This window comes from Diadema setosum, chromosome 12 (assembly GCF_964275005.1).
Source record: "Diadema setosum chromosome 12, eeDiaSeto1, whole genome shotgun sequence".
NCBI classification, from domain to species: Eukaryota; Metazoa; Echinodermata; class Echinoidea; order Diadematoida; family Diadematidae; genus Diadema; species Diadema setosum.
In genome coordinates, this window is record NC_092696.1 from 27,612,966 (window position 1) to 27,685,054 (window position 72,089).

General features: G+C 38.2%; 2 protein-coding genes across 2 annotated transcripts in view; one reads left to right on the forward strand and one right to left on the reverse strand.

Annotated features, from left to right (window-relative positions):
- Positions 1–2,913: 2,913 nt before the first annotated feature.
- Positions 2,914–31,470, reverse strand: LOC140235673 (uncharacterized). Its single transcript, XM_072315693.1, has 11 exons — positions 31,213–31,470; positions 30,179–30,387; positions 24,452–24,722; positions 22,832–23,245; positions 21,251–21,508; positions 18,764–18,901; positions 15,956–16,214; positions 14,157–14,432; positions 9,318–9,545; positions 6,687–6,818; positions 2,914–5,275 (listed from the first exon to the last, which is right to left on the reverse strand). Exons 1-11 carry the CDS (start codon positions 31,339–31,341, stop codon positions 4,926–4,928), a joined length of 2,664 nt encoding a protein of 887 aa, XP_072171794.1. The 5' UTR covers positions 31,342–31,470; the 3' UTR covers positions 2,914–4,925.
- Positions 31,471–66,252: 34,782 nt separating this feature from the next.
- Positions 66,253–72,089, forward strand: part of LOC140235840 (1-aminocyclopropane-1-carboxylate synthase-like protein 1) — a 17,948-nt gene continuing 12,111 nt past the window's right edge. The window contains exons 1-4 of the mRNA XM_072315838.1: positions 66,253–66,308; positions 67,240–67,383; positions 69,207–69,273; positions 70,723–70,820. Of these exons, the coding sequence (XP_072171939.1) occupies positions 67,276–67,383; positions 69,207–69,273; positions 70,723–70,820 (273 nt within the window). The 5' untranslated portion in view covers positions 66,253–66,308; positions 67,240–67,275. The remainder of the gene's footprint in view (positions 66,309–67,239; positions 67,384–69,206; positions 69,274–70,722; positions 70,821–72,089) is intronic.

Consider the following 72,089-nt stretch of genomic DNA (forward strand, 5'->3'; position numbering starts at 1 on the left):
TCCCACTTTATGGTTTCGAGGTCTTGCTTAAATGCATCTTCATCAAAATGCCTATATGAACGAAATGTTATCAGTGGACATCTTGATACTGGCGGTTTTTCTTTTAAGACAAGGTAAACCAATGAGTGGTCACTAATTCCCATTGACTGTGTGCCATTTTCCAATAATTTTAGATTATTTGTAACAAAAATCAAATCAATGAGAGTTTCACTGTTTGGCGTTATCCTTGTAGGGTTTTTGATCAATTGAGTAAATTGCATGTTATCACAAAAATCAAAGATTTGCCGCGATAGATTATTCTTTGTCAACATATTGCAGTTAAAATCAAGTATCAAAATGTCCTTTGATAAATCACTAACTTTTTCTAAATTTATTTCAAAACGATTAAAAAATATATTTCCACTGTTTGGCTGGCGATATACAATACCAAGTAACTTTGAATTGTGATTTTGTAGTCTTATTTCAAGCCACATCATTTCTAGGTCACTGTCTTCGAAATCAGTTCTTCTTACATATGAAATATTAGCTTTTATAAAACAACCAACTCCTCCACCTTTTTCGTCTCTATCCCTCCTTTCAAAACAATATCCATCTATGTGTAATAAAGAGTTGGATATACTTTCACAGAGCCACGTTTCTGAGATTGAAAGTATTTCATATGGGTTATTCTCCAAAAATAATTTCAAATCATCAACCTTATTTCTCAAACTTCTTGTATTATTATGCGAAATTTTTAATCCTGTACTTTTTGGAAATTCAGATGAAATTCTTGAGGAGTCATCATCACATGACATTTGTGACAAATCAGCCAGGCGGGGCTGCTGAAATCTAGTATTCATATCAGCGTTCCAAAATGGCATTTGTTGAAAAAGACACCTGGGACATTCCCACTTAAAGAACCGACAAGATGTATCATTATACTGCCTAGGAGAGACACATCCACATTTAATGTGTATCCATTGAGTGCAATTTGTACAGAGTAAGGCCTTATGATTGCATTTAACAGGTTTTTGACAAACGTTACAAAAAGATGATTCAACCATAAATAAAAACAAAACGATTCTACATTCAAAAACAAACACTAACATCTACCTGAAATGATCTGTAGGGTAGATATATACAATGTATATACAGTAAAATAAATTTAATACATAAAAGAGTTTACTAACCACTATAAGGTCGTATACAAATGCGAACAGAGGGAACTTGGACAAAATAAATGTATTGAATAATCACAACATTATGACCTTAACTGGCATATATTCGTATACAAAATTGCACAGATATTCCTATCAATATATTACTTTCTTTTTTTATGGGCTGTGGAGTATTGTAGAATTTGCTGTTGAAGCAGAAATTCTTGAGTTCAGTTTAAGTGCCTGTCTAGTTTGGTGAGGTCGTCTTCCCTTGATACAATCACACGTCCCATGTCATTACGTAGCTTGACACAAATGCGTCCATCCTTGGTCCATATTCTGCTAATTATTTTCTTGTATTTGCTCCTGATCTTCCAGAACAGATCTTTTCGCTTTTTAGTGAGACTCTCATTGATGTACACTATGTTGTTTGCATTCTTGAGCTTGAACCTCGCACTATAAACACTTTCGCATTTGCGGAAGGTTGGCAAATTTCACAATCAGGTTCCGGGTAGGTGTCCGTGAAGCGTTTTTCGTTGACGAGCCTCTGGTGGAGACGCCACTGGCTTGGTTGTGCGTGCTCGGCTTGCCCAGTCGATGAGTACGGTCAATGTCCTCCTCGCAGATATCGACTCCGAGGTCACTTCTGCAAAATTGGATGATTTTGGCGTCGGTATTCTCATCGGGGGTCTCGGGTATGCCACTGAAGATGAGACATGTCCGTCTAGAGTATTGCTCAGCCTCGTCATTGGCGTCTTGCAAGTCATGGATCTGCTTCCTCATTGACGTTATTTCATCATTCTGTTCGTCAATGTCAAATTTAACCGAGTCGGTTACCTCTTGGCAAATGGATTCCTTCATATTGTGGAGCAACTTTTCTTGTATGGTACGAACAAGTTCGTTCACGAAGACATCATCTTTGAGGAGGTTTTCGATGACTTGTCTTATAGCGGAGTTCAGACCCGTCTCGGGTGGTATCTGTGCCGAGTCATTCGTCGAAGTACAACCTGTACGCGCCGGTTTCGAGTCATGTGATCAGCGTACGTGTCGAGAGGCGCCGAATTTAAACACACAGGTGGTTCTTCAGCTTGGTCCGGTGCACAACTAGCGAGAGCTGGTTGTTCCTGCCCAGGCTCTCTGGGGGAGCCAGTGGGCTGTTGCTGGTTGGTAGCTGCCGCCCCGCGTTTACCTTTTTGTGTTTTCCCGGTCATTTCTCTTGTTGAATTCCACCAACAGCTCCGGTTATTCTTTGCAGTTAATATTCTCAAGATGCTAGATTTCACAGACACATGACAGGTTCCACCTACGTTACACAAAATATCCGCAATTTTGAGTAATTTCAGTCCATTTTGCTCCAAGTTGCGCAGAGCTCCTCCTAATCACGCCCGCTCGTACCGACGACCATACTTGGTAGTTCTGTATTATGCTCTCTTGGGATATCCCAGTCATTTCAAAACCGATTTTCATTAAATGAACTTTCAATTCCCCTATCAGCTCTATTAGCCCGACCAGAAGCCATGCGAATTATACAGCGACTGGGCTGTGTATAGTTAAGGGTATTAAGCTGTTTAACATTATTTTCAGTCATAACGAAATTCCAGTTACAACGAAGTAAAAATTGAGGCTGCAACATTATCCGCTCTATGCTTTGCATTTATTATTTGTTCTGTGTTTTGTAAATTTCAGTATACACAATACTGTAATGAAAGAAAGCGGTTTGTTATAACGGGAGTCCGCTGTACTATTCTTATACATTTACACACAAAATAAGTCATCATTGGCCATTTGGTTGTAGATTATCAAAAAACTGAACAGCTTTATTACACATACTCAAAGTTCATATTGAATACACAATGTATTTCGACATCACTAAAAACAAAACAAAACAAATGATCCGAGTGCATAAGAAGTGTGTGTGAATGTCCCCAAACTAGTAGTTCAATGGAGTTCTATCCCCCAGACCCTGCCACATGTTAAGGATCACTTGTTCCACACACTTTAACGCAAATTTAAAAAGCAAACGAACAAGCAAATATTGGCAGCTACATGTATGAAAAAGGAACAGAAGCTACAGAGGGAACCCATCACTTCTGCATATTGATTAATTGCCAGATCAAATCTTCCATTTCATCTGTCTATTGAAAACTAACTTGCGAAGTCTCATGGCATGGTTTTTATGGCTGAATAAGAAAACAAAAAGAGTTTCCACACACTGTGTGATATCAAGTTCAATGTTCAGTTCATTGCCTTAAATTGAGTTCCAACACGATATTCACACAAGCAATACTGATCACAATTGTCGTTCCCCAACACCGGGTGTTATCATCTAACCACCAGAAAGTCTGTGGGATCGAGCTGGAATTGTGCAGCAAGAAAAAGTGATGGAGCATAGTCAAATGTTATACTATACTCAGAGATATGGTTAAGTTGATGTTTAGTTTAAGACACATACAATTTAATGATGATGAAAATTATTAAACACAAATTTCATTCCTTCTCCAAAACACAACAATCTTCATTTTGCTCCCGGGTTAAGATGTGTATTATGTTGAAATGGCTGGACTGTTAAGCATTTACGTGCCATGGGTGGCCATCGCATTAGCACTGACCTTACATGTAAAATGTGCTTTTATTTATGTGGGTCTTGCGCATAATTTAGTATCATTGACACTCACGCCAAACTTGAAATGACAAATACGATAATGTAAATGCCCAGAGGCAAGAGTAAGCCAATTGGGAAAACGCACACAAATTGCAAACACAAACAGTGGAGCTCAGTTCAGCAGACAACATTCAACACTGAGCACAGCACCAGCAAACCGGAATTACATCATAATTTTGTGGTCAACCTGCTAACATCGACTGATAATTCAGGTTTGGTTTTAATGCCGGAGTTAGCGCTGAGACAGCACTAGCACTAGCAACAAACTTGGAGAATACACCAGATCAATTCGAATACACTTGACAAATAATGTTAAATAAAGGGGATACATGTGGATGTTCAATAAGCGGTGAAAACAAAAAGAAATTTCAGGCATCTTAGGGCCTACCTGTGGCCCACTCAAATCTTCTGAAAATCCTTTCTGCAAAACATCATGAAATGAGAGCTCATGAATAATTTTTCCCGAGTTATTTGTCTTTTTTTCAGGATGACTGATATGAATTCCAGAGTTTCCTCAGTTGAGGTGAGTTCAAAATGCATGAAATATTATTTTTTCGAACAAATAGACCACGTTGGCGACTTGTTCAAATGGATTCATGAATCTCCAAAGGAAGATGCCCAAAGACCTGCCTATGCAGTGTCATACACAGTACAGATTTGACGTGTTAATATGTACCACACATCAATGGACTCAAACAGCCAGGACCGAACATACAGGGACTTTTCCAAGGCAGGGTCTAAAACTGTGATGCATCATTACAATGTACAGCAATGATTGCCTTCCGGCTCGGTGTAGATATTCAAGATGTCGACAATGTCATCCACTCGGGGGAGGGAGCCAAGGCTGACGTTCAAAGATACGGGCAAGAAGCAGGACACTGCGCCGACGATGGGTGACCCAGAAAGGCCATCACATACTCACTGCCCATTTCAGTCGATAAGATTTTGGGCTATGGAAAGATGTGAGATGTTCTCTTAGTCATCCCGTTGCATTAGGCAGTCTGTCTTGAAGGCACTGCTGGTGTCTGGTACGGAACACACAGGTAGCTCCATGCAGCATTTGCCACAGCACGGATCACTGGTGCTTACAGTACATCACTGGGTTTATTTCTTGGCGTCAAAGCCTATTACCTTTCACCGCGGCGCAGTGTGTCTAATCTCCTGGAGAGGGCCTTCAACGTGTGCCCCAGGTTTTGTGGGTCTCTTAATACCTCCCTGCCATCAAAGTTCTCGAAGCCCCTGTGCTCTCTGCAGGGCAAGTAGCTGAACAGTGCCGATCCCTGACTCCCGTGGACAAACGACTCAACATCTTTCTTGTACAAAATCTCTGCTCTTTTCCGGCACGGAGTCTTCAGAGTCGAGGCAGGCCCAGCGCCACTGAACATTTCACCCAAAACATGACCACAAGGGCCGCTCACCTTGGCCAACTGCTCGGCATGTTTGTCTGTCACCTTTCCGTAGTAGGACTTCACTGTTCCTGCAAATAATGAAAAGTGAATATACTTTGCTGGGCAAACATGTCAACTACTTCCAAACAGTTATTTTTAATGCAGGGTAGTACAGTCAACTTTGCTTTTGTCAACTTTGCATGATTGTACTAATAATGATATGAATTCATACTGCGCCAAATCCCCTCTGTAAAGTCAGTCAAACATCAAACTCGGAGAGAAAATGCCAATGGTGGTCGCTGTAGAGCAGCAGCCTCTTCGTACGAGTACTCAAAGCGCATACACACTGTCAAATAATTGCCAAAGTCTAAGGTTTTTTTCGAGTTCTCTTCTCTTTGCTATTATTCTCCTGACTTAAAATCCTGAAAGTTGAAGCTATTTCATCAGTCCAAATGGACTCAACTAGGGTTAAGGGTAACTGTGCATACAAATCACTTCAAATTGAAGTTTGATAGGAAGCGCTCTTGCATGAGAATTATGTTTTGATTTTAAATGAAAACTACTATGAACAAAACTGCTGTTTAGGATACTTGGACATTTCTGATTTTCATTTCAGAACAACTACATGTATTCTAGAAATATAAGCAATATCTGAAAAAAAAAAAATAATGAGGTGAGAACTTGGGATTTTGAAAATTAATGAGTATGTGCAGATTCTACAGGAATTTAGCTTTCAAGACTATTCCATTCTCCAACACCGGAATGGTGTTCCCTTTATATAAGCAAGGATATGATAGCCCAGCTAATTTGGCCTGTATATTGATATTTTGGAATATTTGCAGGTAAATGAATCAATAGAGAGGTGGTTGATGCTTAAAGCAATGTTTGCCAAATTTTCCAATAAACACAGGTTGTAAATCTTGTTCTGAAATCATTGCTTTTTATCATATTCCAATGAAAATCTAGCATCTGGATGTTTATAAATGATTTCCAATCCTGTCCCAAAAGTGCTATGCTCAGACGAAGTAAAAAAATGATGTCATCATGCCATGCTGAGGGGCAAAAACTGTACACGGGAGCCCCATGTACACACAGGCAAGCACATAAGCATTACATCCCATGTCCCTTGATAGGCAGGCAGGTAGACTATACAGGCACCGTGCATGCGTTAGAGCTATGTGCTGAATACAGTGTCGCAAGATTCGGGGGGGGGGTTTTGCCCCTCTGGCAACATGTCATTTGACAGGGTGCACGTCACGAGACAGACACCCACAAATCATACAGCCCATTAGCTCGACGCTGAGCTAACAGGGCCCATGGGACCGACACATTAAGCCCCATGTTGTATCTGTCAAACTCGTGGGCTGTTTTTACCTAGTGTCAAACTCATGGGCTATATGACTCATGGAACTGTTTTCATGTCAAGCTCGTGGGCTGTATGACTTCTGGGTGTCGGTCTAGTGGGATGGCCCATTTGACATCACGGTACCTCATCCATACCTTTGTAGTCCCTGCTGATTTGCTTAGAGACATAGTCCATTCCAAAGTTTCCTCTGCGTCGTCCATTGATGTTTACCACCCTGTTCCAGATCAAGCTCTGAATGATGTTTTTTGGAGCAAATCCTCCGACACCTGAAACACCAAGGAAGACGATGCACGTTATACAACACTGAGAAACAATGCAGCTATCCAATTGGTTGATTGCAAATCATGTGACATTGAGATAAAAGTACCATCACACACTGTGGCTGTCAGCCATGCAATTTTGTTTGAGCAAAATGGATAACACATGTTTACCATTGCACAGCTCAGATAATACAACGAACAAACATTTGCCACGCGCACTCAACAATTACAAGCGAACGCTTGCAAGCGCATACCCTTGTCACTCATTTATGTAAACAACTTCAACCTATCGGTTTTGTGGACGTGCACATACTTACACACATACACTCGACAGCTGCTGTGACTAAACTCACCATTCACAAATCTCATGGTTGCCATTTTTGTGCTAAATTCAGGAATCTGCGGGAACCACGTCCCTTGACGGTCTGAGGTGTTGTATAAAACAAATAGTGTATGGTCTAGACTCGTGCAAAGGAACAAGATTTTACACTCCGTAAAAGATGAGGGGCACTATTCAACTCAGCTTCACCTCATTGTATAGACCGCTTTGATCTTTCACCTCATGCAAAATCTTGTACCATCGCACTTGTGAACATTTACTATTTTTTTTACACTATTTCAAACATTATCAACGTCTTGAAAAAATAATCTCTGTCATCTTTATCATGTCAGTTATGAAAATACAGTGCACTTCCACTATAACGACTATGGTTACAATGAAATTTCCGGTTATAATAAAATTCAGGCTGCAACATTATCCATTCTATGTTTTTTTATTGTTCATTTGTGTGGGTATTACCAAATTTGTGTGGGTATTACCAAATTTGGCAGTGCCAAGGACTTTTTACAGCAGGGCTCCAATGTAATCTTTGCTATTTCATCTGATAAAGTGCACTCTCGTTATAACAAAGTTCTTTACACCATTATATCGAAATTTCATTACAGCTAAACATAAAAGCCCAGTAGATGATAATGTTTGTGCCTAAATTCTTTATACTTTGTTGTATCGAGAATTTCACTATAACTGTGTCTGTTATAACAGAAGCGCACTGTAACTGAACATGCGAGTACACATACGAAATTTTGAATTCTTTGCATGTTACTATATCACAGGGCAAATCCAGTCCACATATTAGTTAGTCTGATAAGAATGAGTAAAATATTATGAGTTCAACAGTAGAATTTTGATTGAAATCGGGTAAAAAATAAGGAAGTGATGAGATTTTGAGGTTTCGCTAATTTTTCAGGAAACAGTTCTTGAATAGCTGATATGAAAATGCAATGGCAGAGTGAGCATGTCATCCCCTCACAACTTACCATAATAATTTGAACATAAGTGAAATTTCCAGTTTTTCATTCACACACAATTATGCCCGAGGCTTAAATCCTGGTTTATCTAACTGATCATCACTAATCTGAAGTTATTCAACCAGGAATAACATCATGTTTCAGATTTCAATGACAGAGAAATTGAACTTTCATCATTTTTTTTTTGTAAATGATCAATGGAAAATTGTGAGGTTATGACATGGTTAGCTCACTCATTTGCCCACTGTAAAAGAACTGTTTTGGAAAAATTGTCAAAACTTCAGAAGGTCATAACTTCCTTATTTTTCATCCAATTTTAGTCAAATTTTTACTGCTGACCTCATAAGATTTTACTCTTTTTATTCAGACTAACTTATATTTTGACTGGATTTTCCCTTTAACCCTAACCAGGCGAGGCTTTTTTTGGGTGTTATGTGGCCGAGGAGGGGTTGATTCAACCCCCCCCCCCCCAAGATCTCGGCCGTCGATTGCACAATTGCCATTAAATTTGGCACGGGCATTATCCGTGGCGTAATCTACCAAACTATACAAAAAGAAATGGAAATTTTTGTCATAATAATAAATTATGCTAATATATATGCATAAAATCATACATTTTGCTCTATATCAGAAATTAAAGCTCCTAGAATCCAAATTTTTGGTGAAAACATTCTTTGTAGCATTCAAAACACTTGAAAAAAATTTGGTATCAAAATCAATTTCTTATGTATTTCATTGTTTTATGAATTTCTTATGTATTTCCTTGTTTTTTCGACCTTTTGTTTGATCATTTTTCCCGCAAAATTTATGACACAACCTATTTCAAGCATAATTATGCTAAAATGGATTAGTTTCAGCCTATGAAAGTGAAAGTAATCATATCTTTATGAATAAGAGGAGAAAACTCAATTTGCATAGATTTTATACACAAAATCACGTTTTTGAGCCATTTTCGGTCTGACAGGCATGTATAAAACGTCGTGCAGCCTCGTAACGGTAAGTGCGATTTTCGCAAAAAATGGTGTCAAAAGATGCGTGAGACTTTAAAGTTAAAAGTCAGCGAACGGCGCGATCAAAAAGTTTCGCGCGGCGGAGTAGTCGCGAAAAATGTCGAAAGGGGGGTTGATTCAAACCCCCCCCCCGGCATTTTTAGGGTTAAACATATGAAGCATTAATAGAGATTTTTGCTGGACTCACTTGCGAGGAAGTAATGGGCATTGGCGAGGTAGTCTGGATGCTTTCTTGACCAAAACAACAGGAGGTCAATTTTCCAGTCTTCGACCATGACCGGTCCATTTCCTGTCCGCACAGCGGCTTGTCTGGCTAGATGGCGCAGACCCTCCAGAGTAAGGGCCCTACTGTGGTTCAACACATGGTCATCGTTCTCGGCATCGAGGGCGCACTCCTCCCCACAGTACCATTTCTCTAAAAGAACAAAACAAAACAAAAACTAGAAATGTCGCTTTGGCGACTGGTATGCCTCCGCCATAATGCATGATTTTCCCAATAGGTCTAGATAGTACATGTGGACACTGTGTGATTACATTTTCACAAAATTGGCAAAATATTGGAATGACAAGTTTGTCACAAATGTGTTGAATGTTCACCTTCCTTGACGTAGGTTTAATTGGATGAATAGGAGAGCATGTATCTAGGGATTTAAGGACTTTAACTTGACTTTGACCCATTCATACATTTAGGCATTGAGTAATTTTCAAGGTACAGGTGTGGAGAAAAAGTGCAATTTCTGAATTGAATAGTAAATTGTTACCATTTTCATCTGGCCCTTGACCCTAAAATTCATAAGATAATTACTTTCAGGTAGAACATGCATAATATGTACTAAGTTTCAAGGTAACTTGAGCCACTTCCGAGATATGGAGGAAAAAGTTAGTTCAGCACTTTCACTTGATCTTTGACCTTTTGACCTTTGAGGCTAAAAGAGAAAAAAAAAAACTTTCCAGAGAATTTCTATTAGGTTACACACGCATACACCAAGTGTAAAATAATAACCCTGCTGGCATTGCATAAATATGAGGGTAATAGTAAAATTTTGAAGTCTTGCACTTGACCTTTGACCCCTGACCTTTGACCCCATGAACCCTACATTCTCTAGATAATCACTTCCAGTCAGTACATGTATATACTATGTTCCATGAAGATACCTTGAACAATTTTCTAAGGTACGGAGAAAAAAAAGAAGTTTTAATATTTTTACTTGACCTTTTGACCTTTGACCTTTGACCTCATGACCCAAACTTTCACCAGAGAATCTTAATTGGGTAATACATGTATACACTAAGTTTCAAGAAAATCTCTTCAGGCATTCAATAGATATGGTGGAAATAGTGAAATTTTATGTATTTGACCCTGACCTTTTGACCTTTGACCTTTGACCTCATGACCCAAACTTTCACCAGAGAATCTTAATTGGGTAAAACATGTATACATTAAGTTTCAAGAAAATATTTTCAGGCATTCAATAGATATGGTGGAAATAGTGAAATTTTATGTATTTGACCTTGACCTTTTGACCTTTGACCTTGAGCATGTGCACCCAAAAGTTGATAGGCACAACTTCACCCCCTAATACACATACATGCCAACTTTCATTAGGATACCTCAACAGGTTTCGATAGTTACCTTGTCCACAAAATTCATTACGGACGGACGGAAGGACGGACGGACGGAAGGACGGACGGACGGACGGACAACCCGAAAACATAATGCCTCCGGCACCACTTCGTGGCGGAGGCATAATAATCCTACCGTAAGTCAAACTAGAAATGTCGCTAAGGTGACTGGTATGCCTCCGCCATAATGCATGATTCTCCAAATAGGTCTATAGTACATGTGGACAATGTGTGATTACATTTTCACAAAATTGGCAAAATATTAAAATGAGAAGTTTGTCACAAATGTGTTGAATGTTCACCTTCCTTGACCTACATATGTAGGTTTAATTGGATGAATATGAGAGCATGTATTTGGGGATTTAAGGACTTTAACTTGACTTCGACCCATTCATAAGTTTATGCACTGAGTGATTTTCAAGGTATGGAGAAAAAGTGCAATTTCTGTATTGAAAAGTACATTGTTACCATTTTCATCTGGCCTTTGACCCTAAAATTCATAGGATAATCACTGTCAGGCAGAACATGCATAAATATGTAGAAAGTTTCAAGATAACTTGAGCCACTTCCGAGATATGGAAGAAAAAGTTAGTTCAGCGCTTTCCTTTCATCTTTGACCTTTGAGGCCAAAAAAAAGAGAAAGTTTCCAGAGAATCTCTATTAGGTTATACATGCATACACCAAGTGTAAAAAAGAATAACCCTGCTGGCATTGCATTTTATACGAGGGAAATAATAAAATTTTGAAGTGTTGCCCTTGACCTTTGACCCCTGACCTTTGACCCATGAACCCTAGGTAATCACTGCCAGTCAGTACACGTATATATATACTATGTTCCATGAAGATACCTTGAACAATTTCCAAGTTACGGAGAAAAAAGTGAAGTTTTAATATCTTACTTGACCTTTTGACCTTTCACCTCATGACCCCAAATTTTCACCAGAGAATCTTAATTGGGTAATACATGTATACACTAAGTTTCAAGAAAATATCTTCAGGCATTACATAGATATGGTGGAAATAGTGAAATTTTACGTATTTGACCTTGACCTTTGACCTTGAGCATGTGCACCCAAAAGTTGATAGGCACAAGTTCACCCCCTAATACACATACATGCCAAGTTTCATCAGGATACCTCAAAAAGTTTTTTAGTTACGCTGTCCACAAAATTCATTACTTACGGACGGACAGACGGACGGAAGGACGGACAACCCGAAAACATAATGCCTCCGGCACCACTTCGTGGCGGAGGCATAAAAAAGTTACAATGGGACCCTCCGCAATGATAACTTTAAATATAGTAAATCAATCCAAATACAATTTCAGAGCATAAAACCATAAGTCATTGCTCACATCTTAGAGAAAACGCCATTCGATTTGCTTCAGTGGTCAAAGAGAAATGAGCAATTTTGTGGAGCATGTCAGAAATCTCTTCCAAGTTCTGTCTATTGTGTTCACACACAAGAGCATCCAAGTGCTAAACTTGGAAGAATCAGACTCATGACATGCTGTGACAGCCTAACCAAATTGAATGGGGTTTTCTGCAAAAATAGAGCTAAGATGTTATATTTCAATACCCTGGAATAGCATTTAGATAGTTTAATCATATTGGGTGTTATCAATGCAAAAATCTGATTGTAATTTTTTGCAGGAACATACTGTACAATAATTCAGTGAAAATACATTTTACCAAATAGCATCACACAATATCGGGGATTTTTCATATATGGGCAGCTGCACAAGTTGAATAAGGAAAAGTAGAAATTACGCGGTGCGTAATATATGTCCCCGCCGAAAGTAGCATTTTGTAGCCAATGTACAATACAAGTCAAAAATCAAGGTCAAAGGTCAAAGAAGTCAAAGGTCAAAATTCTGTGCACAAGTTTTGAAGCCCTCACCTAGTGCCATCACATAAAGCAAACGGAATCGAATTCGGGTTAGAAATGGCGAAGGAGTAGCATTTTGTAGCAAAATGTACAATATAGGTCAAAAATCAAGGTCAAAGGTCAAAGAAGTCAAAGGTCAACATTCTGTGTAGAAGTTTTGAAGCCCTCACCTAGTGCCATCACATAAAGCAAACGGAATCGAAATCGGGTTAGAAATGGCGAAGGAGTAGCATTTTATTCAAATTCATTTTGTAGCCAATGTACAATATAGGTCAAAGGTAAAGGTCAAAGGTCACAACTGAAATTCTGTGTAGAAGTTTCAAAGCTCCCATGTAGTGCTATCATATAAAGCAAACAGAATCAATATTGGCTCATAAATGACAGAGAAGTAGCAAATTGAACATTTTGATCACACACAGATGCACACACAGACGGACGGACGGACACACACACGTACGGAGCCTGTTTCATAGTCCCCTGCTTGAACTCGTTCAGCGGGGACAACAAAGTCTGACATGTATGATACATTTAGTAATATGCTAACAACAAAAGCAGGTCACAATATTGACCTTAATGACTAAATGCTGCATTAGCTGTATGTACAGTTGTACTGTATGTTCCACATTTATCACTACAATCAGTCTTGCTTAAAATCACCAGTCTCTATGGAAAGACAGAGTGGTAAAATGAGCTGTGTGGCTGAGGTCTGCGCTCTCGAGAGTGCTTCTCTAGTTCATATTGCAAAGAGGAGGGAGCAAAACCTGATGAAGTGATTCTGCCTCACATACAACTGGACCCTATGGAAGACTAGCTATTGCTGCTGACTATGGGCTATTCAGTCATCTTCTCAGGTGGCAAAAAGAAATAAAACAAACAAACAAATAAATACATTTATTAACTAGAAAAGCACTCTGAAAGAGCAGACCTCTGCCAAGCAGCTACTTTCTACCAATGATCTTGCTCTTCCCAAAGAGATTTTTCTCCTCTCCACCACTGGGGTAAAGCTCTTTGGACTCCTCCATAGAGACCAGTAATTTCCACCCATAGGTATACATGCTGAAAAATCGCCTGATTTTTTAATATTAGAAGCCTTTTATACGTCATAAACCCTCAGCTGCGCGGCGCGCCTCGCCCTTGCAGAAATTACAGGACGCACTTTAGTGCGCATTTGAAAACCTCAAAAATGCGCAGCTTGAACTCCCTAGTTCATTGACCCTACCTGTCAAAATATTAAAATCCTTCATAGATTCCCCCAAAATTCACGGATCACTACCAAAATTTTATCATTTGTTACTTCTGTCATTCTCAAACTTTCCTGTAAGTTTCATCCAAATCCATTCACTACTCTTGGAGTTAATTTGCACACAAACAAACAAACAAACAAATAAACAAACAATGAAACAAACAAACAGTAACGAAAACAGAACATCCTCCCTTGGTGGAGGTAATAAAATAAACACACAATCAAACTAAAACAGTTATTCACTAGAAGAAGAAAAAAAAAAGAAAACCTCACCTGGTAGCACATCAGTGTCTTGGAGTCCTATACATCCACAGTGATACCATTCATGGCCCCTGCAGTTCTCCTGTTTAGCGCACTGCACCATTCTCGTACCACCTCTTGCATCTTCTTTCCGCTTACACAGACAGTAGGTGTAGCTGGGACTCTTCAAGCATTTGTTGCAGCAGTACCAGTCATCCTCGGGGGCAGCCGTCAGTCTCGCACAGCTCAGATGATACCACGGCGTGGGGCACATAGCACTGCAGCACACGACCATCTCTTCATCTTTCACTGTGTAGGAAATTCAAAAAGTACTCTCTGCTTTAATAATGGGGTACCAGTTACACTATGTAATTGGGTACCTTTATATCGGATACATACTGTACTTGACTTGCAAAGTGAAAAAACGTTCCAGATGTGTGTTATACATGTACATTGTATTAACAGGATAATCGGGTAAACAAGTAGGAAACGAGTAGGAATTTTCCAGATTAACCTGATCTATTTTTGATGAAAAGGATAGGAATTTTCCAGATTTACCCGATCGATTTTAATATTTTCCCACAGAAAGCCTTTCAGATTTATGTCAATTAGATTCACTGTGAGGTGCTGACAGTCAATAGAGAGCTTAAGTTGATGTTTTAAGCGATTAAATGTGTAGTGTATGACAGATTTGTTGTATGACAGATTTGTTGTATGACTGGTACGAGTACATTGTAGATGCATTTTAGAGTGTCATATACAAACCCTTGCACTAGCACTACACACACTACCCAACACACAAACACACAGACACACAGACACACAAAGTGACACACTAATTGCTATACAGTCTACATGTGCCCGTGAGCTACAGCATACACTGTACATTGCATGGCTAGCTTGTGAGTAATCAAAGATGATGAATAAAACATGGACCTACGACACACATGGACTATGAATGGAGTCTTTCTTTGATCCGACCTGCATCCATGCCACCTGATAATGTGCATCTAGACGAGTACATTCAGATGTTTGGACAATGATGATTGTGTAATCGTTCATTGTCACTGACAAAAGAATTGTTTCCCTCATTTCACTTTTATTTCACTGAGGTGCCTTTTCACACTTAACTGCCTTTAGAAAAACACCAATTATGGGGAGCACCAAACCTCCAATCATGACAAATTTTGTGTGGCAAAATGAGTAATTACTGAAGTGGATGCTTGTGGATGCACATATAACATTGCCTACTGGTAAAACATACATGGCGTCTACCATTACTGTCCATGTTCACTCTGAAACGATGTGCAGAAAGTGGGAAAAATTATATAACAAATTACAACCAACCTGCCGAAATACTTGCTTTCTCTCGTAAAGTAATGGCATTTCGCAAATGAAATTAACTGAGCGATGATTTCCCAATGTATTACTGTACATGCATTTTTCTTTATTCAAGAGATTTATCATCTTCTGCGCATGTGGTCTTTACTCATCTGAAAGCGCCGTCTTGTTTTTACTCAAGGCTGGCTGTCGGTGATGCACAATGAGAAAATAAGGAAAGCATCTTGTGACGCTTTTCACATACACAGGTGTTTGAATCAATGAGCAATGCATGTCCATGGCAACAGGGACCTCTGTCACAATTCTTGATTATCTAATCTGATACACAAATAAATTTGGGTCAGTCTCAATTTCATGCTTTAGGCTGTATTTGAGCATAACTCTCTTATCCAACCAAATCTCACTTATCCGGATGCCCCCCCCCCCCCCCCCCCCCCCCCCCCGCCAGTCAACTGAGGTTGAACTGCAATATAGTAGACCATAATTCTTACCAGCTTGGCAGCGACAACACAACACGGCAGCCTCCCTTTCGTTATCTGTGTTATCACTGTAGGCATTCGCCGCAAGCTGTATCGATGACTTTTTCGGCTCTTGGTAAACGAAGTCCACAACTCGTTGGGCCACAGTTTTGACCCAGAGGAGTTTATCATATCTCCTGCCTTTAGCCGGAAAACTGGCAGGGACTTCATGTAGAGATGATGTTCCACAGAATTTCAAGGCACAGAGGAGAGAGTATCCTTCAGTCACAAACTGCGCGGTAGGAAAATCAGTACAAAATATAATAAATATGTCAGTATATTGCACTTCATTTAATTTAATTTAATTTAATTTCAATTTATTTTCATATTCCTCATATATATCACAATAAAGTATATAAATATGACAATTATGCAGAACATAATTTAAAATGGAACTTCACCGGAATGTTCAAAAGTTTGTCTTGGTATAAACACAAGGTCTGCATACATGCGAGGCCCCCCCCCCCCCCAGCATTCCGCGCGATGTATCGCAATCGCAAAAAGCTATCGCCGCGATGTTTCATGACTTTTTTCTTTCGAATCTCCCACATCTTTTGACACCAAATTTGCGACGCCCAGGCGCGCGGTTCCAAAGTTATGCATAAATATGTACATGCATGTCAGACCAAAAATTGCTCAAAAACGTGAATACGTGTACAATTTCAATACAAACTGTGCTTACAGGCAAATTTCATAAAAGCATGATTATTTTGGGGTTTTATTGATTAAAATCAATGAATAACATATTCTCTTGTTCAGAGCGATGTTGCGGACAAATTTCATTGAAAAAACAATGAAAAACATAAAGTCGAAAAAACAAGGAAATACATAAGAAATTCAAAAAACAAAATACTGTACTTCAGAATTTTTTCTGATATCACAATTCTTTTTTAATTTCATTTGCTAAGGACACTAAAAAGAATATCTACACAAAAAATGTGCCTGCTTTAAGCTTTATTTTGTGGTTTATACCAAATAGTTTGATTTCATGCATCATTATGCATAAATTAGCATAATTTAGCATAAATGATAATTTTTAAAAAAATTAACTTCAAGATATTTTAGATTACATCATAGGCAATGTGTGTGCCAATGAATTTTCATCGCGATCGCGCGGTCGAAATCTGGAGGGGGGCCTGGGAGAGAGTTTACAATAGTGGAACGTTATTGCAAACTCAAAAACTGCCCATGGTCATGCAAGGATCAACATACTAGTTCATTAAATAAAAAAAAAACCTAGAAATGTCGCTGTGGCGACTGATGCCTCCGCCATAATGCATGATTCTCCCAATAGGTGTATAGTACAAAGTCTTCACAATGTGTGATGACAGTTTCACATAACTGGCAAAATATTGAAATGACAGGTTTATCAGAAATATCTTGAATTTTCACTTTCCTTGAACTGGGTTTGCTATAATTGTCTAAGAGTGCAGGTACACGTATATTGGTGAATTGAGGATTTTTACTTGACTTCTGACCAACCCTTTTATAAGTTTATGCATTCAGTAATTTTCAAGATATGAAGAAAGAGTGTAATTACAGTACAAAATAGATTTTTTTTTTTTTTGCATTTAAACTTGGCCTTTGACCCTTAACCTTTGACCTTCTGGATGGAAATTTCCCAGAGAATCTCCATTAGATAATACATGTAGTTTTAAAACTAATAATGCAAGCATTGCATATACTAGTATATGAGGGAAATAGTAAAATTTTGAGTTGACCTTGACCTTTGACCCCCTGACTATTGACCCATGACCCCTAAATTCCCTAGATAATCCCTGCCAGTCAGTACATGCATATGTACCAAGTTCCATGAAGATACATTGAACCATTAGCGGGAAAAGTGATTATAACATTTTCACCTAACCTTTGACCTTTTGACCGTTGACCTTATGACATGAAACTCTCTGGAGAATCTTTACGCAAGAGTACATGTTTACTCTAAGTTTCAAGAAAATAAATTTGGGCATTGCATAGATATTGGGGAAATAACATTTTTAGCATTTGACCTTGACCTTTTGACCTTTGACCTCATACCAATGTCACCAAAATCTACTCAACTAATTGCCCCATCATACATCATCCTTGGACCAAGTTTGGTGAAAGCTGCTTCATCCAGTTTTGAGTTATCACGTAAACAGATAAATTTTAGGATTTGACCTCTGACCTTGGTCCGATTTCACTAAAAAACTAAACAAGTAATTGTCCCATCATACATTATTGTCAGACAAAGTTTGGTGAAATTTGCTCGATCCAGTCTTGAGTTATCGCATAGACGGATACAATTTCATGATTTGACCTTGACCTTTGACCTTTGGCCTTAGGCCGATTTCACCCAAAATCTAATCAAGTAATTGCCCCATCATACTTTATACATGGACCAAGTTTGGTAAAATTCCAGTCAATATTACTCAAGTTATCGCGTAAACGAATGCGGACGGACATACGTACAGACGTACGGACATACATTACATGTATGTACGTACGGACAACCCGAAAACATAATGCCTCCGGCACCACTGCGTGGCGGAGGCATAAAAAAAAAGGTTAAAGCACTTCTATTTCTTTCTTCTGATTACATAACATTCAACTTGGGCAAGTTCAATAAATAGAGTGCAGTCTGCAAGCCCAAACTAGTAGAACACCAGCAAGAAGGTAAATCTCTTCAGCATTATGAGATAATAATGTGTGGTCATACCTTGAATCTGGGGCTCTACTAGTCTGGGTTGCAGACTGTGCTACATGTTTTCTACTGTTTACTTCTACCGAGAAAAGTCTTACCTCATACATATCCCATGCTTCCTGCACATTTTGCAGAACTTCTTTCCGGAAGAAGGTGTAGTTGAACTCATTCTTCAACTGTGCGATTGTCCCTTTTGCAGAAGCGCTTTTTCCATCGAAGAAGACATTGTTCGAGTCCTTGAAGGAAAAATTACATCAGTTTTGAGCGCTTCTGTTGCAGTAATACTCCATTTCAAATTGTTAGCAGCTGTAATGTTACAATTTCTGAGTTAACTCCTTCCAACAAAAGAATGGATTTCGATTATTATCAAATCTCATCTCGATTCTCTGGCTTACCAGATGTCACATATTCAGTGTAGTATTTTGATGGACAAGGCATCATCATCTATGCATGCATACAGTGTAGTATGTAACAAAGACAGAATTTGTTTATACACAACTTAAATAATGGGCATTGGACCTGGAAAGAAAATTTGTCCATTGCTTCGGGGAAGAATCAAATCAGCAAATTCCTTCATGCTTTGGCTGTTGTTGTTTTAATGATGATATTGCAATCATAACGTACGTATTCTTATTCATTTATTCAGTATTCTTTATCCAGGGTAACCCCATCCATGGTTAAGCCCTATCTCGACCAGGGATGAGGGGGGGGGGGGTCAAATTGACCCCGCCCTCGACATTTCACGCAATGATTCTGTAACACTCAAAGATTTTGCCGCACCATTTCATTGCTGTATGCTTTGCAGTCTCCTGCATAGTTTGAAACCAATTTTGCGACGTCCAGGTACACCGCTCTGAAGTTAAGTAATGTTTTGCATATAATGCACACAGATAGAACAACAATCAGAAAATTAGTGAGTTTGAAAGAGTTTTAGCACTGCTGTTGGTTGGATACTTCTGTAGGCGTCTCAGCAATGCTAGATGTTAGGCAATCTACATGTAATTATAAGATCTCATAGATTCACTCATTGAAACACCTTAATAGAATTTTTTGTGGTGTGGAACTTTGTGTGCATTTCCTGCAACAAGAAACTAGCACAAAAATAAAAGCACGCAATTATTTTTGCCTGTTACATACATTCCTGTTAAATGTCTCAATCCCACAAAACTAAATACACACAAAATTTTTTACACCCAGCCCAGCGCAACAAATCAATTGCCAAAAATATCCAATTTACCCGAGGTAATTCAATATTCAACAAGGAAAAGTAGAAATTACGCGGTGCGTAATATATGTCCCCGCCGGAAGTAGCATTTAGTAGCAAAATGTACAATATAGGTAAAAAGATGAAGGTCAAAGGTCAAAGAAGTCAAAGGTCAAAATTCTATGTAGAAGTTTTGAAGCCCTCACCTAGTGCCATCACATAAAACAAACGGAATCGAAATCGGGTTAGAAATGGCGAAGGAGTAGCATTTGGTAGCAAAATGTACAATACAGGTCAAAAATCAAGGTCAAAGGTCAAAGAAGTCAAAGGTCAAAATTCTGTGTAGAAGTTTTGAAGCCCTCACCTAGTGCCATCACATAAAACAAACGGAATTGAAATCGGGTTACAAATGGCGAAGGAGTAGCATTTTGTAGCAAAATGTACAATATAGGTCAAAAATCAAGGTCAAAGGTCAAAGAAGTCAAAGGTCAAAATTCTGTGTAGAAGTTTTGAAGCCCTCACCTAGTGCCATCACATAAAGCAAACGGAATCAAAATCGGGTTAGAAATAGCGAAGGAGTAGCATTTTGTAGGCAATGTACAATATAGGTCAAAAATCAAGGTCAAAGGTCAAAATTCTGTGTAGAAGTTTCGAAGCCCTCACCTAGTGCCATCATATAAAGCAAACGGAATCAAAATCGGGTTAGAAATGGCGAAGGAGTAGCATTTTGAAGCAAAATGTACAATATAGGTCAAAGGTCAAGGTCAAAGGTCACAACTGAAATTCTGTATAGAAGTTTCAAAGCTCCCATGTAGTGCTATCATATAAAGCAAACAGAATCAAAATCGGGTTAGAAATGGCGAAGGAGTAGCATTTTGAACATTTTGATCACACACGGACGCACACACGGACGCACGGATGCACGGACGCACGGACGGACGGACACACGGACACACACACGTACGGAGCCCGTTTCATAGTCCCCTGCTCGAACTCGTTCGGCGGGGACAACAAGGTTTCAATCTCGTGGGCATCCATTTCCATTGTAGAACAGGCCTTTATACTCTTGCATTACTCTTGCACTTGTTTACTGAATTGCCCAGGTCATTTTATAACTGAAATTAAAGAAAAAGTCGCCAATACCACCTTGGTGAACACCCATACATAGTCATTCAGATAAGACTCCTTTTAATGAGGTTTGACTGCAAAATTATCATCACAGTCGTGGGCCAAACACCTATGCACATGATCGGGGACCCAGCACTCACTATTTCCTATTGCTGAATAAAGATGATGAAAATATTGAATTAGTCTGGTGTGCATTTGGGTTCTTTCTCCTCCTCTGAAAAGAATGAATGAGTGCACTCGACATAAAACAAACCTGCAGGAGTAGAATCTCCTTGTCGTATTCCTGGGGCACTGGGATGTACCCCTCCAGACGCTCCTGCCACGTCTCTCGGTCCGCTCGCATCTTCTGAGCCTGTAGGACGCCCTTGATGGTCGATTCATTGCCGCTGACAAGGGTTGGATTGGCGCCTCCACCCCTGACGGAGGCAGGGAGGTATTGCTGGAGATGCTCTAATACCGTTTCAATCCCTTGCGTCGTGCAGGGGTTAGTGGGTACGATTCCCAATGTCACCTGGAATGAGAGAGAACTTGACATTGACTCAACAGCAACACGTTTCTCTTCAGACTGCGCAGTAATGTATGTTTCTGATGACCATTATGATGACAGAGACCATAAAGCTCATTATTACTAAAGGTTTGCTCAAAGGCCACAATGTAGAATGAATTCCACAAAAATCTGTACATGGCACTCTTGATTTATTACTTCATGGTGTGGAGTTCCGAAAACTCTCTGGGATGCCCCATGGCCTCTCCACCATAAATATATTCAAATCTACTCAATTAAAGGAGACCTACAAATGATTTCCAGATTTTTATATTTGAACAAGCATAAATTAGTTTATATACTGAGTGCAGACTTTCAGAATTTAATATGATTCAGATGAAGAATAAGAATAATTTTGAAATTCATAGCAAATTGCAATGAACGAGGGTGATGACATGACAGCCTCACCATATTACAAAGAATGCATGGGGTACATGGTACAGGGCTCAAAGGAAGCAAAACAAAGACGGTACCATGCATTATAGATTATACACATGTGAAATTGTTAAGCAAGTGGTTAAAACTACACTGCAACATTTTTTGAATATGTGAGCCTCCTATGTCATCATCTTTGCTCAGTGTAATTCATTCAAGGTTCTTCAAAGTATTGATTTCTCTGCTCAAGGACCACGATAAATTTTACAAATCTGTACATGGAGCTATCAATATTATGCACATGATGTGAAATTATAAAAATTGTCTGGAATGCCCCTTTAAAGGAAAATAAAACCCAAAGAGCAATGTGGATTGAGTGAAAGCAGCAACAATGGTAGAACACATAAGTGAACATTTGAGGAAAATCAGATAACTGATGCAAAAGTTATGAATTTTTGAAGTTTTGGTGTAATGACATCATGATTGTGTGGACATCAATATAAAGAAAATACAAAAGGAAATTCCACAAAAATCCATTGAAATTGACTAACCACTTTCAGAACCCAGGGGGGATAATTGCTACCCTTTACATACATTATGTATATCAGTATCAAGTTACTGGAATGTGTAATTTTCATGAAAAATTAATTTTTGTGGAATTCCCCATGTATTTCCTTCATATTATTGTCCACACATGACGTCATGTAGTCTCCTCATCCAACGGTTCCAACACCAAAACTTTAACAATTCATAACTTTTGCATCGATTGTCTGATTTTCCTCAAACTCTCACCAATGTGCTCTACCAATGTTGCTGCTTTCACTCAATCCACATTGCTCTTTGGGTTTCAGTTTCCTTCAATAAGAAAGGAGCAATCCTGTCAATACATAGCTTGGCCCTAATCACACTCCTTACCAGTTCAGACTTTTGTGACATACAGTCACTCTTCACATGCCCTTGAGCAATGGGAAGGTCACGCAACAGATCCTGTAAGAAAGTCATGTGCCTGCTCATGATGTTGGCCACGACGTCCACGAGGCGCAACCGCTGCCTGTCTAGGACGTCAGGGGCGGGCAGAAACGTGAAGGCGTCCAGAGTCTCGGCCGCCTGAGCGGCAGTGGCCACTGCAGAGGTCACCATCCTGTATTTCACGCGGTCCTTGGCGGCGTAACACATGGCTTGTTGCACGAAGAACTTATTACCCGGCGTCCCACCCAGGTGTGGTGATTCGGTCTCTTCCAGCACGCGATTGAAGTGTAAGCCAAACGTTGGAGCAGAAGTAACAACTCGCTTCTGGCCACCTTTGGTACTAGTATTAGGTATCGCGTCCTGCATACAGGAATATTTTGCTAAATGTCAATAAATGGTATGGTAAATTTTACATATCTTTTTTTTCTATTATTATTTTTGTCACAATTGAACAGAGGGAACACAAGATATGCATGATTTTTTAGTTATTGGGAGTGTACTGGACAAAATAATTCAATGGTTCTGAAACAGTTAACAATCATTTTAATCATGATACTGTTGTACCCACACTCACTGGCAAGCAAATTCAATTATGTAAAATCTATAATTTGATCACAATCATTTTTTTTATTATTATTTGTTTTGTTTTTAATTGTACGATATACAAAGTAATGCTCTATATCGTATTACAACTTTAATCAATCTCATCAATATTCAAAGAAATGCGGATCTATAATTATTGTGTTCAGTTGTTTGGAGATATTCCAGGATACTGTATCGGTATCCGCAGTGTGTAACATTGTAGTAATCTACAGTGTACAACTGTACTTGCAATAGTTCTATATAAATATAATTACAAAATTAATGTGACCATGCATCACAAAACCATAAAAAGTGCATGTCCTGATTTCACCCAAAGACTTACAATACTTTGTAGGTGAAATGGATCAACCTCGTCAATCTTTAGTTTTCTTTCATATTTTCTGCAAAAAAAATAATTAACTGTGTAAGCACAAGTTGCATTTCTCTCTTCTTAGTACCCAGCTAATACTTTTCCAAAATGCATTTTTTTTTTTGTTTCACAAGTTTGAAGTTTATTTTTCTCCTCATTTAACAACAAAAATAAATCAAATTAATCACTTTCTTTTAATAATTCAGGCAGGTAAGAAAAAAAAAAATTGTACTGAGCAATACATCATTTTTAAGCTTAGAGTCTGCTTTTGAAGCGTTCGCAATGAACTGAAAATGAATGTCTGCTGAGATTTTGGTGATTTTGTGATGCTGGGTCACAAACAATAGAGAACATATGGCATACATTTTAATAGGGAGTCGCGTTTTTTCCGCAAATCACAACTTTCAGACAATTCCATGAGAAGCTGTATTTGCGGTGGGTTGTGATGTATAGTACTTAACAGAGAAATGCACCTGTTCACATAACATTCATGTCGGGATCAGAATTCCAATTTTTGCACGCTTTTTGAACAACTTTACGAATAGCCCCCGACTCGACACATTTTTGGAAAACAGAAACCTCGCGAAATAGACAGTGCGTGGAAAGTACATCACCTCAAACGTCTTTTTCCATTCCTTTAGTTTCTCGTCATGGTTTTCTGTAAGCGATTCCACGTAAGCGGTTGCAGAAGCTATGCTCAAGCAGATGCCGCTGTGATTCAGCATACGGAACACCTTGGTCGACACGCCTTGCCGCCACAGCTCAAAGCCCATACACGTCTGCACAAACTTGAAAATGCGAGGACGATGCGTGAACAGAAAAATGGCCACCATCTGCCCCAGTCGGCGATTAAGATAGGCCTGAGCCTCTTCATCAGTCATATTCCTTGGTAGAGAAATGATTACAACGGATTTAATAATAATAATAATAATAGTAGACATTTATAGAACGCCTTTTCCACTGGATACAAAGCGCTATGACAGGGCTGCACACTGGCGCCGGCCCGACTGTCAAAGACCGGTAAAAGTGACCGTCGGACCGGGAACTTTTCAGGAAATCCACAAGTTACTGGTCCGACAAGACCAGTAAAAAAAAAAGCATTGGCGGGGTCAGTAGAAAGAAAAAGAGCAGCCCCGATCAGAGAGAAACAGAATGCAAGATATCGTACTATTCAACAAGTTTTACGCAAGTTTTCGTTTATGTCTACCGTTGCAATTTGTACAGTAAACATATATTAGTTTTGAGCACTAGCAGTCGACTGGATTCGCGCTCGCTTGCGCATTGACGCTGCTCACGCACTGCCATGCCATGCAATACATGTGCAAAACATGTAAAATGTAACTGTTAAAATGCATGTAATTCCCCGATCCACCAGACAAGAAGCATTGATAGAAGTGCACGCATTTCTGGGGCATTTTACTCATAATTTTTTTGATGCAACATCGATCCAATCCCGGATTCGCAGCAGCGTGGCAGTTGACATGTTAGAACTAATTTACTGGTGCCGATTTTTTAGAAAAAGTAAAAACATATTCGATATTCAGCGATTCAGTAAATGGATCTGATTGCATTCATTTTCATTTTACACAGTCATTTCACAAATGAATATTTTCATTCGTTCAGAATGGTCTCATAATGAAGATAGGCGCAAAAAGGATCACGAAATCGGCCCATCCATGTACTCTTTAAGAACGCATGCACAAAATGTGAGGAAATAATAGGCGCAAAAAGGATCTCGTGTAGGTTATCAAAAACGCATGCACAAATGCGACAAGATTATCAGGAGAAAGATAACAAGGAAAAGTAGATTACGTAGTATTACGCGGTGCGTAATATATGTCCCCGCCGGAAGTAGCATTTTGTAGCAAAATGTACAATATAGGTCAAAAATCAAGGTCAAAGGTCAAAGAAGTCAAAGGTCAAAATTCTGTGCGGAAGTTTTGAAGCGCTCACCTAGTGCCATCACATAAAGCAAACGGAATCGAAATCGGGTTAGAAATGGTGAAGGAGCAGCATTTTGTAGCAAAATGTACAACAAAATGTGGGTCAAAAATTAAGGTCAAAGGTCAAAGAAGTCAAAGGTCAAAATTCTGTGTAGAAGCTTTGAAGCCCTCACCTAGTGCCATCACATAAATCAAACAGAATCAAAATTGGGTAAGAAATGGCAAAGGAGTAGCATTTTGTAGCAAAATGTACAATACAGGTCAAAAAACAAGGTCAAAGGTCAAAGAAGTCAAAGGGCAAAATTCTGTGTAGAAATTTTGAAGCCCTCACCTAGTGCCATCACATAAAGCAAATGGAATCGAAATCGGGTAAGAAATGGCAAAGCAGTAGCATTTTGTAGCAAAATGTACAATACAGGTCAAAAATCAAGGTCAAAGGTCAAAGAAGTCAAAGGTCAAAATTCTGTGTAAAGTTTTGAAGCCCTCACCTAGTGCCATCACATAAAGGAAACGGAATCGAAATCGGGTTAGAAATGGCAAAGGAGTAGCATTTTGTAGCAAAATGTACAATATAGGTCAAAGGTCAAGGTCAAAGGTCACGACTGAAATTCTGTGTAGACGTTTCAAAGCTCCCATGTAGTGCTGTCATATAAAGCAAACAGAATCAAAATTGGCTCATAAATGACAGAGAAGTAGCAAATTGAAGATTTTCATCACACATGGACGGACACACGGACGGACACACGGACACACACACGTTTTGTACGGAGCCCGTTTCATAGTCCCCTGCTCGAACTCGTTCGGCGGGGACAAAAAACACATTTTTACCCTTCCGGTGCGTGCATTACAAAAGATTACATCCGAAGTAATTCATGAAATCGCCACAATTCCGCTGATATTTGAGGTAGAAATAGGCGCTAAAAGGATCGTGAATTCGGCTGTGTCGTATAGGCTTACCTTTTAAGAACGCACTTACGAAATGGGAAGAGATTATTGGGAGAAAAATAAAGGACACATTTTCAATCCTTTTTGGCGCGTGCATTATAAAAGATTACAGCCAAATAATAATTCATAAAATCATCGCAATCCCGTTGAAGTTTGAGGAAACAATAGGCGCAAAAAGAATCATGATTTTTGGCCGTGTCGTATATCTTTTAATAACGCATTTATGAAATGCAAAGAGTTTATCGGGGGAAAAAATAAAGGAGACATTTTCAACCCCTTTTGGCGCGTGCATCATAAAAGATTACAGCCGAAGTAATTCATGAAATCATCGCAAGAGAGCGAAGAGATTATTGGGACAAAAATAAAGAACCCCTTGTAGCGCATGCATCAGAAAATATTACAGCTAAAATAATTCATTAAATCATCGCAATCCAACTGAGCACCAAGAGCAGGTTACGCAGCAAGTTCGTGCGCCGATGTTCAGAAAAAGTCACAAACGCATTTGATACAATACTGGCTGTGACAAGCGCGAGCGCTGAACGCAAATCGTAGTGGGAACGACACCGGAGCAATGTTTTGGCTAGCCACACAGACTAGTAACTTCTGAATTTGATGATTTTTGCTAGTCCGACGCGATTTTGGGTGGCCAATGGCCAGCGGACCATCGCCAATTTCGAACCCTGACTTTTATTTTATTTGCTCTCCACATTGTCTATGACTTCTGCTTTGCCATAGATACATGTATTTGTGACCCCCTACAACAAAAGGATCCTAAAGTCGCTGATGGGTGTGCCGACAAAATCGAGTTTGAAGTCACATCATCAAAGTTGATCAAAACAATTGGATTTCTGTTTTTGACATAATTTTGCAGTCTACTGTTTTGTCTACCATCTGCCGAAATTTCGAAGCCGAATGGTTAAAAGAAAACTGTACTGACATTTTCTAATTGTCTGATAATTTTAATCTACATTTTTTGATGCCTACTACCGGAAAGAGAGGATTGTAAAAACCCAGGATAAGCCTGTAATGATTTTTTGAAAAAAATGAAAACGAGCAAGCCATGAACGATCCACACAATTTGGCCTACGTCACAGGTGCTCTTGGTGCACAACTCCGACATTAGCAAGACAAACTACATAATGCCAATTTACTGATGAAATCTCACACGAAGTACTGCAAAAGCTGTTATTTAGTATAACTGCAATATGGAGCTATAATAAACATGTTAAACAATATCTATTAATCTTTAAAAGCAATCTCTTCAACAGCTTTTTATTTAGATAAAACTTGTGGGGAAATTCCAGATATACAAAATGAAATTGGCATCGTTATCCGAACGTGCTGCCCATAGAAGACTGTGTGTAAGTAATGTTACGCATTGATGATCATGATCGAGCGATGGTTCGCCAGTTCAAACTATCTAACGTAGATGAGGGCTGAGTGAATCTAAATCCAAATGTAGATAGACCCTCTTCAATGGCACGCACGATTTACGCTTAGTAAGATAAAAATGGTACCCAGTACACATAGACTCTGAAATACTAGAACTAGGACTAGGACTACTGAGCAGTCAAGGAGTAGGTTCTACGTGGCAGTCCACGTTTTGATGAGTAGGCCCTACACCCACTCACCGTCGACATTGCAGCTGTAGGCCCTATGTGCACAGCGCTAATAAGGCACAGCGTAACGTTACATACCCCTGCTGCCAGAACTTGAAGAAAGTCCAGATGAAAGTCCAGACTCCAGATCTAGGTCTGGACCCTTGTCCTGCAGGCACTGTTGTTCCTGTGCTGGATTTTTCAGGTAATGTATCTGCTTTATGGATTTCCGATGTTTTGTAGTCGAGATAAATCTCATAATGGTGTTATTTACAACAAGGACTAATGTTAGATCTAACAGTTTGTTTCAGTAGGCCTACTAGGACCCATATCTCGGAAGAGTGGCCTGACCACGTAGATTCTAACACAGTGTCACCGCTTCGCGGTCCCAGCGCTGGTGTAGGTATAGTGCTAGCATACTTCCGTATCCATGTAGATATCTCAAAATTCACCTTGCCAAATGGCACCAAACTCACAGGAAATACTTTATGATTCATATCCAACAGCTCACGTTAATTGGAAACAAATCACATGTCGGGAAGCGTAAGTGTAGATGTCGACTTTCCTGTCGGCGTCGCTAAAAATAATCTGCTCTACGACTAACATGAGTGATTGCAGCCAGGCCCTACCTACCTGCTGCGCACGCACAGACTGAAGTTAGCCATTAAATATCATGAGATATTAAAGTCTTTCAAGTAATCGGGGGCAATAAATAAATTTACAAATTATTTGTGGTAAGTTGAATGAAAAATGTAGTTCCTATATCACACAAGTCGCAAAAATCATTACATCTTTGAGTTTAGTTCTCGCGTAAATTCCCCGTTCGCACAGTACTAGTCGGCTAACTAAGGTTCTAGATTGTGCATCTTGCATTCGCCAAGATCTCTCGCGAAGAGTGAGTTTTTTTTTGAGTGACGACTTGAAAGTCGACGTCAATATTGATACTTCTCGATTACTGATTTCGTTCAAATATAAGAGAATACTTTGAAATATGCTATGAAGTATATCCTGTAATTTTGGTGCGATTTGGTTTAGTGAAATTTGAGATATCTACATGGATAGAACAGTACACAAGCGCCGCCTGCTAGCTAAATTAGGCCTAAGCGTCGTCTGCTACTCGATACAAATTAACGCACGCGTATGCGAGCACTTGTAATCAGTAATAGTGAGAGCACCTGTGACATCATAACATCCGGGCTCGTCATCTCATTAGCATAATTCTCACCTAAAAAGTTCCATTTTTAACATTAAATTACGGACTTACTAGTTATGAAATTTTGATTCTGTTTGCGCCGCTGGGTCTTTTAAATTAAAAGAACAACACATAAAAATATAAAAAACCGGTACAATGCCCTTTTAAGGAAAGGCAAGAAATCAGCATTTTTCTGGGCCATGATTTTCCTACTTTCAACGTAACAGAAACGTGTCCGAAGATTTGGATTTAGCGCCGCAGCTAGACTCCGCCCCTAGCAACGAGGTAGTGATCTTATTGGTCAGTGTGTGGCATCCTGATTACTGATTGGTAGTGCATAGACCGCTGGCGCTATGCTTGAATGAGCATACCTTCTACTTCTACTGTCAAACAGTGAAAACTGTCTCGCCTCCCCTTGATCATGATAGCGTCGGAAGGAAAACTTGAAGGCATTTTTCTTGAAACTCCGATTTCCAAAACCACTTGACATGCATTAATAAAATCATCGATATCTCCGCAACTGAGTACTTTTATGGGGTATGCTATAATATATAAAATTAAAGCACAAGAGTAAGGGAATAATGTCATGCCATTTTCAGAAAATTGTCTGCCTTTCGGATCCTTTTGTTGTAGCGGGTCACATTTACGCATTGTCAGTCATACCTTTTTGCGCCTATCTTGCCTTTCACTTTCCTCATGTGCTCCTGGATTCGTTCAGCAGATGGCATCATGGCTGACATGCAGCCAAATGTGATCGGCATGTCTTTCTCCGTTTCATCAACGAGTTCATCCCAACGGAAATCTCGAACATTTCCCATTGAAAATGGCTGACTGTAACCACTTGTGTGTTCCTTGCTTCTCATGGCTTTCACCTCAAATAAAACAAGGAGAATTTCAATCAAAAGGCGAAGCGAAAAATCAGCTACATTATCTTATGAACGCCGACCTGGTGGGTCTTGATAAAAATTGGATGAAATACATTCATATACAAGAGTACCAACATTGAAGCATGTTTAGGCAAAAAACAATTCAGAACTAACAGGCATTAACGTTTCTCCCCTTTAGAGAAGTGTGTGACTAATTTGAAGAAAAAAAAAAGTCATAGTATAAATGAGTTTGCTGTCAATACATGCATATCATTTTCATATAAAAGAGAGTTCCAGAACATGACAAAAATGATCTGCCTGTCAGGGTTGTTCTGACTTCAGCTGTTTGGAGAGGAGTGGAAATTGAAAGAAAATGTGTAATAATACCATCGTGGGCATATTGTCATACTGATGACACATGCAAATTCGTACAACTTCACAGACTTTGTACTCTTTAAACGGATGGTACAGTATTGGTGGAGATGAGAACTGGGCTTTTAACTTTTTGCGAGATACCAAGAAAATACTTATGATCTAGTACAGAGCATACCATTTTAAGAGGAATTCAAAGTTTATTTGATGAAAATCGGGTTTGAAATGACTGAAACATCCAAAAACAAAGTAAAACAAAGCGATCATAATAAAGTGTCGGTCCCACACTTTGTTAGAATCACTCTTTTTGGGATATCTCAGCCATTTTAAAACCAATTTCTATCAAATAAACGTTGAATTCCTCATAGAATTACGTGCTCTTTCATATATTATAAGAGGTTTCTCATTATTTCACCACACAATAGGTCTCAACCAAAACTGTAAGATCCCTTAAAATACCTCCTTCCGGATCATTTCCTGTGCCACGGCCAATAGCGCCTTCTTTGCCTTTTGAGATCCCTCACATAACTTTTTGAACGCGAGTCGATATTCTGATGCTTCGATGTAATCTATGGCTGCATCTTTCATAGTTTTAGGTCGGGACGGTGGCCGATTGTCAACTTCATCGTCCTCTGAGAGTTCATCTGGAAGAGATGATGAGACTGGAATGTTTCTCTGCAGATTGGCATCTTCTCCGTTTTTCAGGAGGTGTGACTGTGTTGTTGGACCTCTGCTCTCTGGTGCGCTTTTGCCACCACCTTTCAAAGAGGAATCAGAGTTTGAAGTGTACACACGTATGTTGACAATGATATGCTGTATTCATGGAATATTTTGCAAGGTTTTCATCATCAACAAATTCTGCGAATCAGGTGCAATCGTGAAATTAAAGACACAGTAACAAAAATGACTCTGATCCAGATATGAATGTGACGCACAAGTATATATTTCTCCATTCAGTATAGTACTCCAGGATCGCGAAACTAAAGTACTTGCAAAATCATCACGAAGTCCCGATTCGTGAAAATTTAGACTCGTGAAATATGGCTAATATGGTGTACAGTTATATAGAAACCTACGAATTGTCCAGGGTTGACTGAGACAAAAAGTTTTGCTGTATTTTTTTCTCTCTTTGCTGTCTGTACACACATTTTTACACTATAAAAGAAGGTCCTATATCTTATTGTGCATGGAGTTGTGATGATTAGTAAAAGTAGATATTTTTCGCATTGAGTAATTTTTCGCAATCAGCCTTGTAAAAAGAGTTTTATGTGTCTTCAATTCCACAGAAACTAAGACATCAAATACTGGGGTAAATGGCAAAACAAGATATTCACATGATTTTATTTTTGCGCTAGTTTCTGGTCGCCCGAAAATGCCAGACAATTTCAACTCCGCAAAAATTTCCACTTGTACAGTATTGCTCAATAATGTACAATTGTACATCCAAATATGAATCAATTCAATAAACGTCTTTGAAATTTTTCCAGGAAGAGATGTACATCATGATAGAATATTTTGAGTTATGCAAAGTATTTTTTTTTTTTTCTTGACAGTTATGTTGGTCCTAGAAGAGGTCCGCTTAATCTTGACATTTTCAATGAAATGTTGCAAGGGCTAGCAGGAGTGTGCCTATTCAGGGTAAACACCACTCTGTAAACAGCACACATTAACCCTAACTAGGCCAGGGGCCTCCGAGTCCCCCCCCCCCCCCCCCCCGACGTTTCACGCGATGTATCGCGAAAAGCTATCGCCGTGACATTTCATGACTTTTTTCTTTCGAGTCTCCTGCATCTTCTGACACCAAATTTGCGATGCCCGGGTGCACAGTTCCGAAGTTGTGCATAAATATGTACGTGCATGTCAGACCAAAAATTGCTCAAAAATGTGAATTCGTGTACAATTTCAATGCAAACTGTGTTTACAGGCAAATTTCTTAAAAGCATGACTCTTTTGGGGTTATAATGATTAAAATCAATAAATAACGGATTTTCTTCTTCAGAACAATGTTGCTGACAAATTTCATCAAAAAAACAAAGAAATAAATAACTAAAAAGAATATTTACACACAAAAAATGCCTGTTTTGAGCTTTAGTGATTTATACCAAATTGTCTGATTTCATGCATCTTTATGCATAAATTAGCATAATTTAGCATAAAGGATAATTTTTCTTTCTTTGAATGAACTTCATGGTACTTTAGATTACTTCACAGGCAATGTTTGTGCCTATTTTCGTTGCAATCGCGCGGTCGAAGGCCGGGATTTGGATTTTGTTTTTGTTTTTTGTTTTTCTTGTGTGTATTTGTTCCAAGTTCATCTTGTCAGTGCTGGCATCCAGGGATAGCCTGGCAGTAATGTCAATTCCCACTGGTTCCTTTTGCTGAAATATTTGTTAAAATATAGATCAGTAGTTGTTATCTTTACAAACACATTGGTACAAACCTAACTGCAACCTGTCATAGCATCTTAAATTTTGTCTAAAAAGCCAAAGAAGACAAAAAAACTGACATTTATGCACATGACTTAATCTTATGATGTGAATTTTAGTTTTCTTTCTTTCTCTTCTTTTGTTTTGTAAGGGGGGGAGAGGAGGTTGTTTTTGTTGTTCAATTTTGTGTGTGTGTGTGTGTGTGTGTGTGTGTGTGTGTGTGTGTGTGTATGTGTACTGGAAGATGTTGGAGAAGTTTTTTTCAAAGCCAGAGCACAATACCAGGTGAGTCTGCAATACGTGATGTTCCATTTTGGATTGTCCAGCGATTCCAGTATCCACTACATAAAACCAGACTTATTCACATCATGACGCTTGCACGCATAGGAAGCAATGGCCTGTTTTTTAACAAGAAATTTTTGTGAAATTGCTACTAGCATTCAATGGAAATCACAGACAAGAACATTTCATGCATGCTTTACTTTGCAAATCTTGGCTCCATGCTAAAAATTCTTGAAAGTTTCATGCACGCTAGAGGGGCATTCCAGACGATTTTCATAATTTCACATCATGCAGTACATAACTAAACAGCTCCATGTATAGATGTGTGGAATTGATCGTGGTTCTTGAGCAGAGAAACAATATTTTGAAAAATCTAAACAAATTACACTGAACAAAGATGATGACATGGGTGTCTCACATATTTCAGAAATGTAGCAGTGTAATTTCATTACAATCCCGCTTGCTTGCGAGTTCAACTGTGTATAATCTATGCATGCCTTCTTCTTTTGTGCTGCTTCCTTGAGCCCCAACTCATGCATTCTTATGGTGACCGTGCCATGTCATCACCCTTGTTCATTTCAATTTGATGTAAATCTTGAAAATATTCTTATTCTTCATCCCAATCATCATAAATTCAGAATCTCTGTCCTCAGTATCACTAATTTATAGTTGTTCACATGTAAAAATCTGAAAATAATCCGGAAAAATCCTTTAAAATTTCTGGTTTCACTATCTGACCTGTGTCTCAAGTACGAATAAGAGTACCTGGTGTCAAAACTTGCTTTCGTCGCCTCGCGAATGGAGTTGTAGATGAGTCACTTTTGGTATTCTCCTCGGGCACTTTATCATCACCTTAAATGGAAGAAAGTTCAAGTTAGGGAACTTCCGCAAATTGGGTGGTAATGTGATTACATTAAAAACAAGACAAACATAAAAGCTGCAAGATTTTCACAGCTTCTTGCCAACATTCATCCGTTTTCTGCCTTTGATCATCTCTTTATTCAATAATGTCAAACACATGTATAAAAGGAACTGGTCTCTCATAGCTTTATAGATTAACATAATATGTATCGATTTAATTGCAGAAAATGTCTGAAGTTTTCTTTCTTTGAAGAAAATCAACTCCTTGAGTCATGATACCAACTTCAAGTAGGGTTGATGGTACAATGGTGCGCTATTCGTGAACACTGGGAAGTGGTTCATTTTCAGCTCAGTATGGTATGAGTTGCTTTAAAGGGATCACATAATTTTGGTTGAGACCAAACTTCAGGTTTCTATCATTCCTTGGTGAGATGATGTGAAGCCTCTTGTAAAGTATACAAGAGCATGTAATTTCAAGAGGAATTCAACATATATTTGCAGAAAATTGGTTTTGAAATGGCGAAGATATCCAAAAAGAGCAATACTAAAAAAGAGATGCGACCCACATTTTACCAGGATCACTTTGTTTTTACTTTGTTTTTGGATGCTTCAGCCATTCCGAAACTGATTTCCATCGAATAAACTTTGAATTCCTCTTAAAACAGTACGCTCTGTACTATTTTGTAAGTGGTTTCTTGGTATCTCCCAGAAAGTTAAAAGCCTAATTATTGTCTCCACCAAAAGTATAACATCCCTTTAAGAGAGTGCTGGAACACACCCCTACATTGCCTTAATGTGACCCGTCACTGTACAGGCATGCTAACCTGGAAACATTAAACTGCACATTACTTGAATATGAGACCATTCTGAAGCAAATAATTTTCACACAACAATAAATATATAATGTACTCTTAACCCTAAAAAGACTGGGCTATTTTGATGCCTCGTAGGACTGGGGGGGCCCTCATTGGGCCCCCCCCCAAGATCTTGGCCGTTGACCGCACAATCGCAAAGGAAAATTGGCACGCACGTCACCCACAAGGTAATCTACAAAACTGATTAGGTAATTATTTCACAAATATTCAAATTTATTTTTAATCAATTAATTATGCTAATTTATGCATGAATTTTAAAAAATAGCTGTTAATCTGTAATCACAGGCCAGAACTGCTAATTTTTGGTTTAGGTACTCTCTGTAGGATTCTTATTGAATGTACCTAAAATAAACGGCGGTATCAGAATTTTTTTCTTATGTATTTTATTGTTTTTAAAATTTCTTATGTATTTCATTGTTTTTGACTTTTTTTATTTTTTTTTTTACAGAAATCATCGGCCACACTATTTCGATCATAAAGAACATGAAATTAAGGTTTTGATCTGTAAAAGTAAAAATAATGAAACATTTATGAATTTTGGTCAGAAACAGAATTTGCATTGGATTTGTCCATGAAATCACGTTTTTGAGCAATTTCGGGTCTGACATGCACTTACAAAATGTTGCGTAACTTCAGAACCGCGCACCTGGGCGCCGCGTATTTGGTCTCAAAAGTTGCGCAAGACTTAAAAGAAAAAAGTCATACAACGTCGCGTCGCAAGATTTTTACGTTCCAGATTTATCGCGAAAAATGTTGAGGGGGGGCCCAAAAAGCCCCCCCCCCCCCCAGTCTTTTTTTTTTCCCCACAAGGACTGAAACAATCATCCCCCGGCATTCCCACTGATTCCCACTGATCAGTTACTAGTCATCCCCTTTAACCCTACCTTACCTGGGCTATTTTGTGAGCTTAAAGTCCTGGGGGGGGGGGGGGGGGCATGATGGTCCCCCTTATGATCTCAGCCGCAATTCGTGCGTGTGTTACAAAAATTGGCACACACGTCACTCGTGATGCAATCTATAGGGCTGTGTTGTTAAATTTCAATAAATTGCTTTATTTTATTTTATTTTATATGAATTAATCATGTTAATTTATGCATAAAATTAGAATTTGGCTGGGGGCTTGACATTACTCCTTGTCTCATCAGTGCCCATAATCTTATATTCTTTTAAATTCTTTTATTATGCATGGCTTACATTACGATATTCTATTGTTTTTAAATATTGGAAATGAGCACAAATGCCAAGGGAACAAATTACAGAGAGAATTTGAGAAAAGAGAAATTCACATAAGTCTGATGCACACTAAATTTCCTAAGCCCCGTTTTATCAAAAGATGAATTTAACGTTAAGTCAAGATAATCTATGATAAACCTCTCAAATCAACTCTAAGTCCACTTAATCTATGATTAACTTCCAAATAAACTTCAAGTCCGTTTTATCAAGAGACCCAGAGTTGACATCAACTCCAACTTCCTCCCAAATCACCATATAAGTTTTCTCAACTGCTCCAAATCCATGATAACTTTACAGTTGATAAAATATTAACTCTAAGTAGAGACAGTCAGGTAGACTCAATTGTAAGGCAATTTATAGAAGAAAAATGACTGTCACACTTTCCTTGTCTAGCTGGGGTGTTGTCACAATGTTTGTCTGTTAACTGCTCACTTTCTCTAACATTTAGTTGCATTTATTTCATGTAATCATGGTCTTTCCCTTGCATGAAATTCACAATCGGCACGCACTGCTTACGCGACTGCTGCACACAAACACCCTAGACAGCAGTCCCAATCCCAGCCTGCGCGCCCAGCGCCTCGGCCCGCCTGCCCGCCAATCAAGCCATCGCCAGCAAGGGCAATTAAGTAACCGAGTAAATGGAACCGCGTCTGTGTGCAATGCATATCTTGCCACAGAACCCATATGCGAGGAAACCAGTGATTTCTGACGTGCGTAGGCCTACGTAGAGCTAATTTGTCAATAGATACTAATTAAGAGTTCAGTAGGCCTATACAGAAAATAAAGAGTTTAATTCTATACTAGCACCGAGTACGACAGTAACTTAAGATCTAACCAGTGAATAGGCCTAATGTTAGGCCTAAGTAACGTTACAGCGAGTCGTTTGTACTTACCGTATACTGCATGACTAGCGGCATCTACTAGGTCTAGAATTTCGACACGTAGACTCGCGATCTATTCTTTACAATGCCGATCTGCGCCGTAGATGTAAAAACAAGCTACTGTAGTCATCACACTCTCACAAGTTTCCATAATCCTACACGTAAACACACAAGACTTGAAACAATGCATACACGGCCTTCACCTTGGACAGTCAGTTACTCTACGTTTTTTATATCCATGTCAATGAATACTGTTATAACGTTAGATTTTAATACTGAGATCCTACGTAGTGCAGTGTGCGGGATCTTTACGGTAGTCGCGTACGCAGATTTTCGTTGAGCTCGAGATGTGCTACCTAAATCTATCGACCTACTTTCGTCAATACAACGCAAAACAACTGCATATTTTGCGGTTCTGTTGCAACAACGGCTGTAGCGCTAATCATACTGCGGCGCACTAGCAGACTACGCTTCCGTGGATGTGTTATGTGGCAATCAATAGGGCTACATTTGTGATTTTGTTGTTTGTTTTGCTTTATGTATTGTATTGTTTTTGAGCAGACAGTACCGAAAACCAGCCTCGTCCTGTGTTTTTTGTTTTGACTAAATCAATAATTAAGTCACGGTGATGAGGTATAACTATAATCGACTATTAAGTCTCTTCGTAAAACGGACTTCAAGTTGGATAAAGTTAGCGTTGATTTCACAATCAATGCTAACTTTATCTTGATAAAACGGGCCCCAGGTTTTACAACCTGTGTCATGAGCACGCAGAAGAGTACCTTGTGTCACAATGGAATGCTTCTGTCGCTTTGGGGAGAGAATAGTCGGGAGGGTTGATTTGCGTTTGGTTGTCCCCTGGGGAACTTTACCACCACCTTACATGAAAGAAAATACAATTTAGAGAAATTACGAAAAATGGGTGAGGTTGCACTATATCAAAAACAAGATGTAAAGTCAAAATTTGAATCATCAATGATTTTCCCTTCCACTGCTTCTAATACCATAATAGCTTTATCTGTATATTACATCTTGATCATTGTTATTTGTTATTTACAATGTATATTGCTAATGATGCTCTCCTTGCTTTCTTTCATCATAGTACTCAGTAACTTTAAATGATAACAATCATTCCGAGGCATGAAACTTTCGCAAAACTGCCACTGGCATTCAATGCATTGAGTAGACCAGAGTGTTTGCATGCTATTTTCTTTCATGAATCAAAAACAAGATGAACAAGAACTCAAAATTTGAATTGTTAAGCCTTCTACTGCTTCTCATACCATAATAGCTAGTTACAAGTAAATACTATGACTTGATCATTGTTATTTGTTACCTATATTGTTAATACTGCTTTTCTTTCATTGCTAGACTCAAGTGTTACTTCTTTGTTTATTTTACCATCAAGCATAGTGTTTATAATAACTATTAATGATGACAATACTTTCAAGGCATGAAACTTTTGCAAATTGCCACTGGCATTCAATGCATTGTTGAGTAGACCAGAGCTGTTGCGTGCTATTTTCAGTCAAAAAATCGTGGCAAAACTTGCAAAAGTTTCATTAATGCTGAAATTTTGGGTTTTACAGTATCCAACCTGAGACTGGAGCATGAGGAAGAAGATTTGGGGGCACATAACTCTTCAGTATCTCTCTGGCTGAAACAGTGAATGAGACACCTTTCTTCTGGCGAGCTTTCGATTCACCTCCTGAAACAGAAGAAAATTCAAGTCAGATTAGATATGAAAAATATGATACATTCAGAAATACTTCAAATCGAACGTGGTGAACGTTGGAAATTTGTGACGACAAAATAATAACAAGCATGCACTCGGTTTCTCTTTTATTCTGAGATTGCCTACATAAACTCCTTTACAGCAACGATGAATTTCATCGAACCATCACTTATGAAGATTCACACAAAGCATGATAATATAAATAATTTCATACTGATAAAATTTCAGAGATTGAAGCAGGATTTCTGTCTTAAATAGTAGTGAAATTTCAATTGCCAAAGAAAATAAATCTCAATTTGAATTAATAATTTACCCTTCAACTCTAATACTTGCAAGCTACAGATGAATACCAGATCTTGATCATTATTATTTGTTATTTCTGTCACCAATTCTGCTCTCCTTCCATTGCTGGTATTATTTCTTTTTATTTTTTATTTTTTCAAATGTCTATCATTACAGCTTCTATAACTTTAAGTGATAACAATCACTTTGAGGTAGGAAACTTCCACATTGCCACTGGCATTCAATGTACTGAGTATTGAGAGCATTTGCATGCTATTTACTTTTGTGAATCTTGGTTCCTTGCAAAATTGGCAGAAGTTTGATACATGCTAAAATGTCTTGTTTCGCAGTTATCTAACCTGAAACTTGATGATAAGGACCCAGAATCAGATACCGGTTCTTTTCCTTTGCAGATGAAGAAGAGGATGAGTTACCCTTCGTTGTCTCCTGGGGCGCTTTATCACCATCTTTAATAAATGGAAGAAAATTCAAATTAACCTTAACCATCAAAAGACTGGGGGGGGGGGGGGGAGCTGAAAGACCCCCGTAACATAAACTGTGATTATTTGGTAACACTTCAAGATTTTGCGCTGCCGTTTTACAACTTGTTTCATTCGAGTTTTGCGCAACTTTTGATACAAAATTTGCATGGCCTGTATGTGCGATTAAAGAGTTGCATCACCCTTTCACATGGCACATCATGAAAAATTCAATATTTTGCATTCATTTGTGTGCAAAGGTCAATGGGGATTGGAGTAAATATTACAGATATTGTTTGAGATTGTTGGAACTTTTCGCGCCTTTTGCGCATGCAGAAATTAGCACGAAATAAAAGCATGCAAGCACTTTTGCATGGAATACATGAATAATATGTCCGTAGTTGATTCCACAGAATTAAAAACGAGTGAAACTCACCATACCTTGCCAAGAACAAAAAATTACTCACACAAAAAATATATTTTACAGTAACAGATCAAAGACCAGTCCCGAGTATAATCAGGAAAGTGTATAATGGGAAATGCAGCCCGTTCTCAACATGATTACACAATATTAAAGGCTCTAAAGGAAACCTGAAATAGTTTGTATCTGGAAAATGCCTGCCTGTTTATCCGAAATACGTACCTGATTGTCCACTAGATTGCAGTGGAACTGCTTTTCGTTATGTCAGTCAATTATAGAGTGGAGAACCTGACCTAATAAAGGGTACCTGATCAAGCAGAGGGTACTGTACTGCTTCAATTTTGTTGAAGTTATTACCTTTTTTAAAATTCTATCAAACACAGGCATTAACACCAGCTTTAAAAAATAGGAATCTTTTTTGAGGCATGAAACTTCTGCAATTGTCAGTGGCATTTAATGCATTGAGCAGAGAAGAGCCTTTGAGTGCTATTTACTATCGCAAGTCTTGGCTCCTTGCAAAATTTGCAAAAGTTTCAGGCATGCTAAAATTTCCAGTTAGAATACTGTGTACATGTACATCGAATATTTCATGAGGTTTTCATTTTTGAGAATTTGCGAGTCAGGTGCAATCTGCGGAATTTAAGACACATGAAAATGTTGACTCTGATCCCGATATGAATGCGACATACGCGTAGAGTTCTCCTTTCAGAACAAGACTCCAAGATCGCGAATTTAACCACCTGCGAAATCATAGGGAATTCCCGATTCGTGAAAATTTAGACTCGCGAAATATATGGCATTTACAGTTATCTCACCTGAGACTGGAGCATGAAGAACAGGACCTTGAATCTGACTCTTCTTCTTCTGGCCCTTTGTGCTTGAGTGGCCTTCGACACTTCTCTGGGGCGGTGTCGCTTTATCATATTGTGTACAGAAGAAAATTCAATGTATAGTATCAAGTAGTATAAAAATAACATCGAAAATGAGATGAACAGGAAAGGTACAAGATCCTCTGCCTAAATAAGGTTTTTTCCCCTCCCCCTCCCTCAAATATATAACTTATGAATTCTTTTTTAATAATACCACCAAAAATTTGAATATTGATGATAGCAATGATATTAGTATAAGAACGATAATAATAATAACAATAATAATTACAATCATCACTATTATTATCATTATCATCATTATCATTATTTTTATTTTTATCATTATTATTATCATCATTTGAAATTGTACTGCTCAGAAACTGATTCCATTTAATACATACATTACATGTATATGCTCAAGGTGCAACCATGTGTGCAAGATGCAAATTACATTCAGGTAGCAGGTGTACATATTTAGGGAAAGAAAACAAGGTGAAACAGGGACAATGAAATTGCAGGATCGCAGGATTCTTCACTACCCATTTTATAAAATTGCACGGCTGACAGTGACAGTGTGTAACCACACTTCTGTCCTGAGGGAGAAAGATTTGTGGTGACACCATGTGTATATATATACTGTACAAGTAGTCCTTTACCGGATCGTTGTTTGGCAGAAGATCCTACACTGTACAAAGATGAGAGTTGAAGAGGGAAGCAACATATGGGGGTTGTAAGGAGGGGAAAAAAGTGAAGAGTGGGGGACAGTAATGGGCTATAAGTTGAAGTTGCACTAGTGGAGACGGTAGAGAAAGGAACAGAGAGAGTGGTAAGGAAGAATAGAGTGGGAATCAAGTAAGATGTTCGGACATCATTAAGAGAAAGATGAAATAGACGGGAAGAGGAAGAGGGAGGAATTGAATGTCGGAAAATCATGGAGATAGGAGAGAGAAGTGAAGATTCATGAAACCAATCTTGAGAAGAACGAAGTCGGCGAACAGTCTGGACTATGGAATGCGGAATCAATGAAGAAAGGATGAATAATCCCGCGAAGGAAAGGTAAGGGAGAGAGTGCAACTTCAACTTCATAGATGAAACTATGTTGAGAGAAGGGAGAGAGATAGAGTGCAACTTCAACTTCTAGCCCATTACTCTCTACCACTCTTCATTTTTTTCCCTCCTTACAACCCCCATATGTCGCTTCCCTCTTCAATTCTCCTCTTTCTAGGCTCTTCTGCCAAACAACGATCCGGTTAAGGACTACATACACATGGTGTCACCGCAACTCTTTCTCCCTCATTTACTTCACCATGCAAACCTTCAAACAACAAATAACTTCTGTCCTATCTGCATGTGTTGTGATGATCAACCAATCGGATAGCTACATCGTGATTTATGATATGAGAATTTTACAGGGACTACGGGGCTGGGGTGTATTATAACAGAAAGTGCTTGCATGTACCCCTAGACTGTTTCTCACATTTCAAAAATGGTATCTAACCTTTTGGATCACAAGGACGAAGAACTAGTACTGGTACTAAGACATCTTTGCTATAGTGTAGCTCAGGTAGCTTAATAGCACTCTCAGCTGGTGGAGTGTCACCTTCAGTGCTTTCCTTGGGCACATCAGTGTTTGCTGGTGGAGAAGCCGATGTGTTGTCTTCAATTATTTCCTCTACGTCATCTTCAATAATTTCCTCTACGTCATCTTCAATAATTTCCTCTATGTCGTCTTCAATTATTTCCTCAGGCACGTCAGTCTCTGGCTCTGCTGGAGGAGTAGCCAATGTGTCATTGTCGGCCCTTTCCTCGGGCACATCAGCACCATCTTAAAATGGAAGAAAATTGAGAAGATAAGTTCTACTCTAGATACAGCACTGGGGAAATGCATATTGAAGGTGTCCTTACAAGATGAATGCATGAAAGCCAATCGTACACAAATTACTAAAGAATCAGACACTCCCAACCCCTTCTGATCCCTGAGGCGTGTTCTCCTGGAGGGAGCAGAATCCCAGGAATCTCTAGTGACATCAAGGGTACCACAGGGAACCGTTCTGGGGCCTCGATTGTTTCTCTAATGACCTGCCAACAGTGGTTAAGTCCAAGGTACGACTTTTTGCAGACGACTGCATAATATGTACCGTATACCGAGAAATATAATGTATGCAAAATTGCAATGATCAGGATGCAAAAGCTCTTCAGAAAGACATCGACTCACTAGCTTGTGGGAGTCACAATGGCAGATGTCCTTCAACCCGTCAAAATGCTTTACTATGCATCTCAGCCACAAAAACAAACCTATTATCACGCGGAAAGGGAAACAGCTACAACAAGTAAGCCACCACCCATACTTACTGTAGGTGTTGAGATAAGCAAAGATCTCACTCAGTCCTTCCACATTAACAAGATTACTACAAAGGCAAACCAAATGCTGGGTATCATCAGAAGAAATCTCCATTCGTGTAATATATCAGTCAAAGAAACAGCCTACAAAACGCTGGTTCACCCAAGGCTTGAGTATTGTGCTTCCATTTGGGACCCTCATCAAGCTACATTGTACTTAAGCAAGAAGAGCATTGAGGCCATTCAACGCAGGGCTGCTCGTTTAAAAAATCATGACAAACGATCCAGTGTCACATCCATCCTATCCAAACTCCAATGGGAAACCTTGGAAAATCGCCGTACCAATCCGATTGATTGCCATCTTTAAGAAGTACAAAATATTACCTCATCAAATGTTCATCTACATCAGAGACCCGGTTCAACACGGCGACAAACAGGTCCAAACGTTCTAGAGATGCCTTTTATTCAACATTCAACAAGACATGTTACCACTACCAGCACTCATTCTGCCCAAGGACAACCAGAGAATTGAACTTCTTATCACCAGAGATAAGAAGTGTTACCAAGTTAAAGGACTTCAAAATTATGCTTGACGAAATCAATGTAGAAGAGCTGGTCAAAAAAGCTCATTTCAAAATCTAAAATCTTAAGAAATAAATCCGTTCACACCAACTGCACGGGATAACATTGACCGACAAGTATGTCTAATTCCGCGAAAAACTTCTCATTTATAGTAATGACATTTGCTGGGTCAGTTTTTCGCTTCTTTAGACAGACACCATTGATACATACGCCATTGCGACGGTTTAAGCCGTTTTGGCTTAACGCAACTTTGACCCAGTTACCCCCGCATAAAAATAGTTATTATTATTTTTTCCAGCTTGGTTTTCAAACCAATCTGGAAAAAATATACCTCGTATACAAGATTAATCAGTCAACATTTTGACTCACCTCTTCCACAAATTCCTCCTGTTTTCTGGTTGTGTTCTCCACTTCTTTGCAGCACTCCCCAATTCATTGCCGCCTTCGTTTGAAAAATGACCGCACGAACGTCTATGGCAAGCCAAATGCTCCATACAATCACTATGTCTGTACACTTACGTTTATTGACTAAGTGTACCGACATAGTGATTGTATGGAGCATTTGGCATTTTTATGCGGGGGTAACTGGGTCAAAGTTGTGTTAAGCCAAAATGGCTGAAACCGTCGCAATGGCGCATGTATCAATAATAGTGTCTGTCTAAAGAAGCGAAAAACTGACCCAGTAAATGTCATTACTTAAATGAGAAGTTTTTCGCGGAATTTATAGACATAGGGCCTACTTGTCGGTCAAGGGATAAAAGCCTTCAGCCTCAGGCAGTGACTGTGCAGGACCCAACCAGAACCAGAACCAGATCTGGAGATTCTCCCGTCTGAATCCACACCCTAGCAAATTGGAGACTCCCGAGTCCTGGTTAGTGGTGGTCGATCAACTTGATGTGCACCAAGTCCCTTGCTTGGGTCAGGGTTCTACCAATGCTTTCTTATTTAAATCCTCTCATGCTATCTCAACCTTTTTCTTTTCTTTCTTTTTTTAGACATAGGCCTAAATTTACACAGGGCCTACTACAGTCTAGACCATACTCTACAATGGCAGTAACGTTAATAATTCAAATCATATATTTTGGCTTGAATTAGACTTCAATTAATAATTAAGCACATGCTAGTATTGCTATTTTTAGAGGGTTCTATCATGCATGCATCGGCTGGAGATCTCCCGTTGAAAGCGGGAGAGTTGGAGTCTCTGCAGGGGCCTAACATTATAACAACTGTGTTAGCTGCTTAGTGGCCTAGCTAGCCTAGATCACATGATCCATAACGTTAGTTCATGAGTTAGTCTACTAGTAATACTTCAAAACGTTACAAGTAACACGTTTTCTAAACGTTTGAGGCAACATGCATGAAGAACCTCACCATTTGCCGGATTTGGCCTTGCCGTTGCCTTTGCCTTTCGCTTTGCGGTTAGTCTCGGATTTGCCGCTTTCAGAATCCTCACTAAACTCCTCTCGCGGGCCCGCTGGTGGATTTCGCAGGGCGTGTGTTGGACACCAGAAATTTGTAGCATGTTCTGCATATGAAGGACCAAGGTTTATAAAGTGCCGGCTTTCCAAACACAGTCGTCCAGGTGTTTTCCGATGTAATTCTTGCCACTCGGAACCTGTTCCACCCCTTGCCCTTGTTTTTTCGAGTGAACGGTTGACGACAGTTTACACACAAATCCCTCCCCATACTCGGATTCACAGCTTCGAATTTGGTAGTTCTACGTTAGACAAAAAGCTTTGACGCACGTTGGTCGTTGCATCTATCACAGCAGACGGCAATCGCAATTCAGCAGCATCTAGAAATCTAACAGTTAGCATAAACATGATCAGGACAACGTCGCGCTCACTAAATTCGATTGTAATGTGACGCATTATTGACAGTGCACAGCGTCTGGTCAGGCTCCCCATACAAAATTAGTACGAATCCGGTGTCTTGTCCTGTCGCTACTCGTCGCTGTACGATTCCGCAAACAGTTCCCCTTGTTGCTGAGAATGAAATCGGCACTGCAGCAGCCGACACGAGTGTGTAAATCTAATGGTCGGTGTTTCCGTTGTCAATACATAACACTCACTTGCCAGTGATAAAGTGGTGAATGCAGTTATGCATAAAGAAAAAGAGAGGAAAAAAAGAGATAAATAAAATAACATCGTTAGATCTCACGTATCTCGTATCGGACTTGGTACACACGGACCGCCTGTGACACCGGCACTAGACTGAACCTCCAAAGAACCTCTTTGGTAAAATAAACCATGGGTAAACTCACTACTCCCATCAGCTCGCAAAGAGTATAGAAGCGCACACAGTGCGCTGAGAGGGTCTACTCTCTCGGTTTCGCTCATGGGCAGGTTCTGGCGCCATATTAGGAAGCAAAGCGAGCGATAGCGGGCGTATTTTTACGTGGAGAGGTAGGCCTACGTGTATACATAATTATGCCCTCCTTTCATTTTCTCCCGTTTAGAGAGGCATACAGGGTAAAAGAAGTACTTCGGAGCTTATTACAACATTTAGAAGTATCATTTCCTCCTAAGAACGAAATATGAATAAATAAATTCAATTTATTATCAATCTCTCGACTCTCTCTCTCCTCAACTCTTCTCCAGGGGGGCATTTCATGAAGCATTTTGTCCGACAACTTGTTGGACAAATTTGCTCTCAGCCAATCAGATGCAAGGATTTCGATAGCTTTTAACATTTTGTCAGACGAATATCTGACAAAATGCTTCATGAAATGCCCCCCCCCCCCCCCCTGGTTAACAATGTAGGCTAATATGCCATGATTTCCCCATAGCAGATCAACCGATAAAAATCATTGTAGGCAGTCAATAAAATTATCCTTTCTATACAGTCTTTTACAGAAAAGCTGAAAACTCATTTCTACTTTAGGGGGTTATCTTTATTTTTCATTTAGGCCCTCTATTTTTTAATCTTTTTATTTATTTATTCATTTATTTATTCATTTATTCATTTGGCGGGGGAACGTGGATTGGGTAATGTAGACCTCTTGATATGTGTGAATTTTTGAGTGTGTTGGCACTTTTAATTTTTTGATTGTATGTCTCTTTTTTGTGTGCTGAACATGTTGTTATCCTTGGGTCGCTGTGTATATTTTCAATCATACGCATGTCAAATTTCACATATTTTTGTACGTTCTGTTGAAAAAAAAAAAAATGAAAATAAAATTGAGTATCTGAATATAAGAACGACCCAAGTCCATGGAAGACCATTTCGAGTAAACTTTAAAAAAAAAAATCATATCTTTTTTATTTGTCCAATAATATTCTATTTAACTGTGATGGGAAGGCAACATTGTATATACAAATTAGAACAAATATTATTATGACATAACATTTGCATTAATTGTGGAGAGGCCATTTTGTGTGATGGACTTGGGTCGTTCTTTGAATCATAAATACTGTACTAGTACATGACATTATTCTGTTATATTATGAGATGAGAATGGATGAGAGAGGGCGCTATATATGAATGTAAGAATGACCCAAGTCCTTCATTCTTACATTCATAAGATTTCGCTCATTCATTTCAGGCACTTCCGGGGGTAATTAGGATTTATCATTTATACACAAGATGAGTCCATGCATAAGCTACAATTTCCGATGTCAAACTGAATTTGGCCAAAAACTGGACCTGGGTCGTTCTTATATTCAGGTCTTCAATATGAATTTGAATTTGAATTAACGTATTGTACCAAACGGACGAGTGGTATATTACCTTTTTTTTTTACCCCAACAGGGTATTTATTGCCTCCATAATTCAACATTTTATATCACACTATGCAAAAAGTGGAAAAAGAAAATACACTGGGCTTCAAAGGACATTCTTGAGGTTAAAAAAAAAAAACCACCACGAACTACTTACACAATATACTTCATTTGCTTTGGTAAATTATAATGTGTTTTCTTACTATTCAAATCTTCCTCTATTCTTTTACAAATTTCTCTTTCAAACAAATGTTGCAAATTAGTTTCACGACATTCTTTTCCGGTTTTATTTCTTAACAGTATATATCTATAAATACACCAAAAGGCAATTGTCAAAAGCAAATCTAAAGTCTGCCAGGGGCCCGAATTGGTGCTGGTGGATTGAGCGGTGGTCCGGCTGGCATGTTCGCGGGCTTGTCGGCGGTTTGCTTGGGACATCTCTCGTAATCCTACATTATTTTGCTTTAAGATGATTTGTGAAAATGGGTGACAACTGCTATTTGTGAAATACTTGGTATGGCTGCTTTTTTGTTTTGTTTTGTTTTGTTTTATTTTTATTTTTATTTTTATTTTTTGCTTTGATTGTTTTAATGTTATGTATGATTTGTTTTTGAAAATCAATAAAAAAAATTTAAAAAAAAATTAAAAAAAAAGTAAATCTAATTCAGTCCCCTTGTGGGCTTTTAACAGATGCATTCTTGTTATCTCAAAATCAACATTATAGATAATTTTGATTATAACCGTTAGATACGAATAGAAAATCTAATTTAATTTACACTCAATAAACGCATGTAGATTATCTTCATCTACACCGCAAATACTCACATTTTCCATCTGTTTTATTGTGCCATCTGTACAAATTCTTTTTTTTTTTTTACTGGTAGTAGATTATACAAAATTTCAAAATTAAATTCGTTCAATTTGTTTTCTTTACAATAACACAAGTTTCTTTTGAATGTATTAATCCAGTCAAATGATGAGTCGAATATCTTTTCCCGGTATATACAACATCTGTTACTATCGGGACAATGTGTACACAACAGTTTGTAAAACTGTTTGGTTGAAACATCTTGAATACTTCTTTTCTGCTTTCTTATTCCTATTCTTATTTTAGGAATTTCTAATGACCTATTATAAAACTTTATACATGATTCCGTATGTTATTGCTTATCCATGCTTTTGGGATAGCCTGGCGTAATAAGATATAATAAAAAATCAATGTTTGCTTACTTTTCTGTCGTTTAAGTTGAGACAGAATTTCTGGAATGGATATAAAATTACCATTCTTGAATATGTCTTTAAAAAATAAAATTCCACTTTGATACCAACCATCATAAAATAAAGTATTTTATGAAAAGTTACATCTTTACTATGCCATAAAATTTCATATTGTACTCCATGTACCATGGGTTGAAATTTTAAACAAAATAAAATATTATTCTTTATCATTAACCAAGCTTCTATAATATTTCAATATAAAACAATGGGAGTTGATTTTTACTTATCATTTTCATACTCAAACAATCCAAGTTGGAATTTAGTAACAATTCTAATCCACAAAAAACGTTACACCAATAAAAACACATTTTACTCCATGTTCCTTTCGTTGCATCGATAGTGCGTCCAAGCCATCTCAATCGGAAGTTGAGTGTTTGCTTGGAAAGGTCGATCATGTTAACACCTCCATTTTCAAACTCTTTGATCATAAGAGTTCGTTTCACTTTTTCAGTTTTTGTTTGCCAAATAAAAGTGTATAACAAATTTTAATTATTCAATCTTTTTAATATTTTCTCAGGAACTGTGTCAACCATAAGTATATGAACTACTTGATTTATAGAGCTACGGTTCTTACAATAATCAATCTACCAAAAAGAGTGAATTTTCTTTTTCTCCAATTATCCAAAAGTCTTTGCAATTTCGTAAGTTTGTTTTCCCAATTCAAAACTCGTGCTTTATCCATATCAGGTGAAACATAAAACCCGTAGTACTTTGTGGGTGTGTCTGTCCACACTAAATCAAGATCATCAAGTGACCATTTTGACTTGGCAGCTCCCAGCCACATAACTGAAGTTTTGCTCTTATAGTTCAATTTTGGTCCTGCCTCATTTCCAAATAATTCCAACTCTTTATTTACTATTTCTAATGATTGTTTACCTGAAACAAAAAATAATGTGTCATCTGCATATTGTAATAATTTTACTTCAGAATTTTCCTCCATCTTTAAAACAGAAATACCATTTATACACTTATTATTTCTTATTCGGGTCGACATAAATTCTGCAGCAAGCACAAAAAGTAAAGCTGAAAGTGGACATCCTTGTCTAATGCCTCTTTGTATTAAGAAAGGCTCAGATATCCAGCCATTTACTAACACTGAGCTGCGAATATCTGTATCCAGTATTTTTATCCATGTCTGAAAAAAAATTACCAAAATTGAATTTGTTTAAACACAACAATACAAAATCAAAATCAATTACATCTAAAGCATTTGAAAAATCTGCCATCATTATTGCACCATCTATTCATTTTCTTTTCATGTATTCAATAATATCGATTGTCATTCGTATATTAAAAGCGGATAATCGATTTTTGATATAACCAGTTTGATCTTCGTTTACAATCACTAATTGCAAGCGTGTGGCTAAAACTGCGGCAATTATCTTGTAGTCGCAGTTCAACAGTGTGAGTGGTTTCCAATTTTCTAAATGTCGCTGATCTCCTTTTTTTACAAATCAATGTTATGAGTCCATTTTTTTGAGTTTCAGACATCTTTCTTTTTGAAACATTCATTAAGAAAATTCAGCAATACAAAGTGAATTTCATCCCAAAAAATTTGGTAAAATTCTATATAGGTATACCGTCAGAACCGGGTGATTTATTTTTATTCATTGAAAAAAAACAACAAACCGCACGTTTGCATTCAGCAATTGTTATCAGACGGTCGCATTTGTTTTTTCCCTCTTCACTCAATGTAGGAGTTTGAACTGAATTAATATGCTGATTTTGCTTATTTTCTTCAACATTAGGATTTCTTATATAACAGTGAATAAAATTTCACTATTTCTTGCAGTATTTCTGTTTGGTCAGTTAAACATCTGTTTTATCCTACTGAAAATAACTGGTTTATCTCTTTTCTTTCTGATTCATATTTTTCTAGGCCTATTTAGAAAATATTTCGTAAACTTTTCCCCTTTTTCCATCCACCTAACTCTTGCTCTAACAGCTGCGCCTCGACATTGTCTTTCATTAACCTGTTCAAGTTTTTTCTTAACATATACTCTTTCCGTATCTTTACATCACTGTCTATATCATTCTCTGAAGTTCACTGAATCTTTGTTCTAATCATGCTTTTGCTTCTTTCTTTCTGGAAGCTCTATCTTCGCAGAACTTTTGCGTGAACTCACGTACTTTAATCTTTATGAGTTCCCATACCTGTATAAAAGAAAAACCTTGCATTACCTGAAATACTTCTAATGAGAGATTTAAGTTTTTGTTGATATATTTCATCTTTTAATATTTCTGTGTTCATTTTCCAACACCCTGGACCTTTAGAAATATGAAACCTTTAACTTAAGAGAAATAGCATTATGATCAGCTTTATAACATGGTCTTATATCATTTGACAAAACTTTTGCTTGTGCACTTTTACTGACTAACCAGTAGTCAAGTCTTTATGCTACCTTTAATGACAAATTTCTCCAAGTAAATTGTTTGATATCGGCATGAGTATTTCTCCACACGTCAATCAGTTTTCTTCGTTTACAAAGTTGGCGCAAACTTTGTGGTGTCTTATAATACGAGCTTTGACTACCACGCACATCTTTCTTAATATCGAGTACGCAATTCATATCCCCACCTACAATAAGACGGCATTCATTTTCTGAAGTATGATAACTCAACCATTTATCAATTTTCATAAAGAAACTTTTTCTTTTCACCTTTTTAGCCGGTGCATAAACATTTACTAAGATAACATCATAACCGTCTATCTTAGCACCTAAAAGTAGAGTTCTTCCATCATTTTGTGAATCTATATATCTTATTTATTTCAATGTCATATCTATTATCTATAAGAATCGCCACACCACAAGAGTGATTGGTTCCATGTGAAAAGAAGCATTTGCCTCTCCATTCACTTTGGGTGTTATTGTCTCCATATCTTTTGTCCAGTATGTTTCTTGCAAAAGCATTATGTTAACTTTTTGCCGTTTACACCATTTATATAATGACTGTGAGTTCGCTTTTAATCCTCTCACATTCAGGCTAAGCAAATGACATTTAGTCATTTGGGGAGTGAATGCTTTCATCTTTTTTGCGCAGTTTTCTTCTTGGGTTTCTGCTTTCTTTTAGATGTCTGGTTCACTTTACCACGCACTTTTCCTGTTTCTGGAGACTCTGCCGAGAGATCAGACTGGTGCCGAGTGATGTTGTCTTCCTCGCACTCTGAATATTCACCTGGGGCCCGTTTCATAAAACTTGTTATCAGTGACAACTGCCACATTTCTATGACAAATTTGCTCTCAGCCAATCAGATGCAAGGATTTCAGTAGCTTGTCACATCTATGAGTGTACTTATTACAACTTGTCACTAATGACAAGTTTTATGAAAAGGGCCCCAGATTCGGACTCGTCTTCTGCAGAGCAGGCACTGTTGTCTGCTGAGTGTTGGTCGCTCAGTACGTTGGTGTCAGCTGGCTTTCCATTGTGTTCGCGAACAGCATCGCTGTGTTGTTGTCTAGCTTGCTCGATGAATGCGTAATCTTTGACTGCTGCTGATTGGACGGTTTTGGGGGTGCGGTCTGGGTCCCGTTGCATAAAACTTTTTTAGCAACCTTAAAAAATTCAGGTTGGAATTTGCCCAACCTGAATTTTTTAAGGTTGCTAACCTAAGAATGTAAAATCCGTTGCATAAAAACTCTGGTTGGGAGCTTCCAACCGGAATTGTGTGATTTCAACCGGAAAAAAGTCCGGTTGGAGTTTTATGCAACGGACCCCTGATCAGCTGGCTCGGACTTCTGTTCAGCGGGATATGGTGACGTAAAGATGCTGCTCTGCTGCTACTCCGTGTTCTCCGGGGGGCGTTTTTTTTTTTTTTTTTTTTTTTTTTTTTTTTTTTTTTTAGACGGCACAGATTGGGGCATGGCGCGTGTTAAACCTATGGGAAAACGTTGGGTTAGGGTTTTTGGTTATGGTTAGGGTTATGGTTAGGGTTAGGGTTGGGGTTAGGGTTAGGGTTAGGGTTAGGGTTTGATGGTTAGGGTTAGGATTAGGATTAGGGTTAGGTTTAGGGATAAGGTCCCCGATAGATTTTTAGTTTCCCCAATCTGTGCCGTCTAAAAAAAAACACGCCTCCGGGGGAGGCTGTTGCTTCTTCGATGGGTCAGTTGACAATGCGGATGTTTCTCGGCAGGAGGGAAATCTGTCTCATACCGGTCCCATGATGGAGCATTATCAGCTTGGCGGCCTTCGTGGCGACCTCTTTGGTCTTCTGTGTGAGACCATCGAGATGGCTGTCTCGTTCCTGATTGTTGATTGGCTGATGGAGAGGTGGGTGTGTCGTGGGTTGGGCAGTCAGCTTCGACGTGACCGGTTTGTTTACAACTCCGACACACGATCTCATTCTGAGCGCAGGTGTCCAGGCTTCAGGCATCTCTAGCATATCTTGTTCGTTTTGTTTGGGTCTGGCTGTCCAACATGGAAGATCCTTCCCTTGAAAGGCCCAAGGTGATTGTTCGTGGGAGGGGTGATGCCATGGGTTCTACATACACCACACGATCTCCAGTCAAACACACTGAGTTTCTGAGTTTCCTCCTCTCTCTAGCTCATCGGTTATCACGTTCTCATGAACTGACAACGGTATGTCTTTTACGACAAGACGCAGTGTGTCCTCTCTGCCACCAGGAAGAAAAGGATTCAAGTCATACACACACTTTGACACTACGAATGTTCAGGCCATTTGTGATGAGTTTTGATACGACATACGAGCATCTTTACCCGTAATGTACAAGCGCCAAAGTCTCCCAATTCTCTGAATTCCTTTGATTTCACGTGATGGTACAACGTGAAGGAGACATTTTGAACAGTTCATCTGCGTACACGTTTTTCCCATTAGAGTCTGGAATATCCGGTTACAGCTCGTTATTCCGAAGGTTCGTTATTCCGAAGGCTCTTCAGTCCGAAGATTCGTTATTCCGAAGGTTCGTTTTTCCAAATTTCATTTTCGGATTAACAAATCTTCGGAATAAAGAACCTTCGGAATAACGCCACAAATGTTCGGATTAACGAACCCTTTTTCATTTTCGGATTAACGAACCTCTAGGTATAGGGGATTTGTGTGTTTCGGAATAACGAGCCTTCGGAATATCGAACCTTCGGAATAACGAACCTTCGGAATAACGAACAGCACCCGGAATATCCTTGCTCTTGAGAAAAACTGGCTTACCTCTGTTTGGCTCTTGACTTTCGCCAGTCATTGCTGAATACGACACACTTGTCGCCATTTTGAGGCATTCTCAAGGCAAAGTCTAGAAATCGTCCAGCATCCACTTCACGATTTTCCTGGCTCAATGCTTCAAAAGGTGTTTCTAAATCAAAAGTTATATATATAATTATCATTCACTTTCACTCACAAACAGTAAAATCAGGGAGATTTTCTGACTCCGTCAAAGTAGTCGTGACTGCTCCGATGAAGCGAAAATAGCGCCCTCCCTTTATTATATTACTTTTATTGTTTCATATGATATGCACGGACATGGGCAGAATATCCCTTCATTGGCTGAATCATGTATGTGCCGTCCTGAAGTTATCAACATTCTTCTTCTTTATAGTATTACAGTATCATTATCTTCTTTATAGGATCTTCGTCGCCGTCACCTTATATTTTCATATTACTGATCCCCGCCTAATGAACGTCTCTTGTTTATGATAAAAATGTTGATTATTCTTGTTCCAGAAACATATTCCTGAGTAAAGCGGCCATAACGTGTGTAATTGGGGGAGGGGGGGGGGGGTGAAAGTCACATTTATCACCTTTCTTGGCAGCAATAGGCCTACATGTCAGATCGTCTCTTTTGGCCCTAAAATTTTAATACCCCCGGGTCTGATTTGAGGACTTGTCCACACCACTGCCTCCACCCCGTCGGAGGTTTTTTTTTTTTTTTTTTTTTTTTTTTTTTTTTTTTTTATATTACATGTAGAAATTCAACAATCTCAGCACCCACTTTGGCGGAATATAAAATGTTTATAATCGAAGAGAAAATATTGTGGGACAACGTGATTTGCTGAATAGTGGTATCTGCAGTCACCTCATGATATACGTTGTCGGTCTTCACGGTGCACTCTGTATTTCAAATTTCAGGGCCCGACTAGGGCCCGGCCCGGGGAGGGGGGGGGGGGGGGGGAATCCTCCCACACGAGTGAGCTTTTATATTCTCAGAATTGATATTATACGAGTTGGTGTGACACACTTTGGTGGAATATGTGCGATTTTTTTTTTTTTTTTTATAAAAGGAGGAAATGTAGGGAAAATGTGAATGGCTAAATTCGTTATTATTCGTGACCTCTTTATATCCAGGATCGACATATTTATGCGCGTCTTCAAATTGTAAGTTTATGAGAGGTGGATCGACGGGGCCGGGGGAGGGAGCCTATATGCATTTTCAGAATTGAAATTCAACGATGTGTTGCACGCCTTTGGTGGAATACTTAGAGAATTTTCAATAAAAGATTTGAATTCTTTTGAATATGCTAGCACTGCAGACACAAGCTCTATCAATAGTGCTAAAAGATAAGAAAAATATGAATACTATAAAATAATTTGAAAGTAAAGGGGGATGATCCCCGGTAAAAAAAAAAAAAAAAAAAAAAAAAAAAATCCAGGAGGACACGTCCCCCTCTCCCCTCCCAAAGGTATGATGTAAGGTCAACAGAGCAAGAGAGAGAGAGAAAGAGATCTAGGAAGGGAGGGATAAAGAGATCGAGAAGGCCGCTTAGTATAGTGCCTATTGAACTTCCAGGGACGATAGGTTTGAAAATATGGACATTAAATTGACTCCTCACTTTTTTTCTCATTTTTAGGCAACAATAATGCTTCTAAATGATATTCTGAGGTCTTAAAACAATTCTTTACCGCTGTTTGCCCCCTTAATTATGGGGAAAATTAACCAGCGGTTTGCTTCCTGAAATGGCCGCTGTTGGGCTCCACATAGCGTACTACACCTCTTTGTGTAGGGCTTACACCTGTAAATAAAATGGAATGTCACAGACCCCTTCACAAATTCGTACCAAAGATACCAAAACGAATGAAAAAAAAAAATCATGAAAAATCTTTAATGCAGTTTGGCAAAAAAAAAAAAAAGTAATAATAAAAAATGAATAGCTGCAGATATTGAGTATGAATTTCTCTATCCAAACTCTGCACTTTGGTTGGAAGATGAAAGCTTTTTTCATGGAATTTGAAAGGACTATGATTGTATATTTCATTGAGTGAATGTGTAGAAAATAGGTAATTTTTTTAAAGTGAAAAGAACTCCTAGTCTGGCTTTGCATACCCTTGGACAGAGTTGAGCTGAAGAACCCGCCTTGGGAATTTGGTTACAGCTCGTTATTCCGAAGGCTCTTTAAATTTCGTTAGTCCGAAGATTCGTTATTCCGAAGGTTTGTTATTCTGAATTTTATTTTCGGATTAACGAATCGCCAGAATAACGACCCTTCGGAATAATGCCACAAATGTTCGGCTTAAAGGGAAGATAAACCCCAAGAACAATGTGGATTGAGTGAAAGCAGCAACATTAGTAGAACACATCAGTGAAAGTTTGAAGAAAATCGGACAATCGATGCAAAAGTTATGAATTTTTAAAGTTTTGATGTTGGAACTGCTGGATGAGGAGACTACTAGAGGTTATGACGTATGAGTGGACTACAATATCAAGAAAATATAAAGAAAATACTACAAAAATCCATTTTTCATGAAAATTACAAATTCCATCAACTTGATATTGACATATGTTAAGGGTAGCAATTATTCCACCTGCTTTCTGAAAGCGGTTGGTCCACTGCTCTTTCATAATTCTAGAAAAGTGAATTTTTGTTGAATATCCTTTATATTTTCTTTGTATTGTTGTCCACTCATACATCATATCCTCTAGTAGTCTCCTCATCCAGCGGTTCCAACACCAAAACTTTAAAAATTCATAACTTTTGCATCGATTGTCCGATTTTTCTCAAACTTTCACTGATGTGTTCTACTAATATTGCTGCTTTCACTCAATCCACATTGCTCTTTGGGTTGGTTATACCTTCCCTTTAACGAACCTCTATAGGGAATTTGTGTGTTTCGGATGAACCTTCGGAATAGCGAACCTTCGGCCTAACGAACAGCACCCGGAAAGTAAAAAAAAAAAACAAAAAAAAAAAAACAAAAAAAAAACAAAAACAAACAAAAACAAAAGACATGTAATCAAAAATGTAAAATTGTACCATATACAGAATAGGAAATGAATCAGTCAGAAAGATGAAATCTGATACAATATGCACCATGTTTAGTACCGTATAGAATATGAAAGGACAAAAAACAAATGAAAGGAATTTAAAACGTCATGTACATCCCTCGTGTTGCTATACTCTTTAACAAAATAAATCCAACTGAAAATATAAAAATACAACAAACTTAATATTCACAGTAATAATGGAAATAAATACCCTCTTTACAAATCATATTGAAAACATTGAAAGGTATCATTCATAATGACCAACATGAAATGAAACAAAAAATGACGTTCTCAGATCACGTGAATGAAACGGTTTTTTACACAACCAAGTTATCAAAATATGAAAATAATACGAGAAACTTTGTAAGATTATACAAGCCTAAGCAAGAAAATTGAATTGAAGAAGAGAATTGAATAGAAAACTGTAGATAAAGCTGAAAAAAATCCTACCTCCTCATAATTCCCGAGATATGAAGATTTTCTTTCTTTTGTTGAAAAATACTGTATACACGTTTTTAAAACTACATCCTTCGTGTTGCTATACTCTTTAGATCCCACTGAAAAATATAAAAATACAACAAACTTAATATTCACAGTATTAAGAATGGAAATATACCCTCTTTACAAATCATATTGCAAAAAAATGAAAAGGTACTCTCTTAAAAAAAAATGAGTGAAGATATTCACTCTTAAAGGAGTGAATAAAAAAAAAGAGTGAATTTAGAGTGAAATTGGAGTGAATTTTGAGTGAAAATGTTCTTTTTCACTCATTTTGGAGTGACCTCAGGGATCACTCGAAGATTTTGGAGTGATCCCTGAGGTCACTCTACAACGAGTGAAAATGAACATGTTCACTCAAAATTCACTCTTTTTTGTATTCACTCCTTTAAGAGTGAATATTTTCACTCCTTTTTAGAGAGTACCACTCATAACGACCAACATCATTATGAAATTTTAAAAAAAAAATTCACAACCAAATTATCAAAATATGAAAATAATACAAGAAACTTCATAAGATTACAAGCTTAAGCAAGAAAATTGAATTGAATAGAAAACTGTTGATAAAGCTAAAAAAAAATATCTGCCTCCTCATAATTACCCAGATATGAAGATTTCCTTTCTTTTTTTGATAGAAAATTGTCCAAATATTTCGCCATGTCATGAGGAATACACTGTAATAGACAACCAAATTATCAAAATACATTGTACATGTATGAAAATAAAACGAGAAACTTCATAAAATTACAAGCCTAAGCAAGAAAATTGAACTGAAAGAGAGAATATAGTATAAAAAAGTTGATATAATAAAGCTTTAAAAAAAATAATAAAATAGAGAAAATTCGAGAGAGGTAGAACGGATGCTCGCGATGATCCAGCGGTTTGCTTCCTAAAATGGCCGCTGTTGGGCTCTATGGCTTCCTCCACTTGTTTGAGAGTAGACTTGCGCACTTCTACGCTCTTGGCTTCTCAGTACAGTGTACAGCCGCTAGCCGCTGCTGCCTTATGCCGACAAGTCAAGAAGTGAACCAATTACTCAGAAGTGATTTCTGATCATCAGTCCATTTTTCAGCGCCTGTCTGAACACTTTTGCCATTGTCATCATGTTTTCATAGATGTGATTTCAGAGACATGCTGCCAACTCACGACCAAAACACGAGTTCCCATTGCACTAACGTTAGATTTGGTACGTCGACGTCCGTCCTCCGTGATCCCTGCAAGCCTTGGTCTGGAGCCTGCCAAGCTAGCTAGCTAGCCCCATACCCAGCCGCCGCATAGAGCCCCCGCCGCCGCCCGCGCCATATATTGGCCAGGATTCATCTTGGGCGCCACAAACGTACTGTACGTAATATGTGTGAATGTAATATCGTTACGTAATGTTTTCGACAGCCTTGACTGGTTGCTTGGTCTGCATCTTCCATTGTCGAGTGTTTCTTTATAGTTTTTCTTGTCTCCTTCCAAATGTAACTCGGTGTACCGATGGAATTTTCAAGAAAAGTGGATAGCAATGACACAAGTAACAGATGATTGCATTTTTGTTGTAATTTCGGCAGGCCGGTAACTACCTGGTAGGCCTAACGTTACTATCGTTAGGCTTGATGTGAACTAGGCCTAGGGCCCTAGGCCTACTACTAATTTAATTACCGGTACCACTTATGGGCCATTCTCAGATTAAGTGTTCAATTCCATGTGAGTAAAACCGAAAAATCAACCACAAAGTAATACATTCAAAGATGTGTTTTCGGTAACTTCAAAACCGGTCAAATACGAAACAAAAAGTGGAACATGCTAAATGATGGCCGTTCATTGAGTAAAAATGAATTGAAATAGAGCATCATATATGATTTTTGATCACCAATCAGATACGTTACCGCAAATTTACATGTTGTAATGGACTCCTAACTTTGAATTAAATTTATTGTTTTGATCCAATTTCTGTTCAGGAAAAGACATCTGTCCCCCCTAAAGATATTGGGGTTTTTCAAGAGGTAAAGATGTTGTCATCCCCTGCTAATTGGTAGAAATTATTTCTGTGTGGGAGGTTGAAATATGTTTTTTTTTTTTTTTGCTGAAATGAAATATAATCTTAAGATTCACTTTGTATTTTTAACAATTTCGCTTACAAATTAAGTTTCGAATCCCACAAATCATGCAAAGGGAACGATCCGATCTGGAATTTCCACAGGAAACAAATATTAATTGCTTTCCTGGGGAAATAACTATTGAAAAACATCGAATCGCCTCTGGTAACGTATCTGGTAAAATATAAGTAATAATTTTAGTTGTGTATGAATTAATAAATATCACCTGTTTAATTATTTACCTTATGAATTGATGTAAAAATGAATGATGTAAGCCCAAATTAACCATTTCAAGCATTGTACGTAATATTTAAACTATGAAATGTAGTGGAAAAGAGGCCTAAATGTGAAAGCTGAGTTCTTCATTCACAGAATATTCTCATCTTACGTCTGAATGTATTTATCCATCTGATTATAAATATTCATTAAGTTTTGATGGATAATGCAAACAAGGTTTAAAAAATATATTTTGCAGGCACTTAGAAGGAAGTAGGTACAGTCTCTATGAACTCGATAAAGTTGTTTGGCCTATGGTAACGTATTTGGCCCACCCCTTTTAGTGAAAATGAATAAATAATTGTTTAACTTATCAATGAATCTTGAGTAGTTCCTCATATGTTGAAAAACACTAGAATAAATATGCAACAGAACACTGAAACTTTTCTCGGAAGCTTTTCATAAACTACTTTTTACTCTTTCAAAGTTTGGTAACGTATCTGGCGTACCGTAAATGAATCTGTCGTTGAAGTTACAGAGTAATTTCTACTGAATATTCTTCATTTGAACATAACTTTAATTTTTTATGGAAGTGTCATTCTATGCAGAATTTTTTTATGAACACGTTGTTTTACATAACATTATTTGTCACCGTGGGTGCCCTGAATTATACGTAACGTATCTGCTAAATCTGAAAAGCAAAAAACTGATATGCTGAATCATAGCTTCGTCTTGTAAAATAAACGTTCAAAGTTGTTGCATAGAATATGAAAGTGGCTGGGTTTTATAGAATAGAACTTTGGAGTTTGTGAGCACACAACGATTTGTTTGTCAAAACATTTACAATTTTTTCAGCATTTTGATTATGTGGTAACGTATCTGTCGCAAAACTTGGCATTAAGTTGTGAGACACTGACGCAGAAAGAAAAATCATGTGGAAGCGTTGCTCTTTTTCACCTGTCTGTCCTTTTGGTGTAAGAATATAATCCTGAGGTCCAACAAAACGAAGCATGTAATGTGTACGGATGAATTTTGACCAGATTTTATCCCCTGAAAGCACAAGACCAATGAGCAAAATTCGGTCACGTATCTGCGGTAACGTATCTGTGGTAACGTATATGGTCGATCATGTTATTATGAGAGCGATATCTACCAAATATTTCTCACTTGTACTAAACTTTAATGTTCAATCGATGCGTCATTCCGAGGAGTAATGTATAACATACTATTTGTCTGACATTGCAATATCTGTCGCAGTGGGTGGCGTGAAATGTATGTAACGTATCTGTCCATATAAAAATGTAGAAAACAGATATTTCAAACATTGTACCGTATTCTCAATAAATATAGCTGTTGCACAAAAAATCTAAGTACTTGCAATGTACGAAGTATATCCTCAGGGTTTCATATACACAGGGTCAATGCATAGTCTTGTTATTTTCGCAATTCTGTAACACTAAAGAAACTGGTAACGTATCTGGCGGTGAACTTGGCGACAGGTTTCAAAAGGCTATAAAAAAGAATTCAATAAAAAATTTAGAACTTTTCGAGTATTGTGATTAGCACATATGATATTCTCATCGTCCATGAAAATGATATTTGGAAAGTGTGTTTGTGGACGGAGAGGATCAATAAAACATAATTCTAAAATAGCCGGCGACACTGCGTTTTGGGGGTCTTAACGAAGTTTAACAGCAAAATTTTATACAAAAATGCAGACAACCGCATTTGATCGTGTTTAATTTTAACAAATAAGGTCCTCGTGATATATTATAAACATTTAAATAGTATCTAATAGGTTTCAGGGAACCGCAAACTGTCATGGAATGTCGGCGACACCAAAATTCCGTATTTGAACGCTTTTACTGAGAATGGGGCTTATGTCCATAGATAGTCTAGAAGAAATGGCAGGAGTTTTATGGGTGGGGGGGGGGGAGGGAAGGGGACCACTTCCAGGTTTAGCAGCAGCTGACAAGCAAAGAAACAAAAATAAGGCTCCCCGTGCAACTGGTGTTTTTGTTTTGTTTTTGTTTTTGTTTTTTTGCTTTTACTTTTGCTTTTTTGCTTCTTGTTGTGCCACGTTCGGGTTTCATTTTATTGGCAGACAAGCAAAGAAGAAGAAGAAAAACCCTTCGCCGCAATTTTCTGGTGCCATGTGCTGTATATATGTCATCTACAAGCCTTTAGCTCCGTCACCTTCATTTTTTTTTTTTTAAATCCAAACAGATGGATGGGATGGGGTGGGGGAGGGGGGAGGGGGAGTCTGCAGCACATTTTATCTTCTTACCTTTAACACGTCAATTACCGCTGAGTCGCCATTTGTGTGTAATTCCTATAGCACTTCCGCGTTATTTATTTTTTTTTTTTTTCAGCTGCTGGCAAACTGGGGGTCAATTCTGTGGAACCCCTTGAAACCCCCCCCCCCCCCCCACTATAGGGCTCACACGGGTAAATAATTCCCCATAGATATGTGTGTAAAAATTCAAATTTCAAAAAATTCTTCCATGTTACTTTATGATAATTATGTCATATAATTGCACAAAATAGAATTTACTAGTTGAGATCTGTATACTTACAGCAGTATGGAGAAAACATCTGTAGGTCTTTGTACATTGTATTCTACCTACTATTCTATAAAGACTGATTTTGTTGTTGTTGTACCAATTGACTACCCTTTTTTCATGAGATTGTTTTCACTATTAGATTTTAGTATTTCATCCCATCTATTGGATTATGTATTATTCATTATCTGACCAATCATAGCTCTTTTGATTGCACCATATCTATAGTAATGTAGGCCCTCATACCTCCACTACAGACTTGTATGGACGCATCCACAATGGAGGAAGGGTGTGTGTCTGCCCGCGCACATAGCTGGGGAAACTTTGAGGTGGAATTACGCGACATTTTCATAGAGATCGCCAAAAATCCCTATCACGAAGCTGACAACCCAGAGGTAAGTTCTCAAGCAGAGCATGTCTTGGTGGCAAAGGTATTAAATCACTGTAGGTACATTTATATCCCAAGTTCCAGGTTTTGATGGGATCCGCATGCAAGATTGGTTGAATGCAAATGCATACAATGTATTTTTCTCTTTTTTAGTGCACACTCAAAGCAAATGCTAAATACACATTGAGTGTCCTTGATGTAATTCAATGGGTATAGAAATAATAATGATAATAATAGTGGCTACTTGTATCTTAGCGCACAGGTCCGCTTTTCAGTGTTCATGGCGCTCATTGCGTATTCCCTATAAATGCATCCAGTGATTATTTTCTATTCTTTCTTTTTGGCAAAAAGTGCAGAAATTTTTTTTCTTCAATAATTCCATAATGTTGAGAATTAAGGTTTGAGCGTTTGTATGTAATTATAGTTTGAACTTACAACAATTTATTTGAGATGCAAGATGAATGAGAATACTTAATAAGTATTTTAAAGAAGAAAATAAAAAAAAAAAACCTCTTGGGTCGGGATTGGGTTGCAGGGACCCTCCTGAGCATTTTTTGTTTGTTTGTTTGTTTGTTTGTTTGGCGTGATCATGATTGATAAAAGATAACCAATACTTTCAGATAAAGTTTCTCTTATTCAATTTGCTTGACATAAATTTGTTCGTCGCAAATTTGAGCTTAAAAAATCAGACAAGGAATAGAGAAGCCAGCTCTTTGAATATTTGTTTAAATATTAATGAACCGTGGAGGGTAATAAATTAACCCAGGATGGAACTGGTGGACAACTCTGCATTCATTTTTTGAACTCAAAATGTCAGAAAATTTTAAAGTTTTCTTTTGATTCACATACATATTAACATGGTTCAACTTCAAAATATGCACTTAAAGATACTTTGATATGTACAACAGAAATATCAGAATTGTTTTGAAGAGAACACACATGTGTAGGGACCAAGTGCACTTGGGTACTGAGTTGAATTATGTATTTTTGTTAACATGTATTTGTCATTGAGTTTAATATATGTGACCCGCTTACAACAAAAGGATTATAAAGTCGCTGACGGCTGAGCCAAGAAAATTGAGTTTGAAGTCACATCATCAAAATTGGTCAAAACAATCAGATTTCTATTTTTGGCAGAATTCTGTACTCTAATGTTTTGTCTATCATCTGCCAAAATTTTGAAGCTAAATGATCAACGGAAAGGCAAGAAATCAGCGTTTTTCTGGGCCATGATTTTCCGATTTTCAATGTAACAGAAACGTGTCCGATGATTTGGATTAAGCGCCGCAGCCAGACTCCGCCCCTAGCAACGAGGGAATGATCTTATTGGTCAGTGCGTGACATCCTGATTAGTAATTGGCCGTGTGTAGACCGCTGGTGCTAAGCTTGAATGAACATTGCAGACGTCGCTAGGAGCATACCTTCTTTGAGCGGTGAAAACTGTCTCGCCTCCCCTTGATCATGATAGCGTCGAAAGGAAAACTTTGAAGGCGTTTTTCTCGAAACTCTGATTTCCTCAACCACTTGACATGCGCTAATAAAATCATCGATATCTCGGCAATTGAGTACTTTTGTGAGTTGTGCTATATATGAAATTAAAGTAGAAGAGTAAGGGAATAATGTCATGCCATTTTCAGAAAATTGCCCTCCGACGACTTTTGGATCCTTTTGTTGTAGCGGGTCACATATTGTTCTATTTCCAATTGCATGTATGTCTGGATGTTTGGAGACTGTTAAGATAACTTTTATGCCTGAGTGCATGACAATATTAAAATGATTTTGATTTTGAATCTTTAATCTTGATATACAGTAGAATTCGAAATACTGGATATAAATACAAATGCATGCTGTTTTTTCCCCCTTTCATGCTCAAAAGTTTCAGTGATTATGCGAGAGCTTTTATAGCCATACTTGCAGGCCTTGCACACACTTCTATTTATGCTTTTATCTGTGTGCACCAATAAGAATAGATTGAAGGCGTGCATGGTTTCCTATCTCACAGGTTTAACACTGTATGAAGCACTGAATATCTGTTAGATTAGACTACTGGATCTCTATAGCATTATTATTGGGAGGGGGGGGGGGGTAATAGGGACATGGGTATTTGTGACCCTTCATCATAAAACCAACAAAAAGTTGCCGGACATGGATTTTTTTATTAAGGGCAGATTCTGAAAGAGCAGGCTTTAAGCTTTGAAAAAAGGTGTTTTCAGATGGACTCTCCTACAATTGTATTAAACCTATCTTAATACCGGTATTTGAAAGAATGCACATCAAAACTCTGGAAAAGTCTATACTGAGAAAAGAGTGTCTAAAGTATAGGTCTATTCAAGGGTCTAATATGGCTGTGTGTGCAATGAATGGGACAAAAAAAATAACAACAAACAAACACAGCAGATCGGGGGGGGGGGGGGGGGCTCTGGGTGCGCGCCCCTCTTTATTTTTTGTTAAAACAAAAGAAATAAAAAGAAAAATGGGGGAGTGCTTGTGCCCCCTTTAATTTTGTAAAGGCGCCTCCCCATTATGAAATTCCTGGATCTGCCCCTGAAACAGGATGTAAAATTTTGTAGCAACAACAATGAAAGGATTATCTGATGATTAAGCTGAACTTGATCATGCTCTATCAATCTTACCAAGCTGTGCTAGGTATGCAATCAATTGGAAAAAAAAAAAAAAACCTAGGATTTTATTTAACACCATATCAACAACAATGGAGGGATTATGAGGTTAAGCTGAAATTCATTGTGCTCTGATCAACACATTCTATAGCCAATTTTCAAAGCAGTAGCATTATCCTTTCAAAAATTATTTTTCAAGAAACTTGAAACTGAAGAGAATGTATTAAAAAGGAATTTTAGAGATGAAAAGGGGCCTCTATCATGTACATATAGGCCTACCTAATCAACTATTCTACAAAACAAGTGTTTGAGAAAAATTGTTTGAAATGCAATTTCCCATATATGTTTTGTGATTGTAAATGTTGGGATAATGTACTGGAGAAGAATTTGCTCTTTCAGAAAATATATGAAAAAAAATCAAGATTGTCAAGGTTGAGACCCATTTCACCTCTTTTGAGCTCTCTGGGTGTGCATCCTTTTTTCTTTTTGTTCTTTTTTTTTGGGGGGGGGGGTTGTTGTGATGCACAGTAACGCATATTGTTACAGAATTCTTCCTGTAAGTTCTTTGTTTTTATCATATGTTTTTTGTAATGATGTGCCAGTTATTATTTCTTGTCATGTTCTGTACAGCAATCGTTATCCCTTTTGGATTCCTTTCAGGGAATAATCAACCTGTCTACAGCTCATAATGGTGCAATTGCAGATGTGGTCATTGAAAAGGTACAATATTATTAATATCTACGTAGTTAAGTATAAATTCTATAAAGAACTGAAGGCATATGAAGTGACATACTATTGAGGTTCAAAGATGAAGCAGGGAGTACCGGTAATCGTTTTGGTCATCACTTTTGTCTTAAAGGTATTAGCCCACATTTGTAAACCTGCAGCAATTGGTCTCATAGTTAGCATGGAGTTTGGGTATGATTGCAGTAACACCTGTGCAAAATTTCGTTCCAATTAGTCCATTACTTTCATAAAAATAAATGAAAATGCACCGTATGCATGCGTATAAAAACGCTCGCAGCTCCGGTCCACGCGCGTACTACATGCATGCGATACATGTGTAAGTTAATGTACCGGTACGTAGCTAGCCCGCGCTCGCAATTCGATTTTGGGTCGGGTTGACCCGGTTTGAAAATTGATTTTAAAACGATGATTTTCTCTCTTTTATCGAATGGTATAGACAAAGAGCAACAGGTGAGGTATGTTACTGTTATAACTTGTACTTGAAGTCATATTGGACCTGTTTTATGCAGTTTTGATTTTCGTGGGTTTGCAAATGTGGGCTAGTACCTTTAAATGTGCTACAAATTTACCTGTTAAATTGCAAGGCAATGCCGGTGTAGGAAATACTTGTACATTGATCAGGTCATTAACGTAATTTATGGGTGATCTATGGTGCATGCAGTACATATGCACAAGCTGTACATGCAATGTACAATTTATACACTTGTGTGCATTATGTTGTTTGTAGACATGTGCACTGTATGATTCTACTGGGTGATACATCAAAATGTAAACTTTGTAAATGAACAGATCAATGCATTTTGTAAAATATGCACATTTTGATATGCATTACTTGTGTTTTTATGTCATTTTCATTTATCAAAGTGTAACAATTTGCTTCTGTTTTCATGGCAATGACCTATAGCTGAACCAGTCATCCCTAAAGCAGTGGGAAGCCTCCATGCTACCGTACACCCCAGGAAGGCTAGGAATACCCCGGCTGCGGAGTGCCATCTCAGAGTTCTTAACCCAACAGCTAGCCACCCCCGAACCATTAGACCCTGACAAGGTTTGAGCTGCTGATAACAAGTAACATAACCATTAAGTTTTAGTAGCTCACCTGAGCCGAAGGTTCAATTGAGCTATTGCGATCGCTCTTCGTCCGGCGCCCGTCGTGCCTCATTTTCATCTTCTTCTTGAGAACCTCTTGACTGATTTTCACCAAACTTGGCAGGTAGCATCCCTAGGGGGGTAAGATCCCAATTTGTTCAAATGGACACCATACCCCACCTGGGGAGCCCCCAGAGGGGCCCAAACACCCCCCCCCCCCCCCCCAAAAAAAAAAAAATAAATAAATAAATAAATAAAAATTAAGGAATCTTAAAAAAATCTTCTTCTCTAGAACCAGAAGTGACAGAGCTAAGTTAATACTATGAGTTAGTACATTGATGACTGTAGTTTCAAGTTTGTTCATGGCGGAATCAGGGGTGCCCCCTTGGGACCCAGGGGAGGGGGTTGGGGAGGGGTCCTAATGGGGCCCAAATTGTACATTTTCATCTTTTTCTTGAAAATGCCATGATATATTTTCAACAAACTTGCCAGGTAGCATTCCCTAGGGGGATAGAATCTCATTACCATCTAATGGGCACCATGAGCCACCTGGGGGCCCCAGGGGGCCTCAATTGGGGCCTAAATTGTAAATTTTCATCTTTTTCTTGAAAACCCCATAATGATTTTTTTACCAAACTTGGCAGGTAGCATCCCTAGGGGGACAGAATCTCAATTCCATCAAATGGGCACCATGCTCCACCTGGAGGCCCCAGTTAATACAATGAGTCAGTATATTGACGACTGTTGTTTCAAGTTTGTTCATGACAGAATCAGGAGTGCCCCCCCCCCCTTCTTGGGACCCAAGCGAGTGGGCTAGGATGGGCCCAAATGGTGATGTAAATTGTACTTGTTCATAATCGTTGAAAACCCCTTGATGAATATTCACCAAACTTGACAGGTAGCATGCCAGGGGTTAAGATCTCAATTTGTTTTCGATATTTTGGCAGGAAGGGTCAATGAACTTGAGAGTTCAAGCTGCGCATTTTTGAGGTTTTCATACGCGCAAAAAAGTGCGTGCTCTAGTTTCTGCTAGGGCGAGGCGCGCCGCACAGCTGAGGGTTTATGACATAACAAAGGCTTCTATATTGGGAAATCGGGCAATTTTTCAGCATGGTTATACCTATGGGTGGAAATCACTCTCTATGGAAGAGCCCAAAGAACTTTTCTGATGTGGTGGAGAGGAGAAAATCTCTTTAGGAAGAGCAAGATCATCGGTGGAAAGTAGCTGCTTGGCGGAGGTCTGCACTGTCAGAGTGCTTTTCTATTTGTTATTATTATTATTATTATTATTATTATTATTATACACTGGGTCCACATTTCATGTTGGTATGCACAACACTGTGTACATATATGTACCCACCAGCACTAGCTCACTTTATTAGAAGAATGTCAAATACTCTTTTGAATTGATATATATAATTATATATAAAAAATGTCCACTGTATGGTGTATTGTAAATGCTGGGAATTGATTTGTGTGTGTGTGAGTGTGTGTGTGTGTTCTGTTTATAGGTTTGATTTTCTGTTGCCATGATGAAGTTGAATGCCTTATGTCTAGGAGCCCTGACTCTACTAAAAAATCTCTCTCTAAAAAAAGACAAAGAAAAAAAAAGAATATATAAACTAATTAATGAATGATTAAGAAGTTCAATCGTAAATGAATAAATGAAAAATAGATAAATAAATAAATGAATAAATAAAAATAAATAAATAAACAGATGAAAATGAAGCTTTCTAATGCTCTGCAAATTTTAATGAAGTATTGTTTTCTCTCTTTTGATAGTTCTGCATCGCAAGTGGAGTAACATCACTGATTTGTATGATGGGCTACGTGCTGTGTAACGATGGAGGTAATTGTTACAGAGGAATTGTGGAGGTGTCGTGGATGAGTGGATAAGAGTGCACGTCTCAGAATCACATGAGCGTGATTTAGGTTCATGGATTCAAGGCCAACGAAACCCAACATGTTTGCCCTTCATTCAGCTGGGCACTTTATCCACATTGCTGCTCTCTACCCAGGTGTATAAATGGGTACGCAGGAGGATGAGAATATTTACATTGGTTATAAATAATATATCCAGAGACAGGGGTAATTAATGTATGTGCTTTGAACATTCTACAGAGTGAGTTCAGTGCAATGTAAATTCATATTATTGTTATGAATATTACTGTTATTATTATTATTAGTAGTAGTAGTAGTAAATTATGATTATTATGATTATTATATTATTATTAATAGTAGTAGTAGTAAATTATGATTATTATATTATTATTATTAATTGTAATATCTAGAGACAATCCAATTTTGTCATAGGCATTTAAGCGCTTCCTGAGATCAGATGTCATGTTGTGCTCGTTTCAAAAGCTAACCCTACCCCCCCCCCCAAAAAAAGAGAAAATTTGCAGTCATCCTCTACCCTTTGTTGTCTGAAGAAAGCAAGAAGTTATTACACTGACTCTACCAGTCATCTGCAGTCTTTCTTGCCATTTTCTTTTTTTTATAAAATAAGTAATTTTGTTGTTATTCTCTACCAAACATTTCCAAATTAAATCCATTTTCTAGTAATTCTTTATACTAATCATTGAAAAAGAAAATCAATTTTGCAGGAATTCTCTCCTAATCATTGGCAGCAAAGTAAATTGATTTTGCAGTCATTCTCTACTGATCATAAAAGATAAAAAAGAAAAAAAAAAGATCTGTTTTGCATTTATTCACTACCAATCCTTTCCAAAATAAGTCCATTTGTAGTCATTCTCTGCCAATCATTTCCTCACAAAAGAATCAATTTTGCAGTCATATTCTACCAACTGTTTTGAAAAAAAAAAGATCAATTTTGCAGTTATTTTCTACCAATGATTTCCAAAATAAATCCATTTGCAAACTAATCTACTTATCATTTTCCTTTTAAAAAATGCAGTCATTCTTTGAAAAAAAAATTGCAGTAACTCTTCACAAATCACTTCCAAAATATCCATTTTGCAGCCATTCTCTATTAAGTGCCCCCCCCCCAAAAAAAGGGAAAAAATCAATTCTGCAATCATTCTTTACCAAACATTTGTGATATGAAATGTCCACTTTGCAGTCATTCTCTGCCATGTACCACTTTTAGTTATTCTTGACCAATTATTTCCCCCAAAATTAAATTCTGCAATCAATTTTTACCAATCATTATTAAAAACTAAAAATCAATTTTGCATTCATATCCTACCAATCGTTGCCTCCAAGACAAACATGCAAACACACCAGCTTTACATTTTGCTGTATTTGTCTTCCAATTGTTTCTTGCCTTCCCATCCAGATACGATTCTGACCCCAAGCCCACTCTACGGAGCGATTCCTCGAGATTTTCTCTTCATGCCCAACGTGAAGACGTATCCAGTGTCTCTTGACAGTAAGGTAAATAATATGAATGATCTGTGTGTTTAGTTGACATCCTACACAGAGTTATGTGCAGATGCTAGCTGTGTGCAAGAGTATACATTGTAGAATGTATCTGTATACCTCTATACATTATTTGTAAATACAGTATGCCATGTGTATTACAGGGCTGCCAACTCTCATGCATTGAGCGTGAGACTCACACATTTTGGTCCTTTCTCACTCTAAAACTTTATTTCATGTGCATGCATTTCTATTGATCTCACTCATTTTGACTCCTAAATTATAGCGTTGGCCTATGGGAGTCTCACTCTCAACTAGTTTCCAGTGTTGGCAGCCCTGGTATTATTTTTCATATTAGCACACAGTTATATTTTTGTGTTTAGTTGCCATTTTTAAGATTTGTATAGGACAACTGGGAGTGCAGTAGATGGAATGTATATTAAAATCCTTCTTTGATGATACCCTACATACCAGTGGCGGATCCAAGAGGAGCACATTGGGTGCGCCCCCCCCCCCTCCTTTATTTTTTGTTAAAACAAGAAATAAACAGAAAAAATTGGGGGGGGGGGTGCATGTGCCCCCCTCCCCCTTTTAATCTTGTAAAGGCACCCCCTCTTTACGGAATTTCTGGATTTGCCCCTGTAAACACTGATTGGTCTACATAGTGCCATGTGACCAAGCATAAATTGTTCAATGCTATGTTGAAGACAAGATATAAACTGTGATGTCATATGTTCATTGTCCAAGAGGAGCACATTGGGTGCACCCCCCCTCCTTTATTTTTTGTTAAAACAAAGAAATAAACAGAAAAAATTGGGGGGGGTGCATGTGCCCCCCTCCCCCTTTTAATCTTGTAAAGGCACCCCCTCTTTACGGAATTTCTGGATTTGCCCCTGTAAACACTGATTGGTCTACATAGTGCCATGTGACCGGGCATAAATTGTTCAATGCTATGTTGAAGACAAGATATAAACTGTGATGTCATATGTTCATTGTGTAGTCATCAATTGTGTTTGTAATGTGCTGTTGATACCGGCCTCATAGACCACTTCATACTCAATGTCCACTGCAGGCATATGGGTACGCTGCATGACCATCTGTCCTGCACAAATAGCAAAGCTGTGGGAATGTTTTCATACAATGAAAACAACTTATAATTTCATTTCAAAAGATCATTGTGTTTGAGGATGTAAAGCAAATATATCATGCACTATTTTGTGGCTCTAGTAGAATTATTGATTCCTCAGTGACAGAAATTGCACTATTATTTCCTGTCATCTTGAA

Coding starts and splice junctions, on each gene's coding strand:
- LOC140235673 (XM_072315693.1), bottom strand. CDS start 31,341: ATGAAAGATGCAGCCATAGATTACATCGAAGCATCAGAATATCGACTC. Junction 30,388..31,212: donor AGGAAATGATCCGGAAGGAG/GTATTTTAAGGG, acceptor GTTTTATTTGAG/GTGAAAGCCATGAGAAGCAA. Junction 23,246..24,451: donor AATGGAAAAAGACGTTTGAG/GTGATGTACTTT, acceptor TCCTGTATGCAG/GACGCGATACCTAATACTAG.